The 72089-nt window shown below is 34.9% G+C and overlaps 5 protein-coding genes and 1 pseudogene across 9 annotated transcripts; 3 read left to right on the forward strand and 3 right to left on the reverse strand.

The window, feature by feature from the left end:
- Window positions 1-5846: 5846 nt before the first annotated feature.
- Window positions 5847-9241, reverse strand: LOC142542010 (uncharacterized). Its single transcript, XM_075648459.1, has 4 exons — window positions 8978-9241; window positions 7406-8924; window positions 6695-6880; window positions 5847-6412 (listed from the first exon to the last, which is right to left on the reverse strand). The coding sequence occupies exons 1-4, from the start codon at window positions 9239-9241 to the stop codon at window positions 5847-5849; spliced, it is 2535 nt and encodes an 844-aa protein (XP_075504574.1).
- Window positions 9242-10424: 1183 nt separating this feature from the next.
- On the forward strand, window positions 10425-11857 carry LOC142542011 (putative beta-D-xylosidase; annotated as a pseudogene).
- A 4353-nt stretch (window positions 11858-16210) lies between these two features.
- Window positions 16211-17279, forward strand: LOC142541660 (uncharacterized). Its single transcript, XM_075648138.1, has 4 exons — window positions 16211-16342; window positions 16473-16612; window positions 16814-17039; window positions 17123-17279. The coding sequence occupies exons 1-4, from the start codon at window positions 16261-16263 to the stop codon at window positions 17239-17241; spliced, it is 567 nt and encodes a 188-aa protein (XP_075504253.1). The 5' UTR covers window positions 16211-16260; the 3' UTR covers window positions 17242-17279.
- Window positions 17280-21347: 4068 nt separating this feature from the next.
- Window positions 21348-28629, forward strand: LOC142543316 (AMSH-like ubiquitin thioesterase 3). Its single transcript, XM_075650507.1, has 14 exons — window positions 21348-21579; window positions 21999-22063; window positions 22149-22224; window positions 22320-22490; window positions 23483-23583; window positions 24508-24613; window positions 24737-24783; window positions 25060-25390; window positions 25542-25631; window positions 25730-25792; window positions 26345-26419; window positions 27246-27308; window positions 27743-27795; window positions 28216-28629. Exons 1-14 carry the CDS (start codon window positions 21478-21480, stop codon window positions 28388-28390), a joined length of 1518 nt encoding a protein of 505 aa, XP_075506622.1. The 5' UTR covers window positions 21348-21477; the 3' UTR covers window positions 28391-28629.
- A 283-nt stretch (window positions 28630-28912) lies between these two features.
- On the reverse strand, window positions 28913-34015 carry LOC142543315 (uncharacterized). Of its 5 annotated transcripts, none has more exons than XM_075650505.1 (6): window positions 33760-34015; window positions 32355-32547; window positions 32192-32250; window positions 30457-32112; window positions 29766-29919; window positions 28913-29671 (listed from the first exon to the last, which is right to left on the reverse strand). In XM_075650505.1, the coding sequence occupies exons 2-6, from the start codon at window positions 32470-32472 to the stop codon at window positions 29004-29006; spliced, it is 2655 nt and encodes an 884-aa protein (XP_075506620.1). In that variant the 5' UTR covers window positions 32473-32547; window positions 33760-34015; the 3' UTR covers window positions 28913-29003. The 5 variants fall into 5 exon arrangements, with proteins under 5 accessions (XP_075506620.1, XP_075506617.1, XP_075506619.1 ...); XM_075650502.1 differs by having other exon boundaries at window positions 32355-32672; XM_075650504.1 differs by having other exon boundaries at window positions 33737-34015.
- Window positions 34016-37276: 3261 nt separating this feature from the next.
- LOC142542012 (zinc finger protein 6-like) lies at window positions 37277-37858 on the reverse strand. The gene has a single exon (XM_075648460.1). It carries the CDS (start codon window positions 37856-37858, stop codon window positions 37277-37279), a length of 582 nt encoding a protein of 193 aa, XP_075504575.1.
- Window positions 37859-72089: the final 34231 nt, after the last annotated feature.

Below are 72089 nucleotides of genomic sequence, written 5' to 3' on the forward strand. Positions count from 1 at the left end.
GCCGAAGTCATGGGAGTTCCACTCAATTTACATCATATGTCCGGTGGAAGTCACAGCTTTCCGGCGTCTAGGCCTCCCCAATAATATGAGCCAGACACTGTCCGCGGGTAGCGATCAACATGCAACCACGGTTGATGGAAGGCAAGGAAACATTAAACTGTTTTAATTTTTACTTTTTCGGTTTGATATAAATTTTGAATCTTATTCAAAATAAGGGATTTTAATTTTAAAATTGTCTCATCATTTTAATTTAAAAAACTCGTGCCATGAGTTTGTATGTTTGCCGAATTCATGCAACTATATTATTTAATAATATACATACATGCATACTACTATATATCACATATATCATAATATGACATTCAACAATAAATAAGGATGATCGATAGCCAACACTATTAGATCCATGTGAGTCATACATGGATCCAGGTTCAAAACCTAGGTGAATGCAGGGATGTGAATGCAACTATTACAAGAGCTTCCAATATTTTACATGTCTTCATCTCGATCGGGCCCACCATCTTCCAGTCTTAATCTCCCACTATTTCTAATAATTACATTTAAATAACCATGACACATAAGGGATACATCTCATGGGGGTGGGAACATGTCATAAACCAGGCCCACTTTAATAATATCAAATATTGAACAAAACGAATAAAAACAGTAAAATATCCTAACATGTATCTAACACATTGGTCAAGGCTATCGATCATTCTTCGTGCATTTAATATCACATATTAACATCAATTTAGTTAAACAAATTTAATTAATTGATAAATCATATATCTAATAATTTTATTACTAACCACCACAATTATTAAAGAATTTAATAAATTAAATAAACACCTTTATTTAATTTTCAATTAAATCGATAATAATTGATTTCTTGTAAAACTCATTTTACCATAAATAATTAAAATCATATTCTAATTATTTATTTTACAAGAAAATTATTAATTTCTAAAAATAAAATTGAACCAATTTTCAAAAATATCAATTTTGCCTAAAAATTTGAAAAATCAGAAAATTGCACCCTAGGCCCAAACAATTCAAGCCCATCATCCAGCACGTTTCCCGAGACACTCCCGGGCAGTCGCCTGCGCTGCCCGCCCGCTGCCTGAACGTTTCGGGCAGTGGCAGAACTCCTGCGCGCACAGGCGCGGGCGGCGCCGCGCGCAGCGTGCGAACGCTCCGCACGCTGCGCGCGGTCTGCCCGGAACAATTCCGGGCAGATCCGCAATTTTTTTTTTCTAAAATTTTTTTTATGGTGCTATAATTTTGTGAAAATTTTCCTATGTGGTTAGAAACAAATTATTCATTATAATTTAAAACCATACGATTTAGAAAACATGGCTATGATATCTTGGTTTTTTACGTGCCCAAACGCAGCGGAAGTTTTAAAAATTTTTAAATCTTGACTTCCAAGATCTTTTTGGACACTCATATGGTTTTTACAATTAAACATTTATAGAAAGTAAATCATTATACCTTTGATGAATAGATCACTAGGCTCCAACTATTTCGGGGTTAGCGGAGATAGCTCTTGATGAATTTCCTACGAACTTTCTTCAGATCTCCTTTGTGTATTCTCCTAATTAGGTCAACGACCAGATGATTTATTCCTCTTCCAAATTGCACTAGAAAATTTAGAAGAAGTTTTAACGTTGGAGAGAAAAATAAAAGAGACGGCTCAAACCCTAAACTTAATTTAGGGTGGCCGAAAATTTGAGGAGAATGGAGGCCAAGTTTTCGAAAATTGTGAGGTTGGAGACTAGGGTTATGGCTTGATTACTCCTATTTATAATTAAGTCATGACCTTGATACAAATAATTAACATTAATGGGCTTGATTAATTAATTGGGCTAGTCCAACTAGTTTAGTTAATTAATCAAAGCCCATTAAAAACTTTAATTATTTAGTATGTCGGACTTGTACTCCTACAAGCCTATTAAACATACTTCCGACCAATTTTAATTTAATATTTAATAAACTCAACTTTTGAGTTTAATAAATTAAATTCATTATAAATTCAACATTTGAATTTATTATTTAAATTATAAATTCAACTCCTTGAATTTTATCACCTACAAAATTTAATAAATTAAATTCTCAAATTTTATAAATTCAACTCCTTAAATTTATTCTCCTAAAATTTAATTATCATAAATTCTACTACTTGAATTTACTATATCATAATATAAATTCAACTTCTTGAATTTATTCTCTCAACGGGAACAAATGATCCAGTGCTTGTGTGACCCTCAATGGTTCGAGGATACAGCTAGCCGTGAGTTCACAACTCTTTGTGATTCAGGACATAATCTTTATACGAGCTTACCCTTATTTGCCACATTCTATATATCAACAATTGTTCATGAGAATGTCGGAAATCATATTTCTGATTAAACCCATCGAATCATGGTAAGAGCGTCTAGTAGCATCGCCCCTTGATTCCCTAGGTATCACTGATAGTGCCTACAAGAACCATTCGATTATGATTAACATATAGTACGGTCCTTTTATCTCATATATCCCGATCGAATCTGCAACCATTGATAAATATAAATAGTGGCATCGCATGTACTATTGGAGAACTCTTTCTCTAACGTACATCTCATACTCTGGTCGGAGATTCCAAGCACTATTATTTCATCAGATCACATAGGATATCCACACCCATAGGTGAGCGGTGAATCCCCGACTACAATGCACTGGCTCCTATATGTGTCGCAATTGTATCCAACCTCGCCATCTGATAACTCTCCTGAAGCCGGTAAACGAGTCAAAGCACAGCCCTAGCATATAGAGCCTCAGTGTTGTCCCGGGTCGTAAGGACTAATGGTGTACAATCATAACCACGGACTTATCCTCTCGATGAATGATAACCACTTGGAAAGTTCGAGGGAGGATTGTTTGGTATAATCATCATATGACTACCCATCTGCTTGTTTGGACATCTCTATGTCCTTACCAAGAAACGCAGTACACAACATCACATATGCTAGTCTCGAGCTCAAGCGACCTTTATCCATGTTTTAGGCGGTTGAATCAACTAGGAACGAATTTAGATCATACAATGTTTACGAGTTTCAACATCGAATTACGATTCATTTGTATTAAAGTATATTCAAGATCTGTATCTATGTTTGATAACATGGATATACAGATAAAGAAATAACAAACCATGAAATAATGAATTATATTAAAATAAAAATTGCTTATTACAATTGAGTCAATAAAATCCCTAATCAGCAGTTGGCTTGCAAGGCATCTACTCTAACATAAACAACCTATAGTTTTACTTAAATTTTTAACTATTTTATTCGTATTTTAAAGGGTAATTCACTCGTTGATTTGAAGGATGAAATGTAAAACTTTTGTTCAGGACTTCAGGTAAGCAAACAGGATCTTGAGGACGCATATAATGTGCCTTTTAAAGCTTGTGTTTCCTTCGTTGCGGGTGTAAATGTTGTCACGCCCCGAGACCGGGGTTGGTCGACACGGGCGTTGTTCATCAATCACACAATCGAAAAACAACCAGCCTCGTAGCACAGTATAAACCGAAACCAGTTTATTTCATAAATTTGCAAAAAAAAAACAACCATTGTCTTTACAACTGACAAATGAAATAACTAAAACGACAGAGTTTATAATGCGGAAACGAAAAAAATAACTTGAACTAAATTCCTTTAGTGTTCACCATCCCCAAAACTGTTCGGACTCCTCATCCTCGAGTTCTTCTTCGGGCTTATCTGGGAAGGTTGTAAGGGGGGTGAGTATTTGGGGAATACTCAGCAAGTGGGGGAATATCGAGCACAATAAAACAACATGCATAAATTTCAAAAGAAAACACATACTGGCATAATAATGTTCACATGCATAACCTTTACCAAGCACTGCGATTTATCTACCTTCTATGGTTTACTGACGTCAGTCCCTAATTTTTACTCCTCTAAGGGGGCGAGACCGTATAGCGATTATGTCCCCCACCGCGTAAGGGTACGTCATAGTTGGGATTCCCACCCATATACGGTTGACTCCTCACAGTGCTAAAAATGTATGACAATTCAAGAACGGGGTAGAAGAAAGATTGTACTCGATTCTTAAATTTTCTTTCAAAATTTCGAAAAATCCCATATGCATAACCTAAATTTTAAACATTAAAAATAGCCCACTTACTTTAAACTTCTTGAAGAAAAACGTGAAAACCACGGTGGCTGGACTGCGGCAGCGCTTCGCTGTGCTCGAAAATTCCTAAGGAGACTAGGCACTATTTTCGAAAATTTGAGTGTGTTGTGTGAGGTGTGATTTTCGAATACAGGGCCCTCCTATTTATAGGGGTTGGCTGCTATCGGGATCGAGTGATATCGCGTTGAAATCTGACTTAAATCTTTTATCTCGAATCGTGATATATCTATCCGTCATTTGTTCGAAATTTAAATCTTTTATCCTATGCAAATCTCGAAATTTGCATATATATACACTGATAAATTTCAAATTCTAGAGATTTTATTATCATTTGTCTGATTTATATCCTGGTATCTCCATATCAACTCAAATCTTAGACATTTATCTGCGAAATTTCAAATAATATACACGATATTATTATTATTCAATCTTGGTAAAATCTTACAAATCTCACATCCTCAAATGAGATAAATCCTGGTATCCAAAATATACTATCGTGATAAAAACTTAAATGATAAAGCTTAAAATTCTTGGATTTTACATCCCTCCCTCCTTATGGGAAGTTTCGTCCTCGAAACTTGGGTTGGCTTGGTCTCCGAAGAGGTACGGGTACTGGTTTTTCATCCTTTCTTCTAGCTCCCACGTGGCTTCTTTTCGGTGTGGTTCGACCATTGTACCTTGACGTAGGGAATAATTCGTTGTCTTAGCACTTGGTCATTGGTGTCCACAATTCTAATGGGAACTTCTTCGTACTTCAGCTCTTCTCCCAAGTTACTTTCGATCATGAGCGGTTCTGCTTCTAACACGTGTCTTGGGTCCGAGATGCATTTCCGTAGTTGGGACACGTGGAAAACGTTGTGAATTCTAGACATGCTTGGTGGCAGGGCCAATCTGTATGCTAGTGTGCCCACCTTTTCCAAATTCTCAAAGGATCCTACGTAACGAGGGTTTAGCTTCCCAGCTTTACTGAATCGGACAACTCCTTTCATAGGCGATACTTTTACGTAGGCCTTCTCACCAACGTTGAATTCCACTGGCCTTCTTTTCAGATCTGCCCAACTCTTTTGTCGGTCTTGAGCTGCCTTGAGTTTTTCTCGGACAACTATAACCTTGTCTACTATTATCTGTACAAGCTCGGGTCCTACTACTGCTTTTTCTCCCACTTCATCCCAATAAAGTGGTGATTGACATTTTCTTCCATAAAGAGCTTCGTATGGGGCCATTCCGATGCTGCTGTGATAGCTGTTGTTGTAAGCAAACTCAATTAAAGGTAGATGAGTGCTCCAATTGCTACTGAATTCAAGAGTGCATGCTCGCAGCATATCTTCCAAAGTTTGGATGGTTCTCTCCGTTTGTCCATCGGTTTGAGGATGATAGGCCGTACTTAGGGTTACTTTCGTTCCCATGGCCTCTTGAAAGCTCTTCCAAAAGCGCGAGACGAATCTTGGGTCTCTGTCAGACAGGATGCTCACTGGTACTCCATGAAGTCTTACAATATTGTCCATGTACAGTGTATCTAATTTGTCCAGATTGTAGTTCATACGGACGGATAGAAAGTGTGCAGATTTTGTAAGTCTATCTACAATTACCCATATTCCGTCCTGACCTTGCCTTGACTTTGGTAATCCTACCACAAAGTCCATGGAGATATGGTCCTACTTCCACTCAGGTATCTCCAACGGTTGCAATAATCCTCCGGGTCGCTGGTGCTCTGCTTTGACCTGTTGACAAACCTGACACTTAGAGACGAATACTGCCACATCTCTTTTCATTCCGTTCCACCAAAAATTCCTCTTAAGGTCTCTGTACATTTTTGTACTGCCTGGAAGGACTGAAAACTTGGACTTGTGTGCTTGTGATAATATTTCTTGCCGGAGGTTATCGCTGTCTGGTACCCACAGTCGTCCTTTCATCCAAACGACTCCCTTGTCATCAATTTGTAGATCTTGAGACTTCCCATTTTCGACTTGTTCCTTAAGTTTCTTTAGTTCAGGGTCTCGATCCTGGTTTATCTTGACGGTCTCTTGCAGACATGGCTGAGCGGAGAGTGAAGCCAGAGTGACCTTGTTTCCACTTTTCCGACTCAGAGCATCGGCCACTTTGTTCGCTTTACCTGGGTGGTAACTTATAGTCAAGTCGTAATCTTTCAATAGTTTGATCCACCGTCTTTGCCTCATGTTAAGTTCCTTTTGGGTGAACATGTATTTCAGGCTCTGGTGATCTGTGAAAATTTCGCACTTGGCACCATAGAGATAGTGCCTCCAAATTTTTAAGGCAAAGACAACTGCTGCTAGCTCCAGATCATGCGTAGGATAGCTCTGCTCGTGCGGTTTCAACTGCCTTGATGCGTAGGCGATCACTCTTCCCTCTTGCATGAGTACGCATCCCAGACCTTCCTTAGAAGCGTCACTGTAGATGGTGAATTCCTTGTCTTCAGTGGGTAAGGCTAGTACTGGCGTGGATGCGAGCGTTTCTTTTAATGTCTTAAAACTCTTCTCGCAACCTTCGTCCCAGATGAACTTGGAATTCTTCTGAGTGAGTCTAGTCAGTGGTATGGCGATTAAAGAGAAACCTTCAACGAACTTTCTGTAATAACCTGCTAGTCCAAGGAAGCTTCTGATGTCGGTGGCGTTCTTAGGTTTTGGCCACTTTGTAATTGCTTCCACTTTCTTGGGATCCACTGATACTCCTGCTTCAGAGATTATGTGTCCCAAAAAGGATACACTCTTAAGCCAGAACTCACATTTCTTAAACTTAGCATATAGCTCTTTCTCCCTCAGTGTCTGTAGTGCAAGGCGGAGGTGCTCTTCATGTTCTTCCTCGTTGGGAGAATAAATGAGGATGTCATCAATAAATACCACTACGAACCGGTCCAGAAATGGTTTGAACACTCTGTTCATTAGGTCCATAAAGGCTGCAGGCGCATTGGTCAACCCAAAAGGCATCACTGTGAACTCATAATGCCCATATCTTGTCCGAAAAGCTGTTTTGGAGATATCTTCAGCCCCGACCTTCAGTTGGTGGTATCCAGTCCTCAGATCCAATTTAGAAAAGACTGCGGCTCCCTTGAGCTGGTCAAATAGATCGTCTATTCTCGGAAGATGGTACTTGTTCTTGATAGTGATCTTGTTCAGTTTCCTATAGTCGATGCACAATCTCATACTCCCATCTTTCTTCTTCACAAAGAGTACTGGCGCTCCCCATGGGGACACACTAGGTCGAATTTGCTTTTTGTCCAGCAATTCTTGGAGTTGCTCTTTTAGCTCCTTGAGTTCAGCTGGCGCCATCCTGTAAGGTGCTTTAGAGATTGGTGCTGCACCAGGAACCAGATTAATTTCGAACTCAACTTCGCGGTCCGGAACTGTCCCTGGGAGTTCTTCTGGGAAAACATCCGGGAACTCACATACTATTGGGATGTCTTCTATCCTCATTTCGAATTCTCCTTGCACTTCGTTGACCATTGCTAGGTAGATATCGTCTCCGGATTTCATGGCCTTCCATGCCTGGGAAGCGGAAAGGAGTGATTTTCGTTCCTTGGATTTACCATGATACACGATCTCTGCCTGATTTGGGGTTCGGAGCTTAACTCTTTTCCCTTTACAGTCCACTATGGCATTATTACTGGCTAACCAATCCATCCCTAGAATGATGTCGAAATCGACCATAACCAATTGTATCAAGTCGGCACTGAAAGTCTGATTAGCGATACCGATCTTACAATCCTTGTGAATTTCATGAGTTTCTATGGTCTTACTCGTAGGTGTGGCTATCCGAAAAGGTTCAGTTAGAGATTCGGGCTTAAGTCCTACTTTCTTAGCAAACCTCTGAGACACAAAAGAGTGCGTAGCACCACAGTCAAAAAATGCATAGGCAGGTACTTTTTGAAGTAAGATGGTACCTGATACGACTTCATTGGTGTCGTCCGCCTCTTCCTGATTCATAGCAAATACCCTGGCATTAGGCTTATTCTCATTTGGTTTGTTGGGGTTAGCTCCCACATTCGACCCAGTTCCTTTGTTGGGCCCGGCTGCTTGATTGGCGGCAGTAGGACATTCTGCGATTCGGTGCCCTGATTTCCCACATCCGAAGCACACACCACTAGCTCTTCGGCACTCCCCTGTGTGTCTGAAATTGCATGTTGGGCACGGCTTGAGTCCTTGGTGGTTTGCCGTGGAGGGTTGCCCTGGAGAAGGTCCGCCTGATTGACTGGGCTTCCTGAACTTTTGTCCACCCTGTGAAGACTGACCAGTAAGAGGGCGCTTGTTCTTATATTCCCCCTCTCTTCGGCGAATGTCGGTTTCAGCTCGAATAGCTGCGCCCATAAGATCTGCAAAATTGGCGGGCTGATAAACTGCTAAGGCTGACTGGATTCGACTGTTCAATCCTCTCTTAAATCGGTGCAGCTTCAAAACTTCGTCCGCCATGATTGCCGGAGCATACGACCCAAGGGCATTAAACAGAGATGTGTATTCAACTACGGACATATCTGGAGCTTGAGTGGGATTTTCAAATTCACTTAACTTCTGCAATCTGACTTCCGCTGGGTAGTACTGTTTCAGAAATGTTTCTCGGAAGTTCTGCCATGTGACTGGCCCGGTAGCGATCATGGCTGGTGAGACTGCTTCCCACCACTTAGCTGCTCTGTCGTCTAAGAAAGGCACAACCACATATACTTTGAGTGCCTCGGGGACTTCCAATAGTCGCAGTTGAGTCTCGACGCTCTTTAGCCAACTCTGGCCAATTTCAGGATCGGCATCCCCTCTGAAAATCGGACACCTGTTCTTACGAAGGGATTCGTAATGGAATTTATTCCATTCGGTGGTGGTGGTGGAGGTGGTTGATTGGCGTTCGGATTTCCCAATCCTTGCAGTGTTGTCGCCACTATGGTGGCTATGGCCATAAGATCGGCTCGGCTTAGATTGATGGCAGGCGGGGGTCCATTCTCCTGTCGATCCTCCTGCCTGTTTTCCTGTCTATTTTCTTGCCTGTTTTCGCGATCGGTATTAGCGTAACGCGGGTTGCGGTTCTGTCTTGGGAGTCTGCCGGCCATTTCCTACAATCACAAGATCTAAGAATTTGTACTGGTAGGATTCATGCAATAAATTGCGTAGAAGTAAATTGAAATCAATGGAACAAATAAAATATTTTATTGATTTCTCAAACAGGAAAAATAAGTGAACATGACCAATCTAGATAAAATAAAAATGTACTGAACAAAAGAAAATGTAGCAACAACGGAAAGAAACTACAAAAAAAAAATGGTCCACTAAACGTTCTAATCTGCTATCTCGCCATTTCCCATTGCCACATCAGGTGGGGCTTCTTCCTCCTCGGGTTCATCAGGCATCTCTGGGTCTAAGAAATCTGCCAGCTGCATCTGAAGACTATGATTTTCCGATTCCAACTCAGCAATCTGTTCCCTGTGGGTCAAAATCTTTCCTATCGCGTCATTCAATTCATTTCTTGCATGTATACCATTTGCCTTATTTTTCTCGAGGAGCTCTTTTTTTTTCATTTTACCTTTGTCCACTTCCTTGGATAGCCTTTGATTACTCTCAGACAACTTCATCATCATGCCCCATGACTCATCAATCCTCTTCTTGTCCTTTAGTCGTGCTTCAGTTAACTCCACGGTGCGCCTATCCATTTCTTCCCTAGCCCGCTTGGCTTGACCCATTGCTATGGTTAACGAGTCTCGAAGCTCGGAATTTTGCTCCTTAGTGAGCTCGAACATTTGGGAGACTTCGTCAATCCTTTTCTCGGCTGCCTCTAGTTTGGTAGTCAGATTTTCCACTTGCTGCCTCCTCTCGAGATTACTAGCTCTCAGCCTCTTGATAGTCGCATCCTGGTTCATGAGGGCCAATTCTTTTAAACGTATAGCAGCCTGAGCGCGCGTGCGAGGTCGGTGATTATCCAGCTGGGTCGTCTCCCTAAGAGTAATCGGGGTCACTTTCTTACGAGCGGTGACACGGAAACGAGCCATTTCCTGAAACAATAAAGAAAGGAAATGCTCGGAATAAGGGTACGTCATAGTTGGGATTCCCACCCATATACGGTTGACTTCTCACAGTGCTAAAAACGTATGACAATACAAGAACGGGGTAGAAGAAAGATTGTACTCGATTCTTAAATTTTCTTTCAAAATTTCGAAAAATCCCATATGCATAACCTAAATTTTAAACATTAAAAATAGCCCACTTACTTTAAATTTCTTGAAGAAAAACGTGAAAACCATGGTGGCTGGACTGCGGCAGCGCTTCGCTGTGCTCGAAAATTCCTAAGGAGACTAGGCACTATTTTCGAAAATTTGAGTGTGTTGTGTGAGGTGTGATTTTCGAATACAGGGCCCTCCTTTTTATAGGGGTTGACTGCTATCGGGATCGAGTGATATCGCGTTGAAATCTGACTTAAATCTTTTATCTCGAATCGTGATATATCTATCCGTCATTTGTTCGAAATTTAAATCTTTTATCCCATGCAAATCTCGAAATTTGCATATATATACACTGATAAATTTCGAATTCTAGAGATTTTATTATCATTTGTCTGATTTATATCCCGGTATCTCCATATCAACTCAAATCTTAGACATTTATCTGCGAAATTTCAAATAATATACACGATATTATTATTATTCAATCTTGGTAAAATCTTACAAATCTCACATCCTCAAATGAGATAAATCCTGGTATCCAAAATATACTATCGTGATAAAAACTTAAATGATAAAGCTTAAAATTCTTGGATTTTACAAATGTAATGTGCTCATACAATCAAGCCAATGGCAACCCTAGTCTAGGGTTGCCAAGGCTTCAAAAGGTCCAACTATCGTAGTCCTAATGCCTGGGGGCCTTGTTGATGTTACATTTGCTGCAAGAGATGCAAAGATTTCAGCCATTTTGTGGGCTGGATACCCCGGTCAAGCCGGAGGTGCCGCTATCGCTGATGTCGTATTCGGAACAGTTCATCCCAGTATATTGTGTACTTACAAATCAAATGAAATTTTGAAAAAAAATTATTGCTCGATCAATGAAATTCTTGAATATGTTATTTTCTTATATGTACAATTTATTTTCAGGAGGAGAGTTGCCTATGACATGGTATCCTCAAGATTATGTCACAAAGTTGCCCATGACAGATATGGCCATGCGTGTTGATCCAGCTAGAAGCTATCCGGGCCGGACCTACCGATTTTACAAAGGCCCTGTTGTATTCCAATTTGGGTTTGGTTTAAGTTACACTTCTTTAACTCACACTTTGGTCCATGGCCCGACAACACTCTCAATCCCTTTTACAGGAGAAAAAACTTCTAAAAACACCACCTTTTCGAGCAAAGCAATCAAGGTATCACATACCAATTGTGAAGCTCTCAACTTAGGGTTGCACATCGATGACAAAAACATCGGAGAATGGACGGAATACACATCTTAATGGCGTTCTCCACCACTCCAACTTTTGCAGGATTAGTGACAAAAAAATGTTTAGTTGCATTCAATAAAGATTATATTAGAACTGGAGCTAAAAAAAAAGATTTAAGATGGATATTGATCCATGTAAGCATCTAAGCGTTGCTGATGAATTTGGAATTCTAAGCATTCCAATGGGTGAACACAAACTTCACATTGGTGATGAAATTATGCGTTCGGTAATTAGGGTCCAAAACTGATGGTGGCGGGAAGATATTGTCGTCACTTGTTAGTGAATTCTTTATTTTATCTTGTCCGAATTATTACATAAATATGTGTTTTTTTAGCATTTGTCAATTTCCTTTTAGACCGTGCAACATATTTAATGTTAAAGAACATACATTTGGCAATAGGGTGTCGGTTCCATCAAACATTAATTAGCTTAATTATTTGAACTATTGCCCAGTTAATCTTAATTATACTCCAATAAAGTCCTAAGTCTAATTCATCCATCTTTACCACGCCTACCTAACCAATATATTTTTATACCTATATACAATATATATATATATATATATATATATATATATATAAAACTCTTTCTCTGTTTGGTTCCATCTCTTTGCTAGCTTCTCTATTCTCCTCCACTTCGAGGTAATGGGGATTCTCTCTAATATATTTTTTCGATTTATTTCCTTTTTTTGACTTTAAATTTGGATTCTTTCCATTGTCTAATTCTTCTTTCTTCAAAAATAAAAAAATTGGCCTGCTACGTTTTACTTCTGCCTTATATTTGTTCCATCCCCTCGGAACCATTCCCAGCATCTCCTCTGCTTCGATCTTTATTTCTTTTTATTTGTAAATTAAAATCCCACGTATCTCTTCACTTATTCTTATTTATCTCAAAACACACAGAAACACGCACTTAATGGTGTTTGTGTGTGTGTGTGTGTGTGTGTGTACACGTGAGAGATATATATTGATTTGGGTAATTACTTAACAGGATATCGATATGGCTGGCTACAAGGGAAGCGAAGAGTTCCCAGCTTCTTCCCAAGAACACGAGGTACAATTGTTTCTCGTATACTCCCGGAGTAATAATATTCTCTTATTTAGGACATATATGCTCTACATGCACACACCACTGTACATATTTATCTCAGTACCGATGAGATCACAGTCACCTATATCGTTAATATCTTGATAATGATATCGTATCAAGATGATATCAACAGCGCTCACATAAATATCAACCACTGGTGTGCAGCATATCAAAATTTATATATATTGTTCATATCTCGACAATGATATCGTTTACCATTCCATGTTCAAAATTTTATGCAAGTCTCATGATGCCAAATCTATATATTTTCACATTACATATGTATATAACTACGTAGATTATTGAGATATTTACAGTGAATGTGGTCCATATCTTCCAATATCAAATCGATATATTAATTCGGAGTTGACGAAACACGTATACACACAAAATTTATGTAGTTTAAGCCGTCGGATTACACTTAAGACCTATGATTAGCCATATTAAATTACCAACATACCCTCAAAACACGTTGCATATATTACACAGAAATAAATGTGATGTAGACTTTTTTTTTTGGGCTTGTTGCAGATTTAGCAGTGACCGAGCCAGAAATATGATTCTGCCCGATTGATTTACCCGAACTAATATCATATTATTTCAAAATTATACAAAATTTACATACAAATTTTTTTTAAAAAAATTTGGAACCCCGGTGAACATCCATGTGGCTCCGCCTCTGAGAGTGAGTATTCACGTGCATCATGGTTTACAGCCTGTTAGTGGTCCAATGTATTTTGGACAGGATTAAGGTTTAAACCTAATTAAAGACGCTAATTAGCCACTCAATCCCGATTAGAAACTCCATTATAATCCTATAATTGTAATTAAGATTGTCGGCAGAGAGACAACTAAATTGCATGGTATTTGTAAACTTCACTGTTGGTTGGGCTGTCAACTCTTCTCATATATATTCCTTTAATATGTGATAATACTCTAAATTGTTGCGTCCTCATTTTTGTTACGTCCTCTGTTGGATGCAATAATTATCCCTACTTGGTAGAGCGATCGAACCGTGGTGCTTGAGCTGCTGTGCGATTTAAAAGATTTGAGTTGCACCATTACTATTAGCTATAGCTTTTGGTAAAGCGGTAAGCGCTCGGTCCTACAATTGGTATCAGAGCCAAGGTCACGGGTTCGATTCTCATTGATTGCAAAGAGTGCAATTATTGGGAGGGGGATTGTTGGGTGCAATAATTGTCCCTGCTTGGTAGAGCGATCGAACCGTGGTGCTTGAGTTGCTGTGCGGTTTAAAAGATTTGAGTTGCACCATTACTACTAGCTATAGCTTTTGGTAAAGCGGTAAGCGCTCGGTCCTACATCCTCATTTTTGTAATATATATATTATAAATTGACTTATTTTTCACAAAAAATAATATATAATTCAAAAATTCGATTTTTTTTAATTATAGAATTCTTCGATGGAAAAAAAGTATGGAGGCTTGGTGCCAAAGAAGAAACCATTAATCTCGAAGGTAATTAGTTTATTTTTTAGATATATATTAATATTTATGTTAATTATTATATTCATCTCGTTAATTACTTAATATTAATGAATGTAGGACCCTGAACGTGCCTTTTTTGATTCTGCGGATTGGGTTTTATGCAAGGTATAATTTCATTAAGACAAAAACTCATGTCAGTCTCACGGGTCGTATATTGTGAGACATGTTTTTTTTTGGATCATCAATGAAAAAGTTTTACTTTTTATGCTAAAAATATTACTTTTTATTATGAATATCGGTAGGATTGACCCGTCTCACAGAGAAAGATTCGTGAGACTATCTCACAAGAGACCTAATCTTTCATTAAATCGTCAAATAAAATAGTATTTTTTTCATATAAATTGAAATGAATATTTTTTTCACCAAAAAAAAAAAATTTTGTTTACAATTATCAGCAAGGAGCTGGAGTGAACCAAAAACCGACAGTGGACATAGAGACCTTGAGGCCAAAATTGCAGGTAATAATCTATTTATTTATTTGAATTAATTAATTAAATTTAATTCATCAAATTGAATTTTAATTATATAAATTTTTGTTTTAATTTTACTTTCTATTTTTTTTTTAGAGAACGCCTCACCAACAATTGCCTCCTCGAAGACCTGCCTGCACATCTTAAAGTTGAAGCTGTTATAAATTACTATTTTATTTAAATTTTCTGTGGGGGAAAAAGACTTGTGTTGGCCAGTGGTCTCTGTCACAATTGTTGGTGCTGATCTGTAATTACTCAAACTTATGAGGATGCGTTATTCAATAAATTTTCTCGATTTAGCCACAAAATTAAGGGGGGGGATTGTTAATTAAGGCCTCAGTTTTCACCTTTATATCGGAATATTCGTAATGATTTAATTAATTATATTTAGCCAAATTTAGGAATATATTAAATTAGTTACAACTTAGAGTTAAGGATAAAAATCAAATCTCTCTCCATTTACTTCTTCAAATAAAACAAAGAACATTTGCCATTTTTAAGAAAACAGTATCCTAAAATAATTTATGTTGTTTTTCTTTGGGAGAAATAATATACTATTTACGTAATTTACCAAGATATAAATTTGGCAAAAATATTATAAATCTTGTGTATTTTTTTACTGAAATTTATTATTTAAAAAAAAAATCTAGGATGATTTTTTATTTTTTATTTTTTAATTTTTTGGGGGAGAGGCTTTTATCATACACCACTAGAGACGTTGGAAATGATATTATTCTTAGGATATGCCGCCTAACGGAGAAAAGATAGGAGAATAAAGTGAAAGAAAAGATGCAAAGACGACATGTTAATTAAAAATTAATTAAAGCATTATATAATTATTGGTAGGTAAATCATAATTATTACCCGTTTAAATAGACAATTTTGCAAACGTAACTCGTCAATTATATATTATGGGCAAATATGATTAAGCCAATTTTCACCAAATTTTAAAAATAAGCACGCTTTGATACTAATAATTAATTATTAAACCATACTCTTCATATAAAATTCAATTAAAATTGACAAAAGCTTGTGTGAGACGGTCTCACAGGTCTTATTTTGTGAGACATATATCTTATTTGGGTCATCCATGAAAAAATATTACTTTTTATGCTAAGAATATTACTTTTTATTGTGAATATCAGTAGGTTTGACTCGTCTCACAGATAAAAATTCGTGAGACTGTCTCACAAAACACATACTCATTAAAATTTTATCTCATAGAGTAGTTCAGCACCACAAAATACAGTGTACAATATGGCCAAAAAACAAATTAACCATAACTTGTTATTCAAGGTTGATCGATGTAGGTTTGATTTCTAGCCCAAAATTTAAATTTGTTGAAGTTGGTGCTAATTGCCCAACTACCCGTTTTCTCATTTGAAATCAACACTAAAATTCTTTTATATCATAAATTAATAGATTACTTGAAAAATTAGCCATTCTCTCTGCATAATAATCAACCCCTTCTTTTAGAATTTCGTTAGTTGCACATTCTTATATATATATATATATATATATATATATATATATATATATATATATATAAGACATCGCACAAATCTTGGCTTGGATAATAAATTTCGATGGCATTCGCAACATATAATAAGAATGGTCCTCTAGTAGTCTTGATTCTAATGCTCATCTCCTCTTCCACTTGCAAATTTGGTAAGTGCATTTAACTTCGATATATGAACATTACTTTCAACTAATACAAATTGTGTCTTTTATTTTTTTCTAATGAATTGATAATATTGTGTATTTCGGGTTGTGTCGACGCATGACTATCCTCATTTAGGCGTCGTTGCGGATGAGTATTTGCCTGAGGTGGAAAATGAAGGAGGTTCGAGTGGGTATCTGTCTCAAGGAGGTGGTGTGGGCACAAGTACTCAAGATCATATATTCAACAAAGTTTTGGAATGTTTCGATGATAAGAATGTAAGTAACAAATTTGCTAATGTATATAATATGTGGTTTCATTCCAATCATTTCCTATATATACGCAACCATCTTTCACGCATGAGATGAAAATTTAGAATACAAAAAACACACAAAATATGAAACCATCATGTTTAAATGATGTGAAGTCATGATAACTCAAATCGGCATTTTACGTGTAATCTCATATTGACGTGACAGATATATAGTAGCTGTGATGAAGCATACAGATTGACCCAAGGCGGCAAACTCGACGTGCCATACGATTACACGGATCAGTACTGCAACGGACCCTGCATAACTGAGACAGAAAACGTCCTAGCCTGCATCCATGGCATATTCGACCAGTTTTTATTCCACAACAGAGCTACTCTAAGCGATATACACGACACACTCGAATCCGGATGCAGCTACGGACCCAAAAGAGGTATCATGTATATTTTAATACATAATAATGTCAAGAAATTGGCTTGGGATTAATTTCTCGTCTTATGTTCTGTTTAATATTAGGTAATTTCGATGTTGCTGAGCACATTCAAGCTAATGGGGCTTTTGCAGACAAGACATTTAACCCTACTTTATATGCTAATATTTTCTTGATAAGTATTATGTACAATGTGTTGTTCTAAGTTTCTGAAAAGGTATATCATATGTAATAATTTAAATATATGACGCTTGTATAACCATAATATATACATTAAATTGTCACGTATTAATTCAAATTTCGCACCTCGATCCTTCTTTCGATTCGATAAATGTTAAACAAACGATCGACCAAACGAAGAATAAAACATAACACAAACTTTATTTAGAACTAGCCCTGATATAAAGGCATTTATGTTAACAACTGTGCTATCTTTAATCAGACAGCTAGATATATATCAAACCATATATGGTAACCCTAGGAAACTAGAGGGGCTCTTCTTTCTTAACTGCAAGAAGAACTGGTTTCGGAATCGATGGCGCCCTAACTCCATCGAATATGCTGCTTTTAGATTCCATTTTCACTCCTGGTTCGGGCTTCACATGATAATTAACAACCGGCGCAGCAGGACATCCTGTAGCGTGTCTCCTTACAGGATTCGAACAATTGTACACATTGTTCATTCCAGAACATCCACCGCAACAATCTCTATAACTGTCCATATCACGATATATAAATATATATAGATAATTATAAGATAAAACTGGCTCTTTTTTGTGGTAATGGGTTGTCAAATTAAGATGGAATATTTATAGCTGAAAATTAGTCTTTTCATTTGTCTCCCAACATTAATTAATATATTGCATGCATGCATGCATGAATGATCATGAAATTTTCCGGAACTGTGTGTATGTATTCACAGCTTGTCTTGGTACAAAGTATAATCTATTCACCAGTTTACTATACTCCGCACATATTAAATGATTTGGATTTGAACATTAATTTGATATAATGAAAACGTAAATTCGAATATGAGGGAATTTAAAAAACGTTTTTGGTGTTTTATAAGTAAAAAATAAAAAGTATTTTCTCCAATAATATTTTTTAAATAATAGTTGAGAGGTGCTTTTTTATTTTTTTTATTTTTTTCTATAACTTTTAAACATTTTAATTGTAAAATTTTTTTTATAAAATAATTGTACAAACACAGATTTATTCTTAAAACAATTTTTAAAAGCTTTTTATAAAATTTTTGTAAAAAACATTTTTATAAAAACGTTTTATAAGTATTTGTCCAAATGGAGCTTGATATACCGTAAATGTAACAATTAACTTTAATTTATGTTAATGGGTTGTCAAGATGAAAATTAAGTCTTTTCATTTGGCTTCCATCGTTCATTAATAACAGCAGATATAATTATAATTATAATTATAAATATATATATATATATATATATATATATATATATATATATATATATATATTTGTATGTGGATATGAACGGGGTGGAACCAAGAGCCATCTCGAATAATACTAATATTATTATAAATAAAATCTAAAATAATTAATGTTTTTGAAAAGCTTTCATTCATATATATTACGAAGTCAAACTATCATTTAACAAAATTAATGACAAAAATTTAATATTGATTCATAAGACAACATTATCTATGAAAAAATATTAATAAATAATGATAAAATTATATTTTTGATCATTTTATATTTTTCAACTCTAGCATCCTTTTTCATCAGATTTAATGTGGCGTCGAAAAAGATGAAGTGATATTAGAAAATGATAATGTGACATCGGATATTGCTTACATATCCGATATCAGATGAAGGATAGTACTAGGTGAAAAAGGATGAAAATTGAATAAAAATAGAAAATGTGACCAAAACTGTAATAATTTTACAAAATGCATACCAAAATTATGTACATGTAGAAGGCGAAAACCAACAGGAATACATGTCTTAATATAATTTATTTATTGAATCTTTCATCTTAAGTGTTACATATAATTGTACGTAAATAAAAACTATTTATCTCTTGCATTTTAATTTGTTTTTTGAACTATTTTAAAGGATTTTGAAATAGTGTGGCGTAACTGGTGCTAAGAATAATTAGTTTTATTCATAAATTATAACATTTTTCATTCCTTTATATAAATCAATAGTCAAATCTATAATTACATGAATTTTCCACTCAATTTGTTTTTTCTACAATTCCACTTCTTTTGACACACCTTCTATCGATTTTTCTTCTCATTTTCTAGGGGATGATCAAAAAAAGCATTGGCTTCATATGGACAATTATTTTTAAAACGTTTTTACAGTGAAAAATCTTCAATTATGTGTTTGCCTAAGATTTTTAAAGTTTCTAAAAAATATTCTCCAAGTATAATTTTTAAAGAATAATTATAATGCTTTTAGAAAAAAAAAAGACACGGGTTAAATGAGAATTAAATGATTTGTAGAATAATTGTCGAAACATCTTTTTGATTATTTTTAATTATAAAATCATTTTTGAAAATAGTTATCCAGTCATTTTTTCAACTCTAAAAACGTTTTTATTAAATAGTTGTTCAAATACATATTTATTCTTAAAACAAATTTTAAAATATTTTATAAAATTTGTAAAAAAAAAAACACGTTTTATAAGTATTTGTCCAAACGGTCTAAAACTCTTATAATATAAATCTAACATTCTTGGGGTTAAAACTGAGGGGTTTCAATTAGAGGATAAAGTATCTCAAATCAAAATCCTGGTTCCATCCTGTTGCCATACAAGCTATGTAACATGAGATCTATTGTAGCTGCGATCAAGCTTATAGATTTACACAAAACAGAGACCTAAACATCCCACCCGATTACACGGATCACTGCTGCAAGACGTCGTGCATTACCGAGAAGCAGCGCGTCGTCTAGCCTGTATCCATGGCATATTAAACAAGTTCATATTCTACAACAAAGCTAGTCTAAGTGATATACGTGCGCCCCACCCCAGTTCTTCGTCCCTATCGATCCGTCTTTCGGATTTGATCAATGTAAGACAAACAACGAAAGGAAGCGAGTATGATCAGATCAATAACATAAATAGTAAACTTTATTTAGAACATACCTTAATATAAAGGCATTAACACTAACAACTGTGCTATCTGTAATCAGATAGCTAGATCAACCCTTAACATATAACATATCATTAACTATTATTCCATTTAAATAAGCACTTCAAACATAATTAGAACACCCAAGAAAGCTACGCGGGCTCTTCTTTCTTGACAGAAGCAATAGCTTTGGGAGCCGACGCGCATGGTGAAACTGCACCACCGATGCCACAATTTGCTTCCTTCTTCACACCTTGTTCAGCCTTCACATTAACAGTATCAGCTTCCGGCTTCACCCCTTGTTCGGCCTTCACATTAACAGCAGCGGAACATGTTGTAGTCTCGCTCTTTATGGGATTCGATTTCGAACAAGAGCTCACATTCTTCGCGACAGAACGCCCACTGCAACAACCCCTATTATAAGTGCTCATTTCAGTAAAATATCTCAATCTCAAGAGATAATTTATATATATGTGAGACTTTATGCTAATGGGATGTCAAAGATGGCATATTTATAGTTGAAGAGAAGATTGGCCTTTTCATTTGTCTTTCGTCGTTAATTAATAATAGATAATAGAAAATAAATATATACAGTAGGAAACTTTTGGGAACTGTGTGTGGATAGTCTTGGTACAGAGTATATATAAACTACTTACTCGGAATATATTCAATGATTTGGCTTTGTTATTTATTATTATTCTTGGAATTTGATTTACTAAAATAATGAATATATACAGTCTCATTAACAACTTTGTGGAAATATCAATAATAAATATTTGGCAAAAACTTGTGTGAGACGGTCTCACGAGTCGTATTTTGTGAGACAGATTTCTTATTTGGGTCATACATGAAAAAATATTACTTTTTATGCTAAGAGTGTTACTTTTTATTGTGAATATCGGTAAGGTTGATCTGTCTCACAGATAAAGATTCGTGAGACCATCTCACAGAGACCTACTATGAATATTTTGCATACACGAAAAGTAAGTTGGAAAGAAATACAACAATATCATGAATCGTCTTATTGCAAATTATTTATTAATAAATATTATGTTTGATCAAGTACAATGCAATATATAAGGTATATGAAAACTTTATCTTTGTATTTGTTTTGGATGGGCCTCGACCCATTAAGACCCCTTTGTGGATTGAGCTCATTTAAGTTCGGGTTGGACAATGGTGACCCAAATGCAATTATCATCCAGATTCAAAAAAGCTGTCGTCTAGGCCTTAAGTTCTAAGCAGCTCTGTAAAATTTGGCTTTGAACTCTGTTCTTTTGCTTGCCGGAGAATCAATTACCGAAGGGAGGAGGATCCACAGCTTCTACCCGCGAAAATGAGGCGGGCGGCGTTTAATGTTATGACGCGTAAAATCAGCGTGGACAATCGGATCTCTCTTCGCAATTACTATCGCATCGCCGATAGTCTTCTCAAACAGGTACTACCATACGATTAGCCTTCTACGTGTTTCGGTTAAGAAGAACGGATTTTGCATCGTTTTTTTCTCATGATAGATGCTAGCTAGTAAAAAGAATTACGTCCATGAAACCAAATTTATCAGATTGTGCTGTTGGTTTTATAGTTTTGGGTGTGATTTTTGTGGGAACTGTGTGTTTGTGCACTTAATTTTCGTATCTTCTTTCTATTATTTTGGTCTTTTGATTCTGAATCTGTTTTTCGTGCCAGTCTTTTGTTTCCAAATCTGTTTTTTCTTGCCCCCAAAAAAATTTGTGGTTCTAAATTGATCAATTGAGGTTGTTTGTTTTAGCCCTTGTCTAGGGTTTTGGCATTCCGCGTATTAGGTGATGCGTGAAGACAACCATGTTTGGATGACTGATTGATTTGCTCTATGCGCAGGCTAAAATTTATAAGGAAGAAAAAAATTTAATTGACTTGTACGTGATACTGCTCAGATACTCGAGGTAAGGCGGCAATATTTGTGGTTTGTTATTTATGAACATCTCTCCAATTTGTATTGCCATGAGTTTATGCTTTCAATTTGAGCAGTTTGGTGTCTGAAACTATACCTTACCACCGAGATTACCAGACATTATGTCAAAAAGAAAGAACTTTTTACAAGAAGGTAGGTATAATGTCATAATAGTTTCACATGGAAATAATGGGTTTAGTTGACTCTTGGAGATAGCAGTTGAATTTCTCTATATCATGGCGTTGCAGAAATTGTTGGATGTTCTAGATGAGCTAGAACAACTAAAGCCACAGGTGCGGCAATGGTTAGATGAACTGGATGAAGTTAATACCACAACTCAAACGCATCACACTGATGGCCCAAACAAAATATCTTATGCGTTTTCTGTGAATAATAAAGCTTCCTTAAGCAATGTACAGGTATTAAATATGATTTTCTTGTGCTTTTCCGTGCTAATAAGTTGCATATTATTTTTAATGTACTTACGAACTCATTTGCAGTTAACTTTCCGGTGTGCACTTTCGGAGATAGTAGAAATGAAACTAAGTACAAAGATGTTAATATGAACTCAAATTTTTTTGCCTTTTTTCTTTCTGCAGCAGAACCAGTTCCTCATATGAATGGGATTGGTTGTTTTTTCGTGCTTTAGGCGTGTAAATTATAGTGTAAAATTAAACTCCTGTGGTGAGGATTTTAGTGGAAATGTATCTTAGGAACAGCTTTTTGGTAAAGTAGAAATGTATGTGGAACGTCCTTGGAGGAAATGAAGTAACTAAATAAGATGTATTCAGATTAACATTTTGGTTAATACCACAAGTTTTCTTTCTGCCTGCAACTTTTATTTTAGGTATTATAGCCAGCTTCATATTGATCATAAATCCGTAGTGGAAGGAGATTGTTGCTAACCAGTTTGATCTGTGTTTGGTTTTCGGTCAGCTGGTCCATAGCAAGTGTGCTCTAGCTTTTTTATTGATTTTTTTTCTCCTTCCTTCTATTGGAGCACAAGGGTGTTTCAAACCAAATGATAAGAAAATTCAATTGGGAGAAAAACTAATAATATTCTGAAAAAGTATTTTTTATGGCTGAATTCCCTTTTCTGAATTCAAATAAGATGCTTAAATCTAATTCTAGTCCTGATACAATTAGAAATAATAATAGTTCGTATATAATTATAGTACTAGTCCTAAGTCAATTAGGATACTAAGAGTCCTAATATAAATAAAATACTAATAAAAATCCAATTCAAATGCATTTGAATAACTTTTTTAAAAAAAGAAGAAAAATAATAGGTAGAAAACAAATGATACAAATGGGGAAAGCATTGAACTTGTTCCATTTAATCATTTGCACATTTGTTTTGGTATAAATAATGATTTAGTATTGAATGATATTTCCTTGTTTTTTTGTTCAGACTTTACAGGTCATCTCAGCACCTTCACCTTCGCTGAAGCAGAATAACACGTACACTGGAGTCTCATCATCAAATTCCATTGACTCGCAGTTCCAGAAGCTGTGAGTGGTTCATGAAAATATTCGTAGCGTGATCTTAAGATATGTTTTGCTGTTTTGCAGTTAATTGCAACAAAAATATGCAGTGCTATTTAATATTTCATCCATATCACGAGCTATAAGTTTCTATGAGGTTTTTCATTAATGATCCATTAATCTGTTAACTAGAACATTACTTCATTCTTACCTGAGTGTTCAGCAATCTTCTCTAGCATTTGCAGTTGCGCTATTATTAATTGTTGAAATCTTCTTGCTCTGCATTTAAGCCAGAAATGGTTCACCTTAATTCAATATCAAAACTGAAATGTGATTATGTTTTGGGTGTTCGAAACAGCAATCAATAGCTTTCCGTATTTTCTTTTAAAGAAACACATAGAGTGCCCTTGGATGATAGATTTGAAGCCATGGATTTGACATCCATTGATTGCTTGGATAAATTTATTTCAAATCAACCCTTCCCGAATGAAGTCTCTCTTTTCAAATCAAATCCTTCCATCGGAAAAAAGCTTGAATGTTGTGATTACTCATTGAAAAAATTGTGTAAGAAATTACGTAATATCAGTAAATAATTTCTGCTGGCTGCCACACAAATTTAGATTTGACGTTTTTTTACTCTTACGTGTTTATCTAGCTTTCTTGTCAGCAGACACGTGTATAGTACCTTTGGACGCCATTGTTTTGTTGTTTTGTGGTACTGTCTTACTTTCCTGAGTGGAGCTGGCATTTGATATCCTGCTGCATACCTAAATCACCATGCTGTTATCTTGTTTAGATACCTACTTTTGCATATCTTTCTCCTGATTTTGTCTTTGATCTGATTGCTAAGTTTCATCTGGGCAAATAACCTATGAAAGAAAAAAATTGTATCAAGCTGCTTTTTCAGTTATGGAAAGTTGCTGAAACTGATATAGTTGCTAAATATTGCAGGTCTCTCAATTTACCTCTTCCAAATCAGGAAACATTGTCTAGGCATTCGTTTTTGGGACCAAATGGTCTTCGTGGTCAATGGGTGATGCCAGCCGCAGAGATTAAGGTGGTCTGAGTAAATTTTATCGTGTCTGTTTGCTTGGTTTTCCCATTAAAGAAAAAAATTTTATTGTCTCACTAATTTGGTGTTGAGCTCAACGGAATTGTTAAATGAATTTTCCTTACCCAGGTTAACTATCCAACCAATATAATCGTGGATTCAAGTGAAATATCAAGGTACAGATTCTATCATGACTGAATATTTGCTAACTTTTTTCCTTGTTTTCTTTCTCTGTCTCTCTCTTTCCCTTTTTCTGGGAGTGGGTGGGGTGAGCGGAAGGTTGTGTGGGTAAAATGAATAGTATCTGTCCTAGCCTCCAAACTTACAGTGATAGTGGTGTGACTCATCACCTGTGGTTGATAGTTGTTCACATTTTCAAGCCACACAGATTTACACATGGACTTTTAATTAACTGCTTTAAACAGATCAATATCATGCCTATTTGTTTATAGCTTGAATCAGGGTGGGCGACATGACCCTGTCACAGTAGAAGATGGTGATTCAAAAATGGGAACATCAATCATGGACTCTGTTCTATCTTTAGATGATGGTAGATGTTTACGTCCTGCTGAGGAATCTGCTCATCCACTAAACAATGAATTGGAGAAGAATGATTTTCGGTTGGGTAATATCAGGCAACCTTCTCCACCTCCTGTTCTTGCTAAGGTACAATCAGAGATGCTTCCTATATGTCCATCAAAAGTTGCCGATCCAAGGCCAGGGCCGCCAAAGCTCTCTCAAGATGGATTGCCCAGTTCCAATTCTTACCAAGATATCCATATCGTGAGTCTGCGATCTCGATCCTACAGTTGTAAATAATAGAAGATAGTAGCTACATTTTTCTTATGATTTCAACTTAACCCCGAGATTTTTTATTATATTAATAGAATTCTTGCATTTATCTGTGATGCTCATTTGTTTTCTTGTATTGTAGCCAGTGAAGATGTTGGAAGATTTTTTGAGAGTAGCACGAAAAAATACTGAGAAGAATTTGGAAACTTGTGGTGTTCTTGCTGGCTCGCTAGTAAGACATAGGCTTTCTAAAAGAAAAAATTGGACAGCCTATTTGAAACATATTCCATTTGCAGTATCTAATATTTTTTATTTTCCTTGATAATGCAGCGGAATAAAGTTTTCCAAATTACTACGCTCATAATCCCTAAGCAGGAGTCGACTTCAGATTCGGTATTATACGTGCTCAAATTTATGTCTGAGGCTTATTTCCCAACCTTTCAATCAGCACATGATCACTTTTAACAGAATTTTTCCCCCTCAAAAAAACCAGGGAATAAGTAGGTTACAATAATTTCCTATCTACAGAAAACTTTTATAGAAGTGATTAGTATATGCTTTTCGGAATTATGGGAAATTTCAAATTAAAGATGGTAACTTCGACAAGTCTTCTGATCTTAAAAAGATTCTAGTTTTTTGGTATAAAGAGATTTACTGCCTATATCAGCATATATTTTTGTTTTTCTTAAAAAGACTCTAGTTTTTTGGTATAAAAAGATTTACTGCCTATATCAGTATATCATTTCTGTTTTACTTGTAGGATAAGTAAACGACCCGTATTAGGGTTTGAGTTTTTTATATCATTTGTTTCTTCCGTAGTGTTGCTCACTACTAGCCAAATGTGAATTCCCTCTTTAGTTTCATATCAAATGGGCTTCTGATGATACTTTTTGCTATTTAGTTTTCGAGGACAATCTAATTGAAGTTACCTTGGTTTATGTTTAGTGCCAAACACTGAATGAAGAAGAGATTTTTGAGGTTCAAGATGGACGTTCCCTTTTTCCCCTTGGGTGGATTCATGTAAGTCTTATACCAACTTGACGCATTAGCCACTACATCAGCTCATTGAACTGCATTAAACTCTTCAGAATAACTGGACTTTTGTAATCTTTGATTGTTGTGCCCCTTTTTCCAATCTTTGGTTGTTGGAAACTGAGAAACAATTGATATCATTTTGATGATATGATACATCAACAGAAGCATCAAAACATTGTTTTCATTCAGTCATTTGTTTCTGTTTTCCTTGTCTCCTGTCCTCAACATTCTGAATTTGCATGAGCACTGGAAATTTCTCTTTTCTATCTTCTGCCTTCGAAGTACTGCAGATATAGCTTTCTGTGTATTGAGAATCGGGGTATTATTGTGTAAAGTTTCTTCTTCATATGATATGAAGATGCTAATGTATTTCTTGTCTGCAGTTTGTGATCCTTGCTTGGCAGAGACTTCTGTGTTGAAACATTCTGTTGAAATGCATAATTCTTAGGACCATTTGAGTTTCTTGTTTTAGAAGCTTTGTGTGACAATTTATTTTTCCGTAACATGAAAACTTTGCCTGTGGGGGATCTTTGGTCTTTACAGTTGACATAATTTATGGTATTGACGTGTTGATTTAGAACCTGAATTCTTAAAATGTGTCATCTTTGGTTGCACATTGTCTGCTATATTTTCACGTTGTTAACATGTCTGTATTTATGCTCCTCATGCTACAATAGTTCCTGATATAAACATAATAACCATGAAAATGTATATGAGAAGGACTTGAGGGTCGCTGTGCTTGAATATCATATAATCATCATCTGTTAATCCAATAGAATATGTGATTCACGATTTGATTCTTGATTTGCAGACACATCCAACACAAACTTGTTTTATGTCTTCCGTCGATTTGCACACTCATTACTCATATCAGGTATAGTAAAACTGTTTGGTGTTGATCTTGACTTCATCAGTCCAATTTTCAAAGATTTTCTTGCGGCTGCATGTATGAGTTTTGTGCCAGATTAGAATATTTTATGGTGTAACTATGAGTTCCCCATGTTTGGTACCAGTTCCATTGGTAAGATATTATGAGTCAGTTTAATCGTAACATGTATAGAAAATTGGCTAAGCAAAACTGCATCTGGTTTTTAGTAGAATATGATGTAGAATTTACTTTGTTGGACTATAGTAATGGGGAAGAAATCATTTCCCGAGTGGAAAAATAACAAATGGGAGTCTTTTATCTTCAGAAGAATGCCTTGTTTTAATGCTTTTGGTTCTTTTCTTTTGTTTTATTTCTGGTCTGCTTTATTTTGCTACACCATACTTTTTCACTGTTCATAAGAACCTCTGACTTGTTTCTAGGTTATGCTACAAGAGGCAATTGCCATTGTCATGGCTCCTACAGACACATCAAGGTATAGTTTTAGTTATTTCTGATAAATTACATATGCGTTACTGGGAAATCAATTATGTTCTCTTTCAGTATTTGTCACTAAGGGTTTTGCCTTTTCCTGTTAATCTACCATAAAAACCATATTGTGCATCAGTGAACCGAAGCATGACCAAAGGCAACAGCTTATTTTTAAAAATGTAATGGGGGATGGTAATTATCCTGAGTGACATATATGTCTTTGATGCCAAATTGTTTTCTACTTATTTGACAATGAGTGAATTATACACTATATTTCTCTAACTTTTCTTCTTCTTCGGTCTGAAAGTTATTTAATGCACACGGATATTTATACGATGCTTGCACGGCGTTGAGGAGTATCCATGCTGCTATGGTTTTCTTTTCAATTCCGATGAATTCATTTGTATGTTTGTATTTATTGCAGCCCTTATGGCATATTCCACCTTTCTGATCCCGGTGGTGTTGCTGTTATTCGACACTGCCAACAGCGTGGTTTCCATCCTCATGAAGAGCCTGACGATGGAAGCCCCATTTATGAACACTGCTCCCATGTTTATATGAATCCGAATATGAAGTTCGACTTAGTAGATCTTCGGTGACCCTGCGGCTTTTGATTTAAAAGAGTGTACAGTAACACAGTAATTATAAACATTGCTCCCTGCTCGTGACATTTTGTACATTCCTTCTAGATTTTGTGAATATAAATGACTTTATCTTATTATGAACCATACATACCCTCTAATGCTAGATGGTCAATGTAATATATATGCTATTGGATGAGGTCAAGGTAATGTGCAAAATCTTCTTAAGGGAATTAGTCCTGTATTCTTAATGTCCAATATAAATGATCTTCCCATAACTGAAGGGATAAAATGAAAGAAATAGAAACGAGAAGATTCGCACGAAGTTGTTTGTATAAAAACATCGCATGGCATCTCAAGAACTTCACTCTATTTATTGCTTATATCGTGTCAATCACCTGTTTTTATTTTATGATTTTGAATTTTTTTGATAGAAATGTGGATAACTTGTACAAGAACAATCCTATATGGATTCATTAAATGCCTTCATATCTTTTGCATAAAGAACAAAATAATTCTTAGATTCCACATTATCCTTGATTATATCCACAAAAGGTCCATATATTGAACTAGTAATCAAAAACAAGGGATTACTTGATAACATTGATAAGAATTAATTGTAGCTTAGACACTAAATAATCCAGATGTCGGCAATAACTTCATCTACCAAAGATTCAAGAATGCGAGACTCAACCTGTGCCCCGAGTTCAAATGCTTCGATTTCAAAATCGAGCCATCTTCCTTGTTGCCTGCTCATGTCCTTATCTACAAGTTCGTCAACATCGATGTCTCCAATGGCTGCCCAACTAGAAATTTCTTTGTACACTTCTTCCGCTAAACGCTCCTTTCTTTTAACCACTGATACACCCTTAGCCCATAATTTGCATCCTCCACCAACATATCGCCTGCATATTAGGTCCAAGCATTCGCTCACGCAGTTAAACATAACCATTCGGTCTAGTTTTGGAACAAGCCCATGGCCACTCAAACACTCTGTACAACTTTCCAATTGTTCGAAAAGATGAGGATATATGATTTCACATGTGTGTCCTAAAGCATAATCTATAAACATGAGTTCTATATTACATAGCATCTCCTTCACATACTCTAGTTCCCACATTCTTGGCTTCTCACAATTAACCAAGACTAGTGTTGTCTCTTGCCTTTTTGCTATCGTTTCAAAAGACGTTGAAGAAGCTGAGTCTGATAATTCAGTATCCCCTTCGACTGAACCTAATGTTTTCAAAGTACACATAGCAAACACTTCCTGGACTTTGATTGACGAGCACTGTTTGCTACCTGAAATTAATAGTAAAAACTCAGTAGTTTAAAGTTGGTTAATGCACTTATCATTATTATGATGCGCCGGTTTACAATATTTAAAGTAAGTTACCTCCTGTGCTATTACTGTCTGTTTCTGAAGAATTGCAACTGTCTGCAGAAGACGAATGCTCAAGAACTGACACCGGACTAAGAAGCTGGCAGTAGAGTAACTTTCTGTCTTCAGATATATCACTGCTGCCCTTGCCAATTTCTTCCAGAGCTCCCTGAGCGGACATTAAGCTTATCTGTTAAGTTATATAAACATGATAGACAAATTTAAACAAACATTAATATTTTTGTTGATTTTCGATTTAAAAAAAAATTTCATATTAACGCCTGTATGATCAATTTTGTCTATGATTTAACTAAACTAATATCATGGAAACTAGCAAGCATATGAAGGTTGAATTCATTTCTGGAAAGTGGTAACATTTCTGGAAAGTGGTAATGCCCTGATTACTTCTTAACAAATAGAAGGTTCATAATAAGTCATTAGCAAAATAAGGAAATAAAATATAAACCATTTTTATGACAAAACATTACGTCTACCGGTTGATGGAATCACTTTCATCTGCCGATAATAAATGAGAAATTACTTTTGAAAATCATATCTTTCCCAAATATGACACTAATTTTCAGAAACAAATCCTGTCAAGAAACTTCAGATGAAAGGTGAAAATTTACTCAAGATGCCTAGCACATCTTTCGGGTTGTGGATCCCTTCATATTGATCAATTAAAGCATGAGCCAGGTTGGTTTACCTGGTTATCTGTGTGCATTCCATCTTTGACATTTTTTCCTTCTTGCACTGTTGAGCTCATTAAGGCATCAAGACCAGGAGCAGCATAACATAAAAGTGAACCTGATTTATGTGGCGAAAAATCTATCTTATGAGCCAATTCTTTTAGCTGTTGCTCCAAAACAGAGCTTAACGAATCACCTCCATTAACATTATGACCAAGAATAGAAAATGTTGAAGCAGTTGTACCATCAGAGTTAAGTGGTGTCCTTTTACTTCGAGAAGTTCCAGTGATTATCTCACAGTTACCCCTTTTCTCATAGGAACTTCCAGAGAGATCTCCCAATCGCGTCATTGGAGCACTGAACGTAAAAGAAATAACATCAGTTCCTGTCTTTCCACCATCTTGATTCCAACTACTTTCTCTTTCCACAACAGCACTAGATTGAATGACTTTCCCATTTTTATCTATCCGGATATTATGAGCATCGTGATTTTTTCCACAGACGTAATTCCCATCAACTGATCGTTTTTTATGAGTAACACTTTCAGAAATAGAAGAGGAAATTTCTCTTTTATCATCTTTTATCTCTGAACCCAACTTCCTTGAACTAACTTTAGAGGTACCGGAAAGTTGACATTTGTTACTTTGTCTAGCAGAAGAAACATCTCCACTTGGTTCTCTCCCACCTCGTGCCTTTGATGTCAAAGATGATTTTCCTTTATCAACAATGCAGTTTTGCTTCCAGTTGTTTTGGCGGAGCACGCTTGAACAGTTTGACATAGATGGCTTCTTAAGCGTACTTTTATGTTTCGTGGATTGACTTTTGAACAGCTGCTTAGGACTAAATTCACTTGTTTCATTCTGGATGACCAAGTTTCTGCTGCCACTCAAGGCTAGGCCTTCTCTTTTCTGAACATTTTCCTTTGCCTGTAGAGCAAGTGAAATGGATTTCCCTCTGTTTTTCACACCAACAGAAGATTCTTCCGAATCTCGAAAAACCCCTGAAGATGTTGCACCCACTGATCTTTTCCAACTTTTATTCATAGAATTCCCCATAGGATTCTTCACAGAATAAGATTCACCAGATCTCTGAGAACCTTTAGAAAGGTTTGATTGTTTTTGAGCTGCTTGGGCCTTCTCCTTCAAATCCTTTACTCTTAGAGGCAACGAAGAAGATCCAACAGAAGAGAACTTTGTTCTTTTTTTAACCTGGGGTCCTGGCTCAGTGATTTTAGCAGCTGCTTCCATTATGTGAACAGCATTCTTCAATGGGATAAAGTTCACTCTTTTAACAGGAGATAGAAGTCTGTGATGGGTGATTGGAATTGATTTAGCTGATTTAGGTGGCAGAACTTCAGTTTGAAACTGTTTAATGGGCCGGTTCATCTCCTGATGTTTTGGCTCCGTTAAATTCTGGACTATTACCTCTGTATCTAGACGATATCCAAGATTTTTGGTTTCATAATCAGCAACACAGAATGACTGAGAAGTAATATATGGGGTAGAGGAAGGCTCGGACATGTAAGATTCTGGCATTGAATCCAGTCCCATAAGCCTGGCAACAACCCCCGGGGCCCTGGGTCCATAGAAGTCCTCATCAGTGACTGATGAAGTACAAATAAAATCGCTACTCTCTTTAATACTTAATCCAGCAGCAAATTCATCCTCATTCTGCTGGACATAGCATGAGAAATAATTTAGCCCACAAAATTGAAAACAAAGGGCTCTAATCATTTGCTATCTCTATCATTACCGTTGGAAGCTCGGCCATCGGCAAATATCCATTAGATCTTTTTTTCTGTTTGGATTGATCTACATTAATGAGAACAATCAATGTTCAGGCCATCAGAAATTATAAACAGGAACGTGCATTGTTTTCAACTACGGCAACACAAATTGAACGCATTCAGTAGTACCTGGTAATTCTGAATTGGTTAAAAACAACTTCTTATGAGACTTTGCATTCCAATCAAATAACTCGAGGAGGCTGCCCACATAATTTCCACCCTTGGAGACTTTTTTCTCCATTCCCATTTAGTAAGCCAAACAGAATTTTGACAAACTGAAATTCACATCTAGGATGCAAATTTTATCTAGCATACCGTCCATCTGCAACTCCATTAAACGTAAAGGGTGATTTTATGTTTCCCCAAGAGAATTTTAGTGATGAAAGTTTAGAGAAATGCTGTCCTGATGTCACAACAAGACATTCTTGCATCTTCACATGGTCACATCTATTATTCAATTTTCATATCAGAAAAATATTTGCAACATAAGCGAAGTGTGTAATAAATGTAGTTCAAAGTAGGAAGCAAAAGGTTTCAGACGAATTCAAAATATCAAATGATGATTGGTTGACGACCACCCCACATCAAAATAATCATTTCAAAAGGCCAAAATTTGTTCAAATTTCTAAAGAGATTTATGATTGTGTGTTTTAAAAGATTCACGTTTGTACGTTTTAAGGCAACTAAGAGGCCAAAGCTACAAATACAATGATCGAGTGCGGTTAATGAAATCAAAACTGATTTTGTCAAACCTGAAATCTTTACATCGGCATCAAAAACCATATTATCCTCATCGCATTGTATTGTTACTGAACCAAAAGTAAATTTGTGTATTCACGGTTAAGACATGTTGCATTAGAAGATTTTTTCCTTTTTCTCCTCGACAATCTAATCCTAGCTTCAACTTATGATTAATTTATAAAGTTCTTATACCATGACACCTGTCTAACAATTGAAAGATCCATCATCAACTCTTTTAACTTTCTACATTGGAAAACATATCCGGTTTTTAGGGACGGTTGCAAACAACAGAAGTGAGTTAAATTCAAGGCTCCCATTGGCCATTGGAGATCCTTTCACCAACCCGAGCATGGAGCCTAATTATGATTTTAAGTGGGTGGATTCTTAACAATAAAATTATACAAAAGTCATCTTTTAACTCAAGTACCAGATCCTGTTTGATTCTAACAACCATGTATAGTTTTCTGCTTCATTTGGATGGCATTTAGATCAAGAGAGTCACAGAACCACAGAAAGTTCAAGCAATAATACTTCATCACCATCTAATTACTCTCATTCGATTGTACTCCCATATCCAGCAGAGATTTGAGCTATTCGACACTCTTGTTAACTAAGAATCTAAGATGTAGCAAAATCAAATGTGCAACCAGTCTGAATTATCCACACTAATCATGTTGCGACAGATCATGAATAAACCCCATAAATCTCAAAACCATTTTCGTATTCTTAACATAGGAGAAGTAAAACAATGTTAAATCAAGAAAACTCACTTCGGCAGAAAAAGAGAACTCACACAGCCCACTTGAGGTCAAGATCTCTCAAGATCCCCACGCTGGAAAAGCAGCCAACTTTATTAGACAAAAAGAACCTACCTTTATCAAGAAAACGTATGAATTAGAGGTAGAGAATGCTGGGTTTGAGAACTTTTGAGAGAGGAAATGGACGTTTATGGACAGAAGAGAGCAGTGAGTTGGAGCTGTCTTCCATGAGGGGTGGGGTGTTGAGATGGAATAGTCTCAGCAATAAATGAGGTGAAAGCGTGGCATCAGATTTAGTTTATTCAAATCTTTATTGTAGGCATAATCAAACGATATTATATATTATATTAAATGTTATAATCAATGTAACGTCCATCTAGGCAGACGAAGTGATTTTCAAAATTCTAAATGCCAGACAACGTGGGCCCCACTTGTGTGTTTTCAAATAAATTAATTGATTTCTAAAACTATATATTATATATATAACAAAATATAAATATGAAGTAAAATTAACCTCATATATTTTATATTGAATTCAGATAATCAATTGAAAATATTATATTAAAATGTAATAGAACTATTACTCGATATGCAGCATAGACTGTCTCATAATTTAGTCGGACGACAATCATTATCAACTTTTATTCAAAATAAATTAGTCTTCTTTTAAAAATTCCAATTGGGAAATTAAAGTGGCCATGTAATAAAATTTAATTTTTTAAAAAAATATCAAAAGTTTGGGCATACCAAGAGAATAATATATTGATACCATGTAGTAATAAGAAAATATTTTGGAAAATATGTGCAAATTAAAGTCATATTTTGAAAATTCATATTTCTTGTCTTTATATGACTCGCTTTATTTAGACATTATAAAGTGACAAACTTTGCCTAAATCTTATTTACGTCAAACTAAATCCAACATTTTAAAAGTTGTTTGTTTCTCACGAGGAAAGTTCGCCCACATGTTACATCTTCATTATTTGAATGTTGAAATATAATATATATATATATATATATATATAGTTTTTTTAATGAGTATGTTAATTGTGAGACGGTCTTACGAATATTTATCTGTGAGACATGTCAACTCTACCGATATTCACAATAAAAAGTAATACTCTTAGCATAAAAAGTAATATTTTTTCATGGATGATCCAAATGAAAGATATGTCTCATAAAATACGATCCGTGAAACCGTCTCACATAAATTTTTGTCTTTTTGAAATATGTTATATGTATGAAGAAATTATATAATATTAAATTTATTTTATTTTAAATTTTGATTTAAGAGTAAGACATAATCGTTTTAACTTTTTAAGTAGTCTCTTTTATGCCGAGTTTCTTGGGTTTGATGAATATATAGATCGGATATTAACGGAGTGTCGATTAGTGATTTGCTTAATAATTTTTGCAAATTGAATGTAAAATTATCAATGAATATTTTGTTAATTATTTGGAAAAAGATTATATAAAATATGAATAATATGGTCATCTCTGCTAACTTTTTCCCCTTTTCTCCTCCCTTGGTTTCCGCCTTTAATCTAGACTTAAATTTGGGGGGAAATATTGATTTATAATAAAAAGTCATGGCCGGTTACATATTTTTGTACTCTTCTAGTTAATCATGTGTTTTCACAAATTTTCAAAACAGTTAAAGGGATATATATATATATATATATAAAGGGGTATATATATATATATAGCAAAATGACATGGTGAGACTATTGTTAGGCTCCGATCCTAAGTCCGAGCAAGTGTAATTGTAAAATGAGTATATATAGCAAACTATTTTGTATTTTGTTATCGTTTTATGAAATATTAATTTTTGTTAAGATTGAGACTTTCATCTAACTCAACATCAAAAGTTAATTCAAGTTAGAAGGATTGTTCAAGTCCATATATATAAATTTCAGTGACATAATTCAGCTGATGTGAGACATTTAAGATTGCGACTTAAACCTAACTTAACCCCAAAAGCTAGCTCAAGAGACGGAGATTGTCCAAGTCTATATGTATAATTCTCATTACTTAATCAAGCCGATGTGGAATATTTAATAATTTTCATAACAACCGCTTATAGACTATTTTAAATGTTTATTTTCAATCAATGTGAGACAAAGACATCACGATTGTCCTTCAAAACATAACGTTGAATGACACCCTAAATCCACCACCTCCAGAATCTAGATATGACTTTTACAAATTTAACAAGTGGCTCAAGTGGATATAACATTTTGTCCTACATAACACTTATCTTCCGGTGTTCCTAGTGGTGATAATCTTTGATATCATTTCTATAATGTCTTGGTTAAGACTCGCACAAATGCGACTGCACAATGGGGTTATGTAGCAACTATTTCATGGTGGTCATTGTTTTACGAAAATGGTTAATATAATTAATAAAGTCCATTAGTAGCACTTATAAACGATTTAAACATTAATTTTCAAGCAAAGTGGAACAAAGACATCATATCTAATGCAAGACTTACAGTTTCTATATAATTTTTAACTCATATTATAATCAATTGCAAAATTTTCTTAAAAATAACTTATCATAAAAGAAATAAATAAATCACACAAAATATCATATAAGGACAGGGAAAATGGAACAAATTAAATCATTTTCTAAGGCCATTTATACACATTTCCTTGTGCATTATTATTATACATTCCGCAGGACAATTTAATGTGCATGAAACAATAGACAGTTAGTTAATAGCCATGCACAATGGATGAATACTTATTCTTGACCCATCGGAAGCTATTACTAATGGAAGCCTTCACTTTCCCTTCAATTGCATATGATTTGTAAGACATGATTCTCTGCTTCCTCTTCACATCAAAATTACCTCGCTGCCAATCGGACAACGTGTACGACGGGGATGACGACGTTAGCCTTGTTGTACGTGGAGGATTAGAAGCACGGAAAGCCGGATTATGGCTGTAAGCATTCGTGTAGGCGGTGGAAGTGGTAATTGTGGCGGTTCTTATGGAGTCGAAATGCTGGTTTGGAGTATAGGACGATAAATAACTAGCCGGCTGGTGCTCGTCCATCCGTCTCGCCGGTGGCATATAACTTGGATGAGAAAAATGGAAGAGAAGGGAATAGAAGAAAATGAGGATGGGATTTATTTTGGGGATACAAGTGAATAAATCTTTGATCATTGTTGAATGTAAATTAAATGGATTACATGAACAAATTTGGAGCATTAGTTTATGGGTTAACTAATAGGTCAAAAGGCATCGGGAGAAAGATGGTCGAGTGGACAACCTTGAATTTCTCCAGGCTATGCGGTGGGACATTGCCAGATACAATTACAGAAATATACACCTTTGCCTGATCATGTTCTATTTAAATTAATATTAATGGTTGGGATTATGCATTAATTCAAGATAACCTCAAACCGGTAATTAATCTAGACGGTCGTGTTCGAGTAAAATAAATAAATTGTAGCTCAAATATTAAACATCGCGATTTCATTAACTAAATATTTCTTAAAATGAAGTCGAATATTATAAGTACGTGGTAGTAAATGAAATGTGTACTCATCACAGATGAAGATCAACATCCAATCCTTCGGTGACACCTATCGTCTCCGCCACTTTCAAGGGCCCCACTTCCCCTCTTCCGCCGCCGAGCACGGCCTGCCGCTGTGGCATGATTTGAAACCCGCCGGAATACCTAAGAGGCACTCCTGACAAAACATGAGGAAACCCTACAACAGAGTTGTGATGATGATCACCAGATGGGAGAAACCTTGTTCCATAGGCACTAATAGGTGCACTTGGACTATTGAACGAGCCTGGTCGTGCCACATGTGGGCTGATCATATGTGCGTGAGACGGTCCTTGATGTCGATGGTTGTCGACCATGAAGTGGGCTCGCTTAACCCTCTGTCGCTCCTTCTTGTGCGCGTTTTGATGGCCGCCAAGAGCTTGAGAGTTGGAGAATTTTCGATGGCAGTGGTGGCACACGAATCGCTTGTTTTCGGCGTCATGTTGTGCTACTTGAGGAACTTTGTGCTCGACTGCGAACCCGAACAGCATCGTGACTGAGGATGGATGCGCATAATCTTGAACCTCAGGTTCGTAAGAATTATGGACCCCTATCAAAGATGAGTTTTCTTCCATGAAATTGATTTTGTTACAATTTTGATGCCACCATCTTTGAGGTGTAACAGGTGTAGTATATATATATATAGGGGGAATGGTAAACAAAGAATTCAACAAAAGTGTACGATTTTATGAGTTTTTACTAACGTGTCATTCTCTGATTGAAAACTTATACTTTTTCAATGCAAAAACTTGTGTCATACGGTCTCACGGGTTGTATTTTGTGAGACGGATCTCTTATTTGGGTCATCAATCGAAAAAGTATTATTTTTTATGCTAAAAGTATTACTTTTATTGTGAATGTCGGTAGGGTTGACCCATCTCACAGATAAAGATTCGTGAGAACGTATCACAAGAGAGCTACCCGTGAGACTAATTACCAGGGAAAAGATGTAAGAAATTACTTTATACATCGTACGTATATATAATGAATGTAATGAAATATATACCGATCAATAAATAAATGTAATGAAAAGTACTACATCTTTTTTACATCACAAAGACGCAGTACTGATTCTTATATTGATTTTCCTGCTGTGATGTGTTTTTATTGCTGTGAAAATTCATGTCAACTTCAATAATTTGACGCAACTATTAGACACGAAACGTGCGCTTGGCCCTTCATGTCTACTGAATAATGATGACTAAATCTCATGCAAAATCCAGGCTTCTTGACCAGCTATGATTTCATATTTATCACCCACACACTAAACTTTGTACTTATAAAAGATATGTGTTTCATATGCAGTAACCACCAACCTTGGCAACATATCTTACATGGAAACCAAATTTATTAACTTGTGCCAAAAAAATTTATTTTGAGAACTACACATGTGAGAACCCGAATTTCCAGAATTTCAGCAGCAATGCAAAATTTCCAGCAGAAGCTAGTATTTTTCCAGCAGATTAGAATCGAGCAGCAGACAACAGGTAAAATCCAGCAGCAGAAGAGCGAGATTCCAGCAGACAGTTACTGATTCAGCTTATGACTTGTAAATGATGCATTTAACATGTAATAAAGGCTGTTAATGTCATATTATGGCCATTAATTGGGAGGTTAACAGTCAGAATTGTGCCTATAAATAATACCATCAAAGCTCTGAATTGGTGTTACACAAATCTTGAGATTATCACTTGAATTTTCGAGCGAAGAGAGTGCTTATTTTCGAGCAGTAGAAACCAGTAGCAAGAACAAGCAGATTCTAGACTTCAACCGAAACTTTGTAGCAAATTACGGTAAGTGGGCTTATGTATAAATATCTTGAAATCAGTTTGATGATTCTTGTTTTGAAACAAAGTATGTGTATTTTGATATCTGATTTTTGAAGCACTGAAACCTAGTGAACTAATGGTAGGAATATATATTCTGAACATTTCTGAATTCTTATTTCTGATTCTGGCATCACCCCTTAGAGGAGAGAACATAAAGGGAACTGATATCATTTAGCCATGAAATTCACAAACGTGCTCAGTGCTTACTTACTTGTATTTCTGTTCTGAATACCGATTCCTGTTCTGAAAATAAGAAGTTTTCTGTATATTATTTGTATTACTGTTTCTGTTGAAAATGATTTCGAAAACTTGGAGTTATTCCCGCCCCCGCTTATTGAGTGACGATCATATCACTCACCCACCAAAATAATCTCAGATAAGAACGAGGAAGAAATATTAGAAGAAGAAGAGCAGATCCAGTTTTGGGGCTGGTGAAGAAGACTGTCATTTCTCAGTTCTGATTCTAGTTTATGTTATTTCCGCTGCATCTGTTAAGATACTATTATGTATGGTTTTACATTTCTGCTGTAAAACATTAGTATTTAAGTTGTAACAGATAATGGATTATTTAGTATTATGAATAAAAAGACTGGTTTCTGAATTTTGTACTTCTGAGCCTTGTCGTTTTCGAATGTTAATTTGAGAGCAACGCCGGTGTCGACCAACCACGTCCCTGGGACGTGACAACACCCTTGATTTCATGAGAGACTTTTTGGATTATATATAAATTAATGACTATTTATAAGATACTAATAGGAACTTATTGTGTAGTCTCACATGCTCGAACTTGGACATGGGGCATGACAATTTGTTTGACAGTACATGTATAATCCCGAATAACAAGTTCATGAAATACCATCTGGCACGAGGGTTCATGATCAGTATGCTACATCATCTCTCCAAACAGTAGAAATTCAAGTAGCTAGGAGGAATATTGTGTCAACCTTTGCGCTTTATACATGGTATACAAAGTATCAAAGTATGATGTTTTTTTTTTCATGTGAAACTTTTTTAAAACACGTGATTCAGGGTCGGCCTGCGTTATGGCCTATATAACAAGTACAGATTTGGAATGCATGAAAGTGGGGGATAGATAAGAATTCAAGTTGCTTGCATTAGTTACGTTTCACTTGTTGTCTGAAAGTTTTTTTTATAGTACATTGATTTCGATGCTGTCCCGATATCAAATAATTCCCTCTCTTTTTTATGCCTTTTTTTTTCCTTTGTTGCAAGTATCCAATGAAGTTCCACGGGCCTTTATCACCAGCTTTAATCAGTGAGTACGTACTTGTGCACACAATTGAATCTTGATTCAGATTTCACAATAGGGGGGGCATCTTTCTTTCTTATCCTAAAGCCACATGATGTGTGATGGCTCGGCAAGTGCATCTAAAATACGACATCATTTGCTTCAATAAGACGGGACACATGAAAGAGGAGACAAAGACTGGTGGTGAAAGGCCTAATCCGAGGAATAGCTCGAGCAGATGTGACTTAAAGGTTGAAGAATCACAACCCTCGATCAATCCCTCGTCTCGTGCTTCCCAGATTGCAAATTTTTCCGGTCTTTTAACTTCAAAACTAGCTCGATCGGTCAGATTAAAACCCGCGTATAGTATAATACACTCGTCAACGGAGTATAATTAATTAGTTGTATACGGGTGGAGAGGAGATAAATTTTGGTGGTGAAATTTCAGTATAAAGTTAAGATTTATGAACACTGATGATAGGATTTCATAAGAGTAACATCATAAGATTGCAGAATCCATGAAATGGTCCACCTAAGCCTATTGTCATTTCATGTACAAACGAGCCTTATCATGCCAAAGTAGTGTACTTTAATCAATCAATTCAACTCTACAAGCCTCGGAAGATTATGGAATTGATATTTGTTTTGAGTTTGTGATGTTAACTAAATATTTGACTGTCTAACAGGTAGCTAGCTAGTGTTGATTCTCAATGTCCAAGAATCTTAATCTTTTCTTTTTCTCTTTACTGCTCGAGAGTAATGGTGTGGCACCAGCTACGTTCAACAGCGTTGCACCATCATTCCCTAGCTAGCGTAAGCATTAGAGGTGGCTTGAGATATGCATGAGAAAGAGCGACCCTCCATGGCTCCATCTCAACCCCTGCGGTACACTACCAGATATAGCTAGCTATATGATGCAGGACAGGAGCCACCCCAAAGGCGGGGTGGGCTCTAGCCCGGAATGAATATATATTATATATATATATATATATGTGGTTATTAGTATATATGGGATGAATTTTTATTATTATTATTTAGCTCATTGAGTTTTCTTATAAATATCTATTTTCAATTAGATAAAAAATGAATCAAATTGTAGATTAAAAAAAATGTTTAATATGATCTAAAAGTTTAAGGAAAAGTTTACCACTATGATATATTTTTTAATTATTGGTTTGATTTTTGTACTAATTGAATTCATATATATTTTCAATGACTTTTTACAATTTGATTTTATTTTTGGAGTTTAATATATTTAATTGAAACTAAACTAGACTATGCTCTAATTATTTTGAATGATATTGATTTTTATTTAATCTGTAATAAATAAATTTGTATTTATAATACTTAATGATAGTACTTTAATAAAATTATAGTTTTTTAGTGTGAATTATTTTATACTACCATATTTGGCTGCTTTATTATAAATCATATTCTTCTAATTATGCTTGTATGTTCATGCAAAACAATTTAAAGGAAATATCTATATAAAATGCTAATTTAAATGTTTGCAACCAAAGGACATATTTAAAATATTAAAATATTTCTGATAAACATTCTTTTTAATTGAATTTCTACATCTTTTCGAACTGATCATTTAAAAAAAAAAATCAAATAATGACAAAAAAAAATGCATGATTTCCAACTGGATATTATTTGGGAGAGCAACTCAAGATGAGTTCATAACTAGTACTATATATAAACTTGAACAATTGGTCATATTAAATTGCACAACATTAAATGCACCATATGTTAATGTTATGCTTAAAATGGCCATCTTCATCGGGATATCGAACTCGATGCACACTCGAAACCGGACATATGTTCGACATTTTCAACACTTTCCAAGAATCTGCCGGAAGTTGGTCTTCTTTTGGGTGAAACTGTCTTTGAACTCCTCCATTTTGACATCAGAAACTGGAAGCATAATAGCAAGCCGATGCTTCGACTTCAATAGGGGATTTCAAATGTTGACTAGTAAACTATACTTCTCTTACGTACTGTACTTAGTTATCAAACTTAGCTGCAGAAGAATAGTGGCGCAAGGACTTTGATGACATCTTTCTGGAACATTGTTATGTTGTGATACCGTTTTTCTCGTGTCCAAAATACAGCGGAAGTTTTAAAATTTTATTTTGATATTCGAAATATTATCTTGGACACTTGTATGGTTTAAATTCAAAGAAACATACATAGGATGTTTAATATATACCTTTAGTGAACAATTTTCACTTGACTCCAACTAATTCGGTATAAGCGGACGTAGTTGTTGTTGTATTTCTACGAACTTTCTTCAGAATCTTCTTTCTTCAATCTCCTAATCCGGTCCTCGACTGAAATGATTGTTCCTCTTCTAAATTACACTAGAAAATTTAGAAGAGTTTTTTGTTAGAGATCAAAATTCGAGAGACGGCTCAACCCTTAATTTTCTTTCAAGGTGGCCGAAATATTAGAGTGCTTGAGGGATGAAATTTTCAAAAATTGAAAGGGAGTGAATGGAGGCGGCTAGAGTTATGGCTCTCATTCCTTAAAACAAAAGCCTTAACCTAATTACCTTAATTGTAGATTTATGTTCCATAATTAATATTAATGTGCGTGATTAATTAATTGGACTAGTTCAACCGGTTTAATTAGTTATATCAAAGTTCATTAAGAACTTTAATTATTTAGTATGTTATACTTGTACCCCTACAATCCCATTAAACATACTTCACACTACATTTGATTTAATATTTAATAAACTCAACTTGTGAGTTTAATAATATAAATTCTCAAATTGCATAAACTTAACTCCTTGAATTTATTCTCTCTAAATTTAATTATCACAAATTCAACTCTTTGAATTTACTATATCATAAATTCAATTCTTTGAATTTATTCTCTTAAAATTTAATTATCATAAATTCAACTCCTTGAATTTAATATCTCATAATTATATATAAATTCAACTCGATGAATTTATTCTCTCAACAAGAGAAAATGATTCAGTGCTTGTGTGACCCTCAATGGTTCAAAGATACAGCTATCTGTGGGTTCACAACTATTTGCAATTCAGGACATTTTTCTTTATTCGAGCTTACCCTAATTTGCCACATTTCATGCACCAACATCTGTGAGAATGTCAGAAATCATTTCTGATTAAACACATCGAATCATGGTAAGAGTGTCTAGTAGCATCGCCCCATTATTCCCTAGGTATCACTGATAGTGCCTAAAAGAACTAGTCGGTTATGATTAACGTACAGTGCGGTCCCTTCATCTCATATATCTCGATCGAATCTGCAACCATTGGTTCATCGAATGTTGCATATTAATTCGATAGCTGTGTGATACAATCATAAAATATTCATAGTTTCATCGCATGCACAACTAGAGAACTACTTCCCTAATGTACATCTCACACTCTGGCCAGAGATTTCATGCACTATTATTTTGTTAGATCACATGGATATCCACAGCCGTAGGTGAGCGATGAATCCCTGACTACAATGCATTGGCTCCTACACATTTCGCAATTGCACCCAACCTCGCCACATTTGACCCCCGCGGAGTCGGTAAACGAGTCAAAGCACATTCCTAGTATGTAGAGCCTCAGTGTTGTCCCCGGTCGTAAGGACTGATCATGTACAATCACAACGACATACTTTTCCTCTCGATGAATGATAACAACTTGAAAAGTCCGAAGGAGGGTTGTTCGATAGAGTCATCGTATGATTACTCATCTGCATGATTGGACATCTATATGCCTTTACCATGAAAGACAGTACACAACATCACAGATGCTAGTCTCAAGCGCAAACGAATTTTATCCTTGTTTTTAGGCGGGTGAATCGACTAGGAACGAATTTAGAATATATAATGTTTACAAATGAGTTTCAAGATCGAATTATGATTCATTTGCATTAAAGTATAATCAAGGACTTTATTTATACTGATTGCATGGGTATACAGATAAATTAAAGTGAAATCATGAAATTTAAATTATATTAAAATAAATATTGTTAATTACAACTGAGTCAATAAATTTCCTAGCCAAACGTTGGCTTGCAGGACATCTATTCTAACAATCTCCCACTTGCCCTAGAGCCAACTATCCATAAACTTTAATCTCATTGCTTCGCGATGCTTCTCAAATAATGGTTCTGACAAGGGCTTTGTAAGTGAACGTCATATGTAGAAGCGATTCTATCGACTGATATATATCTCCTCTTACCACAATCTCCCGGATGATGTGGAATTTCCTCAGTATATGTTTGGATCGCTGATGAGACCTTGGTTTCTTTGCTTGAGAAACGACACTAGTGTTGTCGCAGTACACCGGGACTGAATCAACCCCATTAGGAATAACGCCCAACTCTTGGACGAAATTCGACATCCAAACTGTCTCTTTTGGCTACAGCAGATGCAACAATATATTCATTTCAGTTGTGGAATCCGGAACGGTGTCTTTCTTGGAACTCTTTCAAGAGACAACCGCACCATTGAGAATGAATACAAAACCATATGTCGGTTTCGAATCATCTATATCGCTTTGGAAGCTACAATCAGTGTAGCCTTTCAATTTTAATTCTGCACCCCCATAGACCATGAACAAGTTCTTAGTCCTCCTTAGGTACTTAAGAATATCTTTCACAACCTTCTAATGCATTGGACCAATGTTCACCTGATATCTGCTTGTAACACTCAGAACATAAGCAACATCAGGGACGTGTTGATATCATGCCACACATGATAGTTTCAATGACTGACGCATATGGAATACGTGTCATCATCTCTATCTCTCCATCAATCTTGGGGCACATTGCATTAGATAAAGTAACACCATGATACATCGGTAAGTATCATCTCTTGGACTATTCCATAGAGAATCTCTTTAGAATCGTATCGATATAAGTCGCTTGGGTGAACCCCATCATCCTCTTTGATCTATCTCCATAGATTTGTATTCTCAATACATGAGGATGCTTCACCCATGTCTTTCATATAGAATTTACTTGCTAACCATACTTTAGCTGATTGCAGTAATCCTACATCATTCCCAATGAGTAGGATATCATCAACATAAATTACTAGAAATGTCACTGCACTCCCAGTAACTTTCTTGTACACACATGGTTCCTCAAGATTCTTGGCAAAACCAAATTCCTCTATAGTGTTTTCAAATCTTAGGTTCCAACTTCTGGACGCCTGCTTGAGACAATATATTGATCTCTGAAGTTTGCATACATTATGCTCATTTCCTACTGATATGTATCCCTCAGGTTGAGACATATAAATATATTCTTTAATATCTACATTGAGGAATGTCGTCTTTACATCCATTTGCTATATCTCATAGTCATACCATGCTGTTATGGCTAGCAGTATTCTAATGGAACAATTCCATCAGGTGGATCCACTAATGTCCAGACTTGGTTTGAATACATAGAGTTCATCTTAGACTGCATGGCTACAATCCATTTGGATGAATCAGTATCAGATATTGCTTCTTTAAAGTTCATTATATCACATCCAACACAAGGCTCAGCATGGCCTTATTCATGAAGAAGCGTATAACTAGCAGACCTTCTAGGTGTGTGTACTTCAACTACTGGTTTTTTGGGATCATGTTCAACTTTTACTGTTGACGGAGTATTTTGAATTTTTCAATCTCTATCATCTCGCATTTTATATCTAATAGAAATTCATTATCTGGGAAGGTGGCATTTCTTGAAACAAACAATTTTGGTTCATTGGGATGATAAAAATAATATCCAACAAAATTCTTTTGATATCCTACAATGTAGCACAAAATGGATCGACTATCCAATTTGTCTCCCATTATCTGCTTTACGTAAGTAGGACATACCCATATTCTTAAGTAAGAATATTTGAGAATTTTTCTCATCATATCTCATATGTTGTCTTATCCACTGTTTTTGTATGGAAATTATTCGACATTGCCGAAAGTTTCAAGTGCAAAACCCCAAAAAAAATGTAGGCAATTCAGTGAGTCCCATCATAGATCGAACCATATCAATCAAAGTTCGATTACGACGTTCAGAAACACAATTCGATTGTGGTGTTACTGGTGGAGTCCACTGTGAGAGAATCTCATTCTCTTTTAGATAATCTAAGATTTCAGTACTCAAGTATTCTCCATCTCGATCAGATCGAAGTGTCTTAATACTTCTTTCTAGTTGTTTTTCCACTTCTAATCTGAATTCTTTGAACTTTTCAAATGCTTCAGATTTATGTCTCATCAAATAGACATACTCATACCTCGAGTAGTCATCAGTAAAGGTAATGAAGTAGGATTGCCCATATTTTTTGTTAACACTTAGCGGGCCACAACATCTATGTGGATCAAATCCAGTAGACCATGTGTACTTTCTACGTTTCCCTTAAAGGGAGCCTTGGTCATTTTTCCTTTTAAAGAGCACTCACAAGTAGATAGAGAATTTTTGTCTGACAAGTCAAATATGTCTTCTCTAACTAAATTGTGCATCCTTCTTTAGAAAAATGTGACCTAGTCTAACGTGTCATATTTGTGCGGAATTTGCATCATTTAACTTTTTTTTGTTTGTTGTTGAAATCCTGTTTACTTGGACATTCACTTATCATTTCTAGAACATTTTTGGCGCATAACATTTCTTATGTCCGGACTTAAATATGTTCTAACTTATCGGTAGGGGGTATAAAAAATGAACCCGACACACTAACCCAACACAGGACGACACGAAAAATAGTTTGGGTTTATGATTTTCGGGTTAGGGTCGAAACGGGTCAGACCCGAATGCAAACCCGCAAAAAAAAAAATTTCCGAATGGGTTCAGGTTGACCCGGGTTGACCTAAAAAAAATATCAGGTCACCCAATGACCCGAACCCACCCGGCCCACCATTTTTTAAATTTTTTTTTACAACTTACACAACTATTGTAAGGCTTTCTCAATATCTAAACTAAAATAAAGCCCAACCCAATTAGAGCATCTAAGTATTAACCTTTGTTGTTGTTGGCTTCTCATTTCTCAATTCCCATCTCGTGCGTTTCCTTCTCCGCTTCTCACTCAAGCGTCCAAGTGAAACCCTCGGCCTTCTCTGCTAATCCTCTTCTCGTCCAGCCGTCCAGGTGAAAAACTGAGTTTTATTAAAGTAATCTTTGTTTGGGTTCGCTCTCAAAAAATTTTATTGAACATATAATTTGAAATTTGAATATTCTTCAATATATTTGTTCCGTTCTTCAATATATTTGTTATGTTCCCAGAAGATGATATTGAATAGTTTCTTTTGTGTTGTTCTTAGTAAGGAAGTTTGTGCAGATGAGTTTTGTTTTGGTTACATGTGCCGTTTGCGGGAGGAGGGCGAGACATGAGGGAAGAAGCAAACTTTGTTTACAAATTCTTTTGTTAAATAAAGTCAGTGACAATTGGGTATCATTGTATAACATTAGTGATTGAAAGTTTGGGACATAATTGCCCTCATTTGACCATATGAGGAATGCATGTGACCAGATTATATTGAATTCAGTTTGTTTTAGTGTTGTATTTTAATAGTTGGTCACCTTCAGAATCTCCTAATTTATGTCGCTGAGCAGGGGTATGCACACATTTTCTTTGGTACAATTCTTGGAGTATATGATCATGTTAAAATTGACATCCATTCATTTCTGTTTCTTGTAATGCCTATACCAAATGAAGTCTTCCACTTGATTTACCGTCTACATACCTTTCTACACCAAGTAAGTTGAGGACACGCATTTTGTATAGTTGATGCCACATATTTGAATTGTAAAAGCTTGTGTTCTTCGGTTTTGCTCTTAGTTTTCAAGGAATTGTCAATTTTTTTCTTGTAACTAATCATATTGTTATGCCTTTTAATTGATAGAATGAGTTCAGAACCTATTGGTCTTGTTCACGAGGAGGATAGTGTGGAGGCTGTACAGGTGTTGGATTTAGATGTTGATGAAGAAACAGGTACTAACTTGCAAGGTCGGGCCTCCGGAAGTGTTAAACAAAAGAGTCCTTTAAAATAACAATGGTGGCAATATTTTGAGATGCTTTAAGAAGTAGAAGAAAAAGAAAAGCGTTGCAAATTTAAAACATGTGGGACTACGCACAAAGCAGATAGTAGCATGGGGACAAGTAATCTCCAACGCCATATTCTCAAACAGTGTCCTAGACAGAGAACTCGTGATATTGCTCAGGCTTTGTTAGAACAAGGCGATAAAATTCATGCCATAAGGTCACAAAAGTTCAGCCAAGAAAGATTTAGAGAGTTGCTAATATTAGCAATTGTGAGACATGGTTTACCGTTTCAGTTTGTGGAATATGAGGCAATTAGATCCATTTTTACATATTTGGAACCTCAAGTCAATCATTTCACTAGAAACACCGCAAGGACTGATATTCTCAAGATGCATAAAATGAATACAATAGACTAGCTCAAGAAATGCGTTCATTCCCTGGAAAAATTTATTTCACTTCCGATTTGTGGACTTCTATTGCCACTGATGGCTATGTATGTTTGACAGCGCATTTCATTGATTCGAATTGGATTTTGCAAAAAATGATTATCAACTTCTCTTACATGCCTCCACCTCACTCTGATATTGCATTGTGTGATAAAATCAATAGCTTATTCAATGCTTGGGGAATTCAGAGAAAGGTTTTCACAATTAAGTTGGACAATGCCGCTGCAAATGATGTGTTTGTTGGCCTTTTAAGGGATCGTCTTAGTTTAAAATTTTCATTAGTGAATGGTGGCGAGTTTTTGTATGTTCGTTGTTGTGCACACATTCTCAATTTAATTGTCCAAGAAGGTTTGAAAATAATTGATCATTCAGTTGATAAGATTCGTGAATGTGTGAAGTATGTAAAAGGCAGTCAAGTGAGAAAGAAAAACTTTGTAGAATCTGGTACCCAAACTTCGTTGGATCCTAAGAAATCACTCAGGCAAGATGTTCCTACTAGATAGAATTCTATGTATTTGATGCTTTCTAGTGCCATATATTATCGACGTGTTTTTAATCATTTGAAATTGACTGATACTAATTTCACACACTGTCCATTGGTTGACGAGTGGGGTCAAGCTGAAAAAATATGCAAATTTCTCGAGGTTTTCTATGAGACAACAACTTTGTTTTCTGGGGTAAAATATCCTACTGCCAACCTTTATTTTCCTCGTGTCTTTACGGTTCAATTGACATTAAGACAAGCCTTGCAAAGCTCTGACGATTTCATGATATCAATGGCCAATCGGATGTTTCAGAAATTTGACAAGTACTGGAAAGATTATAACATTTTGTTGTCCATTGCTGGGATAGTTGATCCGAGGTTCAAGATGCAGTTTGTTGAGTTTTGTTACAACAAGTTATACAGACATGGTAGTAACGAATTAAGTATGGTGAAGTCTAGATTAGTTTCTTTGTTTGAGGATTATATGGGCCTTGCCTCCAAATCAAGTAGTACCAGCACATCTACGAGTTCTCACAGTGGCATTGATGATAATGCTTCTCTTCCTCTAAATTCAGACAGTGGATGCATGGATGTTTTGAAGGTATTTATGATAATTTTTCTTTTTCTCACTTTTTTTTTACTTTTAGTTACCAATACATTTAATTTATGATGTAGGAATTTGACATATTTCAAAGAACAGAATTCAATGATAGAGCTCAAAAAAGTCAATTAGATCTTTATTTGGATGAACCGAAAATTGACAGATCTTCAAAATGTGATGTTCTTGCATTTTGGAAAGCTTACCAATTTAGGTATCCTGAACTTGCACAAATAGCCAGAGATATTTTGAGTGTTCCAATTTCTACAGTTGCTTCTGAATAAACTTTTAGCACCGGTGGTAGGATACTTGACCAATATCGTAGTACAATGAAGCCTGATATTGTTGAGGCGTTAGGTTTGTTGTAGAGATTGGTTAGTTGGACAGAAAGGTTAGTGATTCTTTTTGTTATTTTCATTTTAAATTTATCTGTTTTACTAATATATTATTTTTGTAGAATCTAATGAGGTAGGGTTGGATGATTTGACTGAAAATATTATGAATTTATTCATAAATGAGGATGTTGGATCAAACAATGCTGCAACGGATGATTGATGATTCTAACAATGCTTTGATATCTAGTATTGAAAAATAAGTTAAATTTTATAAATTCATAATTTTTGAAAACTTTCACCATTTCTTATTTTAATTTTTTTCAATGTTATTTAAAGGTTTGACTTCTACAAACAAATATAGAACAATGAAGAAGTCAGAAGACAGAAGTGGAGCTTGATTATTGTCACTTGAAAGTTGAAAATTATTTTGTTATGTTTGAAGACTTTTTGAATAGCTTTTGTTATTATGTGTTTGAATTAAATGTTATTATTATTATTATGTGTTTTGAATATTTATCTGATTATTGTGTTGAAAAATTAATACTACACATAGATAACTAAAATTCTATTATATACAATCACAACATTACACATTCTTAATGAGAAACTTGTGAAGATATTATTAGAAATGTTAGCTATATGACAATAAAGTTGTATAATAATTTATAATTATAATTTTTATAAATAACAAAAATAGAATTTTATTCGCTAAAAATGACAAAAAAATAAGTAGTTTTTGAGGATTTGTAGATTGTTAAGATATATTGATATTGATGAAATTGAATGAATTATAATATTATAATATAAATAAATGTATGATCAAATTCTCTCAATTTTCATCTTAGTTTTGAGTTTTGACTGTTTTGTTTCCTAAAATGTTCATATCTCTTTTACATTCTTCATACTAAATTATCTTTAATTTTATTTGTAAAACTTAATTAAAAAATTATATTGTTTTAATTATAAAAAAAAAACAATTGTAAATTTTCCTTGCCATCCAATGATATTGTATATGGTCGGGTTACACGGGTTATTCGGGTTACTTCGGGTTCAGGTTCGGGTTCGCTTTTTTCGGGTTGGGTTCGAGTTAAGGTTTTTTTAGGTACTAATATTCTTCAACCAGACCCGATCCACCCAACCCACCCGAATTGACACCTCTACTTATCGGACTTTGTAGGCCCTTTATATGTCCTTCAGAGTTTGCCTCTTATTGGGTTTGTTTTTCTTGAGAGGGAAGGGGACATAATATTTCTTTGACTTACTTTTAGACCATTTTTCGTCCTGACGAGAGGCCCATTATAAAAATAACATTTTCCTGTTTTATGATGATCTCATAAGTCATAAATGTATTGACTAGCTCGTCTATCTTATTCAAATTTAAGTTCACCATAACCACATCAAATGAGGAAGAGAAAGACAACAAATTGATGTTTTCAAGTAACTCGTTAGGAATCACATATTTCAGGCACATCACATTCTCAATAAGCCCAGTCATATGTACACCACGCTCATGGGCCTAGAGCCCCATCTTGCATGCGTGTAATCATGAGCTCCTTGAAAGTGGTGTGCATCATTGTATAAGTTTCATGAACCATGCAACTCTTGTAAGTGCATTCGAATGTCAGCAGCATTCAACATTTCTTCAAATTGTCCCTACAATTCATTTGACATAGAAACGAGCATGCTACACTGTAGCTTGCATACTATTGTCCTACCATCTTGCATGCTTTGTCAGTTCAGCAGGACTGACATTAGTGTGTATGTCATTTTCTCCGAATTCAGAACAAATTTCCCAACCAGTCTTGAAAATTAGGCTCGGTTAGCTTGTTAATAACAGAAATTGATTATATGACGAAATAAAAAATATACTGATATGGAAACAGAGTAATGTTTACCTGATTATTTTCAAATAATTTTAAGATATAAAATAAGGATTTTTATTTTATAAATTTATCTCCCACTATTTTGACATTTTCACCATCATCTGATGAAAAAGGGAAACTGTATTTCTTTAATGGGTATGTAGAGCCCAATTAGACAATTATGATCTGAATAATATCAGACAATTATAATTTCTAAAAGATAGAATCCAATTACATTCCTATGCAACCTCTCCGTGTTTCGCCTAATATGAGCCGAAGTCATGGGAGTTCCACTCAATTCACATCACATATCTGGTGGAAGTCACAGCTTTTCGGTGTCCAAGCCCCCCAATAATATGAGCTAGACACTGGCCGGGGGTAGAGTTCAACATGCAACCACGGTTGATGGAAGGTAAAAATAAATTAAACTCTTTTAGTTTTTACTTTTACGGTTTAATACGAATTTTGAATCTTATTCAAAATGAGGGATTTTAATTTTAAAAGTATCTCATCATTTTAATTTAAAATCGCGTGCCATGTTTTATATTTGTCGGATTCATGTAACTATATTATTTAACAATATACATACATGCATACTACTATATATCGCATATATATCATAATATGATATTCAACAATAAATAAGGATGATCGATCACCAACACTATTATATTAATGTGAGCCAGACATTGATCCAGGTTCAAAATATAGGTGAATGCAAGGGATGCAAATGCAACTTATTACAAGAGCTTCCAATATTTTACATGTTCATCTTGTGCGTCAAGCCCACTCTTTTCCAGTCTTGATCTCCTACTGTTTCTAATAATTACATTTAAATAGTCATGACACATAAGTGATACATCTCATGGGTGGGAACGAGCCATAAATCAAGTCCACTGTAATAATATCAAATATTAACAAAATGAATTAAAACTGTAAATATCCTAACATACACTTATCACATTGGTCAAGGATCTCGATCGTCCTCCATGCATTTAATATAAAAATTAACATGAATTAATTAAACAAAATTTAATTAACTGATTAAATCATGCATCTAATAATATTATCATTAATCACCACAATTATTAAAGAATTAATAAATTAAATAAACATCTTTTATTTAATTTCTAATTTATTCAATAATAATTGATTTCTTGTAAAATATATTTTTACCATAAATAATTAAAATCATATTCTAATTATTTACTTTACAATAAAATTATAAACTTAGCAAAATTTTATTTTAAGGAAAAATTAAACAATTTTCACAAAATATCAATTTTATCCAAAATTTTGTAAAATCAGAAAATCGCATCCTATCCCCGAACAATTCAAGCCCACGACCCAGCACGGTGCCCGAGACATTCCCGGGCAGTCGCCCGCTGCCCGATGGGCACTGGCGCTGTACGCATCCGTGCGCGGCCCTGAGCACAAAGTCTACCCGGAACATTTCCGGGCAGATTCGAATTTTTTTTTGTTTTCTGAAAAAAATTAAAAGTTTTTTATGGTGCATCAATTTTTCGAAAAAGTTTCTTGTGTGGTTAGAAATATTATTCAACATGATTTAAACCATACGATAAAGAGAACCTAGCTCTGATATCACTTTTGTGATACCATTTTTCTCGTGCCCAAAATACAGCGCAAGTTTTAAAATTATTTTGAAATTCAAAATATTATCTTGGACACTCGTATGGTTTAACTGATAGTGCCTGCAATAACCAGTGGGTTATGATTAACGTACAGTACGGTCTCTTCATATCATATATCTCGATCGAATCTGCAACCATTAGTTCATCGATGATTGCATATTATTCGATAGTTGTGTGATACAATCATAAAATATTCATAATGTCATCGCATGCACAACTAGATAACTCTTTCTCTAATCTACATCTCACACTCTGGCCAGATATTTCATGCACTACTATTTTGTTAGATCACATCGGATATCCACACTCGTAGGTGAGCGGTGAATCCACGACTACAATGCACTAGCTCCTACACATTTCGCAACCTCGCCACCTTATTTCTGCGGAGTCGGTAAACGAGTCAAATCACAATCCTAGTATGTAGAGTCTCAATGTTGTTCCGAATCATAAGGACTAATCATGTACAATCACAACAATATACTTTTCCTCTCGATTACTGATAACTACTTGAAAAGTCCGATGGAAGGATTGTTCGGTACAATCATCTATGATTACTTATTTACATGATTGGACATCTCTATGCCCTTACCATGAAACACGGAACACAACATCACAGATGCTAGTCTCAAGCTCAAACGACATTTATTCTTGTTTTTAGCCGGCTGAATCGACTAGGAATGAATTTAGAATATACAGTGTTTACAAATGAATTTAATGATCAAATTACGATTCACTTGCATTAAAGTATAATCAAGAACTTTATATACCCTGATTGAATGTGTATACAGATAAAGTAAAGTGAAACCATGAACTATAAATTCTATTAAAATAAAGATTGTTGATTATAACTGAGTCAATAAATTATCTAGCCAACTGTTGATTTGCAGAATATCTACCCTAGCATGTTCTACACATAAACTTATAGAAACAATATCTCACATGGGAAACTTTCAAGGAAGTGATTATTGCCCTCGATGCAAAGCCAATGATCATCGTTGGTTCAAATAATTGTGGTTAATGCTTGATCTCACGTAAAAATATTAATTTAATAAATTTGAGATAATGGTTGTTTTGGATCTATACCGAGAACGACGCCTGCCAGGGTTTTGTGAGCCGAGGTATCTTATTCTTTGGTCCCAATTTATTAGGCTAATTCTATATTATCCGTTCAAGAAATAGATGATCCGCAAAGAAACTTTTCTATATCGATCGAGTAAAAATATTCTAGCATAAAATTATAGATAAATTGGTAAGTAGATTATTGTAAATGACTTAATTGATACATGATTAAGCTAAATGCTCAATTTTACCATTAACTTAAATTGATTTTAAGTCTAATTATTGTTATTAATTTCAACTAGATACATATTTTATTTTACAGGATTATTTATTGATTTAAATTGTAAAAAAAAAAACTTATATTAATTTAAAATTTATATTTTAATAAATAAGTACAATACTCTGTATAAAAAATTGAATTATTAATTTATATAATAATATATCAATTGAAAACATATACACTCAAATATATTATATTTTATAAATGTATAAAAAAATTAGATGAATTAATAAATTACGACTCCATAAATAAATCATATACATAACTAAAATATAATTAAATTAATTGTTTATATTTAATTAAAGTATAAGCAAAAAATCGTAACACTCGCCAACCGTGTTCAAATCAAGTGCAGAAACTTTCGGTCATGGTCATTAAAATCGTATAAACCAAGACAATGCGTGAGATTCACGTGCAGCCGTGTATGTGGTGTAATAAAAACGTGACACATATTAAAAGAAGTAGCGTGTACAAATTGAATTTGGCGACGGCCAAGAAAATTAAGATACGTACACGAATCTTCTTTTAGCATTCATGCTCCCAAATTTTCTCGTTGATGGTATCAGATGCCTATAAATAGAGACGATTGAGGTCCCTAAGCACACACACCTCATAAGAAAAATACACCATCTAAAGAGAGCGTGCAGTGCTTAGAAGGCTTCAACCGAGAGGAAAAGCAGAGAAATCAAAATTTTCAATGGCCGGTTGTAGCACTCGATTTAATGCTTCCGCATATAATTTTTCATGTTCATGTATACGTAAAAAACATGATTTTGAGAAAAATTCTGACATTTGGTATCAAGCAATGATACCTCTGCCTTGAAAATATTTGTTTTCATATCAAGAACTTTAAGAAAAAGAATTTTAAGTTTTACGTAAGAAACTTAAAATTTAAAGGTTGAATAAAATAACTTACCTGAAAATTTCTCGGACGAAATCTTGAAAATTATTATAAGGAAGATTTCTGCAATTTTGTTCACGCAAATAAAATGGAGAAGGTTGAAGATGAAGTGCATGAAATTCTGATTCAATCATGCATTTGAATTCGATTAACGTGCAAGTGTGAAGAAAAATAATCTTGCATTCATTGTATCATTACAAAATTGTGACCCACACAATTAAAAAAAAAAACTTAAATACAGTCTTCATTTTTCTTGCATGTATCGGTCTCAATTATCATCATCATTATTATTATTATTATTATTATTATTATTATTATTTTAAATAATAATAATATTAATAATAATTAATGTGAAACCCACAATTAATAACGTGAGACCCACATGTTGGTAATAATTCACCCACAAGTTGGCAATAATACGTTTTTATTATTATTATTTTTAAAATAATAATAATAATATTAATAAGTAAATAAATAATGATTAATGTGTTATTAAGTTATATGTATAATTCGGTATACATATAGCATTTGGTCAAATAATTTGTACACATTAAAATAATTTCAAGTTCGACGTAATTTCTAATACATTTTTAGAAATTATTTTTGCATGTTATATAAAATGTCAAATATTATGGATAAGTGTTTGATGTGTACATGCAAATTTAATATTATGGTTGCATTTAATGCAAATAATATTGAAAAATAATTGGTACATCAATATTCACATTATGTTCATATTAAATTATATTAAGTTGTTTATAATTTGAAATGAACATATTAAGTAAGATGTGAATATAATATTAAAAAATTAAAATATTTCAGATATTCACAAATGAACAAATAATCCTCACTTTATCATTACTCTGATAAAAGAGAAAAACTGATGAGGAGCCCACATTTTCTCATAAATGTGATCATCACTTTATCACTATTCTGATTAAAGAGAAAAACTGATGGGGAAAGTATTTGTTCATATTAAGTAAAAATGTGAATATAAAGATATTAAACGAAAAAATTTTGGCTTATAAAGATTCACATAAATGTGGATAATTAAGTTGAATAATAATTATAAGGTGACGTGAGAAAACATGATCTGAGGGAGTTCTTCATAGATCGGTTTAAACTGCCTTGACTAGCCACTGATCTCCCTGATGAACGTTGCTCTGACTAGGAGTTAGGTATTTAAAGGGCCTTAGCCCTACATATCTTTCCTGGGAGCACTCTTGGAAAGTGTTGATTGCGAAATAATTATTATATAAAGCATTAAGTAAAGCCAAAATTTTGTCCGGTAAACCGTATAATTTTAAATAATTGAGAAATAGTCACAGCATCCTTAATTATATAAAAAAATTATACATTAAGTGGATTTGGATCACATAATGGACATCAATTGTAATTAATTATATAAACATAATAAATTTTACCTCACATGGATTTTTATTATATTTATATAACTAATTGGGTTAAAATATCAAATTATATTTTTCTTAATTTACCCACAGGAGTTAAGGAAAATACAATTTGATAGTTTTATCATAAAGTTACAGAAAAATCTTATTGAATTAAAATTATAGTCCACAGGCAAATTTTATGTCACTGGATTTTTATAACATGAATTACATTTGTAAAACATGATATTGTCTCAAAATTTTAAGCATATGATATTTTGTGCAGTTATGCAACCTGCGAGTTTTTCTGATATGAAATGTGACATTCCCGAATTAAAGGGCGATAATTATAAAATATGGAAAGAAAGAACTCTTCTTCAATTGGGGTGGATGGATATTGATTATGCTATACGGAAAGACGAACCATGTGCTATTACTGAAAACAGCATTCCGGATGATGTTGATCTTTATGAAAAACGGGAGCGATCTAATCGACTCTGCGTAATGTTCATAAAAACCAAAATCTCTGCTGGTATGCGTGGTTCTGTCGATCAGCATAATAATGTCAGAGAATTACTGAAGGCTATTGATGAACAATTTCAGTCTTCAGATAAGGCACTTGCAAGCACTCTAATTATGGAATTCTCTTCATTAAGGCTCACCAGTGTGAGAGGTGTGCGAGAGCACATCATAAAAATGCGGGACATAGCGGCTCGGCTCAAGACACTTGAAGTAGAAATGTCTGAGACTTTTCTTGTGCATTACATTTTATGCACTCTTCCACAGCAATATGGACCCTTCAAAATTTCCTACAATACACATAAGGATAAATGGTCAATTAATGAATTAATGACCATGTGTGTTCAAGAGGAAGGAAGGTTGTTAATGGAAACGAGTGATAATGTTTTTATGACTACACAAGGAAAGTACAAGAAGCAAGTCAAAGTCAAGGAAAAAGGGAAATGAATAATTCCACCTCAACCTGACATTAAGAAAGAATCCAAGTGTTTCTTCTGTAAAAAGATGGGACACATAAATAGCAATAAATTTAAAGATTGGCTTGAAAAGAAAGGTATTCCTACTTCATTTGTCTGTTATGAATCTAATATGGTTGGTATGATTTATAACACATGGTGGATTGATTCTGGTTCTACAATCCATGTTAAAATACCTTACTGGGTATGCAAAACCTAAGGAAGCCAATAGGAAATGAGCGGAGCATCTATTCAGGAAATAAGATGTCTTCGCATGTGGAGGCTATTGGGACTTGCTGCCTTATATTGGATAGTGGTTTTATTTTAAAATTAGAAAAGACATTTTATGTTCCTAGTTTTTCTAGGAATTTAATTTCAGTTTCAAAACTTGTACCCCTTGATTATTCATTTCAGTTTTTGGATAAATCAATAAATTTGTTTTATAAATCAAATCTTATTGGAAGTGGTACAATGGTTGATGGTCTTTTCTCTATTTCTTAACAAAATAATAACACCATTATGCATGTTCAAAGAGGTATTAAAAGATGTGTTATAAATGAAGATTTCTCTATATTGTAGCACAGGAGATTGGGACACATCTCTATAGAGAGAATTAAAAGATTAGTAAATGATGGAGTACTCAGTACTTTAGATTTTACTGATTTTGAGACTTGTGTGGACTGCATTAAGGGAAAGCAAACCAATAAGTCTAAAAAGGGTGCCAAGAGGAGTACGAAAATATTAGAAATCATACATTCAGATATTTGTTGTCCAGATATGGACATGCAAAGTCCGAAATACTTCATCTCTTTCATTGATGATTACTCACGATACATGTATATCTACATGCTTCATAATAAAACCGAAGCACTAGAAGCCTTCAAGGTTTTTAAGGCTGAAGTGGAGAAGCAATGTGGAAAACATATTAAGATCGTGAGAACTGATAGAGGTGGAGAATATTACGGTAAATACACTGAGAATGGACAAGCACCTGGTCCGTTTGCGAAGTTTCTCCAAGAACATGGGATTGTTGCCCAATATACTATGCCTGGTTCTCCGGACCAGAATGACGTAGCTGAGAGGAGAAACCGAACATTATTGGACATGGTAAGGAGCATGTTTAGTTGCTCTAAACTTCTTAAATCCTAGTGGACTGAAGCTCTTAAGACAGCTGTGTATATATTAAACCGAGTTCCAACTAAGGCTGTCCCAAAGACGCCATTTGAGTTATTTAAAGGTTGGAAACCGAGTTTGCAACATATACGCGTTTGGGGTTGTCCTTCAAAAATAAGAGTTTACAACCCTTATGAAAAGAACTGGACCCAAGAACTATAAGTGGATATTTCATTGGGTATGCTGAAAAATCCAAAGGGTACAGATTCTATTGTCCATCTCACAACACTAGAATTGTGGAATCAAGAAATGCAAAATTTCTTGAAAATGACTTGATTAGTGTGAGTGATCATGACATAGTTTTTGATAATGATCACATTAATGAACAAACCTCTTATTCAAATGACAGATTGTTTGTTATTCACACCCCTCAAGACCAAATGGGTGTTAGACAACCGATTACTGAAGTTCCACAAATCGCTGATGAAAATCCAGTAGATCAAGTTGTTAATGAAGAACAACAAGAAATTGTTGATCAACCAAATAACCTAAGAAGATCTACTAGAATAAGAAGATCAGCTATATCTAGTGATTATGTTGTATATTTACAAGAATCGGACTTTAACATCGGAGCCGAAAATGATCCTAAAACGTTTTCACAAGCTATGAGTTGTAATGAGTCAAAACTGTGGCTTAATGCTATGAAAGAAGAGATGAATTCTATGGCAGTTAATGGAGTCTAGGATCTTGTTCAGTTGCCTGATGGTGTAAAAGCCATTGGATGTAAATGGGTCTTCAAAACAAAGAAAGACTCATTAGGCAACATTGAAAGATATAAAGCAAGACTCGTTGCTAAAGGATTCACTCAGCAGGAAGGAATCGATTATAAGAAGACTTTTTCTCCTGTATCTAAGAAAGATTCTCTCCGTATCATTCTAGCATTAGTTGCACATTTTGACTTTGATTTACAACAAATGGATGTGAAAACAGCTTTTCTCAATGGAGAACTAAAGGAAGAGGTTTATATGAAACAACCTGAAGGATTCTTCTCTAGTAATGGTGAGCAATTGGTTTGTAAGCTTAAGAAATCTATATATGGATTGAAACAAGCTTCCTGTCAATGGTATTTAAAATTTCATGATGTTATCTCTTCATTCGGATTCGTTGAGAACCCCATGGATCAATGTATATACCAGAAGATCAGTGAGAGCAAGATTTATTTCCTTATTCTATATGTGGATGATATATTACTTGCAACCAATGATAAGAGTCTGTTATATGAGGTGGAACAATTCCTCTCTAAAAACTTTGATATGAAGGATATGGGCGATGCATCTTATGTCATTGGCATTAAGATACATAGAGACAGAATTCGAGGTATTCTAGGTCATCGGATGAAATATTGTTCACCAAGTATAGCTCCCGTTGTGAAAGGCGATAAATTCAATTTGAGCCAATGCCCAAAAAATGATCTAGAGCGGGAACAAATGAAAAACATTCCTTATGCTTCTGCTGTCGGAAGCTTAATGTATGCTCAGGTTTGCACTAGACCTGACATTGCATTTCTTGTTGGGATGTTGGGAAGATATCAGAGTAATCCAGGTTTAGACCATTGGAAAGCTGCAAAGAAAGTAATGAGGTACCTTCAAGGGACCAAAGACTATATGCTTATGTTCAGACGAGCTGAGAATTTGGAAGTAATTGGCTACTCTGATTCAGACTACGCTGGCTGCATTGATTCAAGAAAATCCACTTCAGGATATATTTTCATGCTAGCTGGTGAAGCTGTATCTTGGAGGAGTGCGAAGCAGACATTGACAGCTACTTCCACTATGGAAGCTGAGTTCGTATCTTGTTTTGAGGCAACCTCACATGGTGTATGGTTGAAGAGTTTCATTTCAGGGCTTAGAATTATGGATTCTATATCTAGGCCATTAAGAGTATATTGTGACAATTCAGCTGCTGTTTTTATGGCTAAAAATAACAAAAGTGGTAGTCGAAGCAAGCACATCGACATTAAGTATTTAGCCATAAGAGAACGTGTTAAAGATAAGAAGTTACTTATCGAGCACATTAGCACTGAATTGATGATTGCGGATCCTTTGACTAAGGGCATGCCACCATTGAAATTTAAGGATCATACAGAAAGAATGGGACTTGGTTCCTTTATGTAATATTTGTTGTAAGAACAAATTAATGAAACTATGATGTGATATTTTCTCATATATGTTGTTGTGCACACATTCAGTGATTCGAGAAATATCAATAAAGTTGGACCTCGAATAAACATTGGGTTTATTCATTAAGTTATACAGATTTGAGAGACATAATGCATTGTAATACATGGAAGATAATATTCGTTTTAAGATGAACTATCGCCATGATTCATGTATTTTGTTTTCTCCTATGGTAAATGAAATATATGTGTCAAGTGGGAGAATGTAAGAAAAACGTGACACATATTAAAAGAAGTAGCGTGTACAAATTGAATTTGGCGACGGCCAAGAAAATTAAGATACGTACACGAATCTTCTTTTAACATTCATGCTCCCAAATTTTCTCGTTGATGGTATGAGATGCCTATAAATAGAGACGATTGAGGTCCCTAAGCACACACACCTCATAAGAAAAATATACCATCTAAAGAGAGCGTGCAGTGCTTAGAAGGCTTCAACCGAGAGGAAAAGCAGAGAAATCAAAATTTTCAATGGCCGGAGGTAACACTCGATTTAAGCTTCCGCGTATAATTTTTCATGTTCATGTATACGTAAAAACATGATTTTGAGAAAAATTCTGACATTTGGTTCAGCCACCACGTGTTGCATATTCTTTTTCCTGAATATTTGTCTTTTAATTCTACAATTCATGTTAAACAATTTTTTCGAATTCTAAATGGATAAATAGCAAATTTCAAAAAAAAACTGAAATGGTGATCGAGCTTGCTTCGACTGTCCAAAAAAATATCTCTATGATCTATTTTGGTATTATATTTTTACTAGTATATTAAAATCTATTTTAGTTTTATATAAGATTTATGTATTGAGTTGTAATTTTATCTACATATAATTATAATACTAGAATGTAGATAGATAAAAATAATAATATTTTTTTATATATTTATAAATATTTTTAAAATAATTACATTTGAGTATATAATATATATATTGAGATATATTTGTTTGAATAAGAATTCTAATATTTTAATACAAAATGTATAATTGTTTTCTAGTATTTTAGTACAAAATATATGATTGTTAAGATGAATAATGTGTTTAGAGTGGGAGAATATACGCTTCTAAAATTTTCTTTAAAAAATGTCAAATAATGCAACTGTTTTCGATAGTATTAGCTATACAAAACCTGCTTTTCTTAACATTTTAAGAAACTGTAAACCACAAATTTGTGTGGAAACGATGTGATGGTTCTTATGAAGATTATATACTCAAATATAGCAGATCAATAAGATAAATAACTGCGATAAAGAAAAGAAACGAGTACTTTTATGGATGTTCGAAAACTCAAACTCCTACATCATCCCTTCTTCCAACTTAAAAAGGATTTCACTAGAAGATTATAGTTTTATAACTTTTTGTAACAACTCACTTCGACCTTAGGACATATCAACTGCCCAAGTCGAAACTCCTTGTATTCTCACAAACGGTTGAGACTCACAGTTTAACTACCAATACAACATTAATGAAGTAAAGTGATTAATCTTTCGATTCAATTTGTCGAAAAACTCCTCAAACGATATTGGAAAGAAATAGTCGAGTGAGTTGACAGAAGGCATTGATGATCCTTGAAGATATGATGAATAATATTTGATGAAAGGGCTGTTGAGCAGTGAATATCTTGTGCCGATGAAGAGTTCTTGGAAATCTTTCTAGATAATGATTCAGTGTGTAAAAATCTCATTGTTGTTCTCTCATCTTGGCATTCTCTATATAGTACTTCTTGAATCTTCATTCAACGTTTGACTGTAGTTCAATATGAGCATTAATGCAATAATACATTTGTCGTCGTCCTTTCCTCATATATCAGACACTTGAATTAATGAGCAATTTGACATTTACCAAATCTGAGAGAAAAGGCCACTTATACCAAAAAGTAACTAACTCTGCATGTAGACTTTTAAGGAAAACAGTCTGATCTACTAATATCATGTTTTGTCATGCATGATCAGCCTACCAACTTTTTTGATAAAGTAGGTGAAATTTTTGTGAGATGTGTGGCTTGTATTTGAAGATAATTTTACTTGACCGTTGATTAATGTTCTTTGGTGAAAAAACTGGTCTTGTAGTACATGTGCCACAGACTAATGCACATGCGCTGTCGAGTATATCAATTAAGCTGCTGATGAGGAAGCGGTTGAATAGCTTAGCATTACATGACCGGATGAATGAGTTTTTCTGAAGCGGTTGAGTACATGTAATTCAAATCAAATGACAGCTAAATCTAATACACTAAATAAGCTATTGTTTGTTATCATTAAAACTAAAATATCTAAAAATGATATTTATCATCATAATATAATTTTCAATAAATGAAATCTTTTTTTTAAAATGTAATCAATAAAATAACTTTGAAAATAAAAATACCGTCAAAAAAAACTTTGAAAATAAAAATGTGTACTTATTTGAATATAATAAATTTAGTTTAAAGATTAATTTGACTTCGTTTCTAGATCATACACAAAATAAATAATTTGTATTAGTTTATATACAAATTTTATCAATTTATTAATAATTTATGTAGCAAAATAATGTATACTATCTGTATTACATCACAAATTGTTGAGATCAAGTTGAGTTTAGAGGAAGGTGAATAAACTCTATAAAAATTCTTTGAAATCTAAATTGTTCTTTACAATTTTTTAAAATGTTAAAGAACTATTTTTGAATGACTAGCTTTACTGAACTATTTTAAAATATAGTAAATGTGGAAACAATCTGATTTGGCTAGTGATAAATAAAAAGTTAATAGTTTATAAAGAAAGTGACGGAAAACTTGAATATGAAGAAAAATGAATTATTTAAGTAAATGACACAAGAGTTTTATGGATGTTCGGAAATAAAACTCGTACGTCACCCTTTCTTTCACTTAGTAAGTTTTTCACTAAAAGACTTTAGCTTTACAACTTCTTGTAAAAGTTCGTTTCAGTTATGACTTATGACACTATCTAAACTAAAATTCTTAGTGATCACTTTACGAGATGTGAGGGCCCGTTATCCTAATCACGATTTATTAACATGCAATCATGATTAATCAGTAAACAGCGGAAAAGTTAGTTAAAAATTTGCGTTTAGGCCTATAAAAATTTTGGCATGACCTTTCCATAAATAGGACATATCAAAAAATCAAATACTCAAAATAAACAACATGTGCCCTCAATAAACACAACAACATAAACATGTGTCAGCCAGACACGATCATGACATATACAAACCAAATATCATAGAACCGACAAGGCTCGATAATACCATAATACCATCCTCCAAATATAAATATATATATATATAGTATCTGGGTAGGCTTGTCAAATTGGGTCAGGCCCGTCGGGCCGGCCCGTCCCGTCATGAAAATTGAGCGTGTTGGGTTGATAAAATAACAGCTCATTTGAAGGCGGGCCAAACGGGTTGATCCCAGTTTGGGTTGTGAGCCAAGACGGGGCGGGCCTAAACGGGGCGGCTGGCCCGCCAAATTAGGGTAGAATTTTATATTTTTTAAGTTTTATATAAAAATTTCTATTTCTTCCTTATTTTTTCTCATGTGCCTAACTTCAATCACTCTAGTAAAATCTCTATGCTTCTATTTTTTTTGAAGAAGTTATACTCTCCAGTCTCCTCCCTTTTCTTTAATGTTTAACTCGAACTAATCCAGAATTATCGAAATAATATAGTAAATAAAGTAATTATGTGTATTGTTGAACATATAATATTTTCTGAAATTTACAACCGTCTGTTTCCTCGACTTTCTGTTATCTTCCAATGTTTCTCACTTTTTAAGAAAATGTGGATGGTAAGAGCTAGGTGCCTTGTGCGGACAAACCCTTAAGATCGTTATTTTTTGTTTTTTTGTGAGGACAAACCCTTAAGAAACCGGAGAAAGTGTATACTAAAAAAGATTTGGAATTCACATTTAAAGGTTTCATTGTATTTACGGTTGATGATATTACATGAGTTAATTTTTAGGACATGTGTACGATGAAATCTTGTGTGAATTAGAATAAGCACTTTATTTTTTATGGATTATGTTGATTGTTGTATGCTTTCAATGTCTTATTTCAATGTTTTTAAGTTTTTTATGAAACTATTTGACTGAAATATATTTTTATTCTATGTTTATTTTAATACTGTTTAGTATTTGTTTTCTAAAAATAATAAGCGGGTTGGCCCGCCTAACCCGCGGCCCAAGGTGGGTTGGGCTGGGTTGGCCATTTAGAGGCCCGCAAAATGGCGGGCTGGCCCGCCCCGCCCGCCTAATGGAGGGTTGCGGGCTGGTCCGCCCCTCCAGCCCGTTTTGACATGTATATATCTGGTAGACAGAAACACCACGCAGTACCTAAATAAAACTGAAGTCTACTCTCAAAGAGCTCTGGTACTTCCCGAGGCTTCCTCTCGAGTGCCTAAGGTCAAACCACATGTACCACATGTCATGTGCACACACAAAAGACACGATAGCCCCTCTCAGGGTTAGAAACCCCAGTACGAGACATCAAGAAACCACGATATATCACATATAAATGCAATAATGCCATGCATGAATGCAATGCACGTATAGGTTCAAGATATCAGGATATCAGGAATCAAATGATCGATATCAACAATCATACACATATGCTCGAGCTGGTCCACGACTCAGCGGACCGTGCCTGGGATATGGCCCAACCTCAAAGCCATCAACTACCTACACCGGACCAAATCAAGGTAGCCAAACATCTCCAGGACACCATATCATATCATACGTATATAACGGATCTCAATCAAAATATAACTGGATCTCAATAACAGATAGGCTCAATATGATATGTTCTGTGATATTGATGTGTAAAAGAAATATTTTATTTTATTTTGCACATCAATTACCAACTGATAATAATTGAGTCAGCATATAATATCACATAAATCAACCAATAGCAAATAAATCATGCACAGGATCAACAGATACCTCTATCAGACATCGTGAAAATTTACTGATTTCTACGTACCTCAACTAATTTATCAGTAACTTAAATCCTCTAGAAAGTCCTGGAAATGCCAACTTAGAAAAATCACCTGAATATTAATTTAAATGGTCTTATTATCATATAAAAATTCCACAACCATTTAAATTTACTAAAAAATCCCAATTTCAACTATTTAGGTATTTTAAATTCCTAAAATTCCAATAATCGCCTAAAATGCCTAAAATCAATTATTTCTATTTTAATTCGTCGCAAAATATAATTTTTAGCTTTAAATGATACTAAACTAATATTCAAGCGATTATGATAAATTCTAGGTTACCAGATTATACCTCCAACTCGCACAATTGCGGAACCTACAACAATAACCCAACAATTAATTAATAATGATACAATATTTGAGTCGAAATTAAATTAAATTCACAAAGACAACAATTCACACCGATACAGCTTGTACTTCCAATAATAGTGGCTAAAATAGATCCTAAACCGAAACTAACCGGCAGCAGGCGGAAAACTCACCGGAGAAGATAACCGGAATTACGCAGAAAACAGGGGGTTCTCAAAATTTGCAAAAGTGGTACCAAAAGAAAGCTTACGACAGGTTAATTAATTACAGCGGAAAACGAGTTTAAATTTTTTTTACAATAAGCCCAAAACATATTATTTGAATACTAAAAATAGTATTTCATCTCACATCATAAAACATGCCCACACGTAATCAAAACCAACTGAATACAAACAAACTCATATCCTCGGGACATGCCCCGGTATATAGATAAATATACATATATACTGGGAAACAACCACTAAACCTCAATTCAAACTGTGACTTCCTCCAGAAGCACCCTCTCCGGTCTCCTGATATACTCGAGTACCTGTCATTGTCCACATACAAAGACAACAACAGCCCTCTCTGGAGTGCGCAAAGCTCAGTCTGAAACAACCACAATATATACCACAGATATCTAAACAATGATATATGATATGCAATGCATGTATGAAATGGAGGTATCAGGTCAAATGCCCATCCACTGAGCATATATCAGAAGGTATCAGGTCAAATGCCCATCCACTGAGCATATATCAGAATCAATCGAATCGCTATCAAATCAATGTTCGAGCTGGCACACCGACCTCAATCAGGGATACTCATATGATAACGTCGACAAAACATCATTAAAGCCCAAATCTCAATCAATCATCGGGGCCACAAATGACTATGCTTTAAGGGTCATGTAATACCAAACATAGCATCGTGTTCACAAACCCCATAATCAAGTCAAATCAAGGATCATAGCTCATCGTGTATGTCATGTATGCCACATAAACTCAACAAATAAGGCATATAGACATGTATTCTCAATCCAATCAATAAAGCATATATCATATAATGCAGATACATATCGTATGTTACCCGGTCGCAACATACCTCAATTCTTCGTTCCAGTCGATGTAGCTTGAAGATATCAGTATAATAATCTATCTACATCAATAACACATTCATTTCAATCAATAACATCATTTAAAATCAACAATATAAGTTTCAAATATCTTTTGCAACTTTGAAAATTAATATCAAATCGAAATCAGAACATAATTCAATTCCGACTTCAAAACTTAGTTTCTTTTCGGTTATTCTACGACTTATATGAATCTCGACTTCAAATACATGCTATTCCAGCTCTTCAATAATTAAAGATGCTGAAACTAGAAGAAACTTACCTCAAAAGGAAGCTCTCGATGAGAGGATTCCGAATATATAATTTGTTTCAAGTTTGGACAACGTTTCGAGGTGATTTCGTACGATAGAATATAAGTTTCCTCGGTTTCTCTCGAAATTTCCTCTGAAAATGATAACCCAGGTCGTTATAATCCACCTTAAATAGTGTGCAGCAGATGTAACCGCATTGGGGCGGTCAAACTTGGGCGCCCTAGCGTGCCTGGTACTGCCGAACACGTTTTGGCTTGGTCACGCGCTGGGGCGCGCAAACTGTTGCGCCCTAGCGCGAGTTGTTCTGTCCTAAACGTTATTTTAAGTTTCGAATTAGCAAAAGTTGTCAACATGACAGTTGTAGCTCTATGTCATAGCTTTCATTTGCCACCAACCTCATTCAATTTGGATATAGGATGTGAGAGTTATGCTCATACTCCCAAAATATGTCAGTGCAGAAACTGCAACGCACACGATACACTTCGGAATGATTTTGCACCTATTTCCATATGGATTTGGACAAAATTCAATACATGAAAGTTTTAGTACTATGTATTAGCTTTCCAATGAAATTGGTCTCATGTCATTTGGACTAATACTCAATTAATTATGCTAAAAACCGTAACATGTGTCACTTTTCTATTGTGGTTCAGCACACGTTTCAAATACAAATCAATTTCCAATACAATCTTTCATTCACACCGACTATTTTCTCACTTTCATCGTCATGATATACATCATATACGTTATCACATGATAATTTCATGAATTATCGATACTCAACATAAGATTTACGATAATACAATACATGGTCCTTATATTTCTCCCCCACTTAAAAGATTTCGTCCTCGAAATCTCAAACATCTCTATATACATAACATTAGCAAACATACAGTACGTCACCAGTTATAGTACATATCAAAACTGAAATCAGTAAATGGATCATTATACATTGAATACAATGGAACAGATGGAAGAGAATCAAACAAGTTTGGATATGATTCTCGCATCTTGCTCTCCAATTCCCACGTTGATTCTTCAACACCATGTCGTGTCCATTGTACTCGAACTAAAGGAATCGATTTGTTACGTAATATATTCTCTTTTCGATCCATAATACGAACATGTTGCTCAACATAAGAAAGAGATGGATCGAGTTCAACCTCATCAGGTTGAAATACATGTGATGGATCTGGTTCATACTTTCTCAACATAGAAAAATGAAACACATCGTGTGAGACGTCTGCCCTTTTTATTGCTTTAAAAGTACTAGAAATTTTTTTTTTCTCTCCTTAATCTTCGTAATTAAAAATATACTTATACATAAATACTTTAAAATATCTTGTCACCATTTTTTTTAAAAATAAAACATCCTATTAGTACTTGAAAATTCAAAGGGAGAAGTCAAACATGAAATCGTAAATCGTTTTACCAACCTAAAAAGCAATAAATATTTGAAAAGTGTAGCTCATACTACCTCTCAAAAATCTCTCAAAAGCATAAAGTAAAATGTCGTAAAAATCTTTAACTTAACAGTCATAAACTTAAATGCGGAAATAGAAGCGCTGGTCCTCGGGTTATGGGCACCGACAGTCCAGCAAGGTCACCCGTCAAGACCTCCAACATCATAATTATTAATATCACCTGCATCAACACACCTAGTGAGTCTAAAGACTCAACACATCCTACCTTTAATAACAAGTAATACGTAATACATTTAACATATAACAGTGAAAAATACTTGTACTTAAAATATCATTTTCTTAATAATGCATAAACTTTAAATAAAAACATCTTCATAAACATGTAAAATCATAAACATTTTCATATTATCATAAACATATTCATATCATCATCTACTCATACGTCTTCATATTCATATTCATGTTCGTGTTTGTTGAATTCAGATCGTGATTGTGACTCGTATTCTTAATTGTATTGGGCGATGGATCCATCTAAAGAAAACCACAGTACTGGGCGGCGGGGACACCAGCAACACTTTCATCCGTCAACTGAGCCTTGGCCTACGTATTAACATATTCGTATTCGTATCACGTGTTCGTATTCGTATCCGTATCCAAGGAAACACGATCGCCGGGCTCCCACTTGGACCATAACCCTCACGATATTTCCAACATGTAGTAGTCACAATCCCATCACATCCTTCAACATGTTATCATCACTTAATAAAAATCATGTATATACATACCGTTTTATTTTTGAAATCAAGCATGCAACATATCTTTTAAATGTCAAAGATTAAACCATAAAAATCCATGAACATTTATAATAAACGTTTTAACATATAAAAATTCATAAATATCCATAATCATAAAATAATCATATTAGTATATAAAATAGCATTTAGGACACTGCCTATGACGTTTACTAATTTCTAGGTGTAAAAAGACAGTTTTACCCCTGGATGTAAAATTTCCCGTTTTTGAAATTTTCTTAATTTCATTGACTCTAACATGTCTCAAATAATTATTTAAGTTTACATGAATTTTCTCATATTTTTATTTAGCTTAATTCGATGACTTTTAAATTAATCTTTAAATGTGACGTATTAATGCGTTTTATTCCCGAATTAAACCAAACCTTAATATAAAATTCCCAAATTAAAAACTTAGACTTATAATAATTATTTAAGCTCAACCCTAACTTTTCATAATTTTATAAGTTATAAAACTACGCGTTTCAATTAACTCGTTACTTAGCGTTCCGTGCGGCGATTAAATCCCGATTAAATCCAAAACTCGTTATTTTGACCCCAAATTTTAAACATAGCATTTTTAATATTTATTCTACCCTTCCAAGTCATGAGCCACACCTGTGGACCCATGAATTCATTTTTAGCCTTTTAATTTTTGTTTTTTGACACCTTATCGAACACACCGAGCCAGCTCCTAATTTACTCGAGCCACGCACGAGCCACCTTGAGCCAAAACCTAGCCAACCCATCTAGAGACACTATTGTGCAAGCCTAGCCCCAAAACATGACCCTAACCCGCTCAAAATCTTGCTGGAAGTCGACCCATGTTTCTGCATGTGTGTGTGTGTAGTGTCCTTGAACAAAGAAGCTCCTATCAAGTCTAGGACTCCTCCCAACCCTTAACCACCGAACCCACCTAACCCTGACCATCCCTGGACAAAGCTTAGACCAAGCCCAGACCAACCCAGACCCTATAACCCGCGCGCGAGCCACCTAGTTCAGGAACCCAGCAGCTGCACAACTCATGTTCCTCTCACGATTATGCTTCTAGGGCCCCTACCCACGACTCCAACCACTGAACCAACGTATCAAGCACTTACCTAGGACCCTAAGGTCACCCCCTGGCCCAGCCCGCAGTCCCCAGACCAAGCCTCTAAGCCCTGGACAAGCGCTGCACCTGCGCGCGCTGTTTTCCCATTCTCGGGTGAGAGTCCTTGTCAACAAGAACTCTTCCCAGCCTATCTATCTCGAGTCCTAGCATGGCTAGGACTCTTCCCTTGACCCCTCTACGACCTTGGCTAGTCCTGGACGTGAGCCATTACCAAGCCCTAGCCGTAGGACCTCAACAACCGAACCCTTGTCTCCCATGACAGCAAAGTGCTTCTCGATTGTGTTCAAATCTTGTGGCCGTGTGTTTGTGTGGTTCTAGGACTCTTTAAATTCGTGTACACCAATACCATAACACTACCTAATCATGGCAGCCCCTTTATGCACGTAAACAATACAATTCGGATCAAAGT

Source organism: Primulina tabacum, chromosome 4, assembly GCF_025594145.1.
Source record: "Primulina tabacum isolate GXHZ01 chromosome 4, ASM2559414v2, whole genome shotgun sequence".
Taxonomy (NCBI): domain Eukaryota; kingdom Viridiplantae; phylum Streptophyta; class Magnoliopsida; order Lamiales; family Gesneriaceae; genus Primulina; species Primulina tabacum.

Excerpts from the sequence above, each read along its gene's own strand:
- LOC142543316 (XM_075650507.1), top strand. The coding sequence starts at position 21,478 with ATGAGGCGGGCGGCGTTTAATGTTATGACGCGTAAAATCAGCGTGGAC. Across the intron at positions 24,784-25,059 it reads GATTCAAGTGAAATATCAAG|CTTGAATCAGGGTGGGCGAC; the intron begins GTACAGATTCTA and ends ATTTGTTTATAG. Across the intron at positions 27,309-27,742 it reads ACACTCATTACTCATATCAG|GTTATGCTACAAGAGGCAAT; the intron begins GTATAGTAAAAC and ends ACTTGTTTCTAG.
- LOC142543315 (XM_075650505.1), bottom strand. The coding sequence starts at position 32,472 with ATGGGAATGGAGAAAAAAGTCTCCAAGGGTGGAAATTATGTGGGCAGC. Across the intron at positions 32,251-32,354 it reads AACCAATTCAGAATTACCAG|ATCAATCCAAACAGAAAAAA; the intron begins GTACTACTGAAT and ends TCATTAATGTAG. Across the intron at positions 32,113-32,191 it reads CGATGGCCGAGCTTCCAACG|CAGAATGAGGATGAATTTGC; the intron begins GTAATGATAGAG and ends TGCTATGTCCAG.
- LOC142542012 (XM_075648460.1), bottom strand. The coding sequence starts at position 37,858 with ATGGAAGAAAACTCATCTTTGATAGGGGTCCATAATTCTTACGAACCT.
- LOC142541660 (XM_075648138.1), top strand. The coding sequence starts at position 16,261 with ATGGCATTCGCAACATATAATAAGAATGGTCCTCTAGTAGTCTTGATT. Across the intron at positions 16,343-16,472 it reads CTCTTCCACTTGCAAATTTG|GCGTCGTTGCGGATGAGTAT; the intron begins GTAAGTGCATTT and ends ATCCTCATTTAG. Across the intron at positions 17,040-17,122 it reads CAGCTACGGACCCAAAAGAG|GTAATTTCGATGTTGCTGAG; the intron begins GTATCATGTATA and ends GTTTAATATTAG.
- LOC142542010 (XM_075648459.1), bottom strand. The coding sequence starts at position 9,241 with ATGGCCGGCAGACTCCCAAGACAGAACCGCAACCCGCGTTACGCTAAT. Across the intron at positions 8,925-8,977 it reads ATTCCATTACGAATCCCTTC|AGTTGGCTAAAGAGCGTCGA; the intron begins GTAAGAACAGGT and ends GAAATTGGCCAG. Across the intron at positions 6,881-7,405 it reads CAAAAAGCAAATTCGACCTA|GAGTATCAGTGGATCCCAAG; the intron begins GTGTGTCCCCAT and ends TCTCTGAAGCAG.